This window comes from Lepus europaeus, chromosome 11 (assembly GCF_033115175.1).
Source record: "Lepus europaeus isolate LE1 chromosome 11, mLepTim1.pri, whole genome shotgun sequence".
In the NCBI taxonomy this organism is placed as follows: Eukaryota; Metazoa; Chordata; class Mammalia; order Lagomorpha; family Leporidae; genus Lepus; species Lepus europaeus.
Window position 1 is genome coordinate 91150188 of NC_084837.1, and position 70413 is coordinate 91220600.

At 54.4% G+C, this 70413-nt stretch overlaps 1 long non-coding RNA gene across 1 annotated transcript; it reads left to right on the forward strand.

Annotated features, from left to right (window-relative positions):
- The first annotated feature begins 2336 nt into the window (after positions 1–2336).
- LOC133769614 (uncharacterized) lies at positions 2337–31848 on the forward strand. The gene is made up of 3 exons (XR_009867217.1): positions 2337–2387; positions 29002–29186; positions 31489–31848. It is a non-coding gene; the product is annotated as an uncharacterized LOC133769614 (long non-coding RNA).
- Positions 31849–70413: the final 38565 nt, after the last annotated feature.

The following is a 70413-nucleotide window of genomic DNA, read 5'->3' on the forward strand; positions in this document are numbered from 1 at the left end:
GTGTGTGAGAGAGAGGAATAGCTACAAAGTGAACCAGCATAGATCATGAAGGAGTCTCAGAAACTGACTACCAGCTGTTGGATCCCCCAAACACACACATCCCTCACTGTCCTAACTGTTGGGTTAATCAACTCTTTACTTTTTTTAAAGATTTATTTATGTATTTGAAGGACGGAGTTACAGAGAGGTGGCGGGGCGGGGGTTGGTCTTCCATTTGTTGGTGAATCTGTCGCTCTTGTCCTCTGCAGTTGTGGGGCTCATGGATAGCAGCCTGGGGAAGTGAACGCACCACCATGGGAAGCCACTTCCAAGATGCTATTTGCTGAGACCTCATCTCTCCACTCCCAGAGAAATGGTGCCAGCACAGATGACAAAGCAGGCAGAACAAAAGAGGGCTGACAGGCAGAACTAGGGCAGTGGGTTTGGGCAGTGACAGCCCCCAGCTCAGCATGCCAGATGCAAGCGGTCCTCCTCGGCGTGTGTGACTGGGCCCTAAAAATAGCCCATTGTGCTCCAGTGAGCTCAGCCAGGCACTGGGTCCTCCCCCTGGATGGGGCTTCGAGGGGGCTCCAAGGCAAGCCCTGAGATCAGGCTGCTCCCCATGGCAACCGGGGCGGCCTTTGTCCTGGGAGGCCAAGTCCTCTAGCGATGCTGGTGCAGTGACCGGGCACCTGGAGCCCAGGTAGAACTCCACGCCCCAGCTCACTCAGAGCCCAGGACCCCTCAGATGAAGCGGCAGGGCCACGGAGTCTGCACTTGATGGAGGCACCACGTGGCTGACCTTTCTGCTCCTGGCTGTCCCGGCTGGCAGGGACAGCGTGACTGAGGCCTGAGAACAAAGGAAGAGGCCGGCTACATGACCAGGAGAGACTTCTGCAAGTGACACCCAGAGTCCTGGGCAGGGGAGGCATTCTCACCCCTGGCCAGTGGGGCTGGCCCTCAGCCCAGTCATCCTCGTGATGAAAATGAAAGCAAGCGACTCAATTACCTCCTCCAAGGCCTTTTGTGCCTCTATTTTTGGGCACTCCAGGAACCCCACATCCTGCTGGGGGCCTGCACTCTGCTTCCGGGCCCTCCATCCATGCACCCCAGACCCATCGTGAACGCTTCCAGTGCCCCTGCCGCATTCCAGGGTCCACTTTGTTGAGCAACAGCTGGCAGCCAGGCAAGCCCACCAGGTGCTGGAAGGGGGTCCAGGGCGCCCACTCTGTACCATTCTGCATTTAAGGATGCTCAGAGGGTCAGCACTGTGGCACAGCCGGTGAAGCTGCTGCCTGCGAGGCTGGCATCCCTAATGGGTGCTGGTTCAAATCCTGGCTGCTCCACTTGCAATCCAGCTTCCTACTAACATCCTGGGAAAAGCAGTAGAAGATGGCCCAAGTGCTTGGGTCCCTGCACCCATGTGGGAGACCTGAAAGAAGCTCCTGGCTCCTGGCTTGGGCCTGGCCCAGCCCTGGCAGTTGTGACCATTTGGGGAGTGAACCAATGGATGGAAAATCTCTTTCTCTCTTGCTCTAATTCTTTCAACTCTCATATATATATATATATATATATATATATATACACACACACACGCATATATATACATATATACATATACATATATATATATATATTTAAAGAGGGCTGCTCAAGAACAGGTGTCCTGCTTTGCTTCACCATTGAAACCCCGGCTCCAGCCACAGACCCGACCCATATGTGTTGAATGAATGAATGAGTGAATGAATGAATGGCTGTATCAGTCGCTGCACCTGAGAGTGCGGGGCGGGGTTGTGAGGAGCAGGACTTCTGAGAGCGCTTTGATGCGAACTGTTGAGCACAAGATCCGGCCTGTCCCCAAGCCGTGGTGAGAGTATGCAGCCTGTTCACTCCCTCTCCCCCGAGAGGAGAAAGACCTGACCCGGCGCCCGAAACCAGCCCACAACAAGCGGGGAGACTTGCACGGTCGCACGCACTGCATATTTTCTCAACCGTCTGGGGCTAAATATAAAACAGCCAAACCGGGAGGGGGTGGGAAAGGGCAGGGAGGCCAGAGACGGAGAGCGGCTGCGAGGGGGAATCAAAGGGGAGCCGGCCGCCAGCCTCGGCTCCGCAGCGAGCAGGACGATCGCAGAGGAAATTAAAAGTGAGTTTCCTTGAAGGAGGAGAAGGTAATTGGTTCCCTCTGCTCTGGTGTCCCAGCACCTGCCCTCCATCTGCACCCGGAGGAGGAGTCATCGGAGGCCGCGGCACCGGGCTGTCAAAGCTCTTCCAGGCCGTCCAAACTGCGCGCACATGCACATGCGCAAACACCACATCCACACGCGCATGCGCGGGCACGCACATGCGCATTCCATCTGCCCCGTCTTCCCGCCCTCCAGCCGCGTCAAACCCTGTCAGAAGAGCAGGTAGGCGACCCCGAGGCTGGTGGCTAAGTGGCATGAAGGGCTCGGCTGTGAAGTTTGGGTTAGTGACAGTAAGATGTCAAAGTGTGTGGACGGCTTCCGGCTTCCGTCACTGTGTAGGCCAGAGGGAGTCCGAGTGACCCCTGTGGTGATGTCACGAGGGGTTGTGGTGGAGAAGTGTCCATCGCCTCTGCTCAGGAGTGTGGACCCCAGCAGGCAGGCGGAGCCGGGAGACAGCATCTCCACTCCGGGATCTGGGCCCTCCGCCACTGGTCGCATTAGTTGGGTCTACACTGGGGCCGCCTGCGGAATCAGACGATCTGAGTGTGAGAGAGAAGAAGTCAGCATTAGAGGGGGACACACACACACACACACACACAGAGGAAAGAGAGAGAGGGGCTGGCTGGGCGCTCCAGGCCTTTGTGAAGCCTTCCTGCCCCCGTGTTCTGTACCCCGCCCCTCTGGTCTGAAACCCTCACCGTTTGCTTAAGCCAGTTTGCACGGGGTCCTACTACCTGGAGGCTAAAGCCTTGGCCAGGGCCCGGCCCTCCCGGCCCTCAGGTGACCAGGTGCAAGGGGCGAGGACGGAGGGCTTAGGGGAACGCACAGGGGCAGCAGGGCTGCCACGGCCGCTTTCCTGCTGGCTGCTTGGGCTGCACAGCCTCTGGAGAAGACCCCGGGGCCCGGCCACCCTCTGGCCCAGCTGGAGTTTGGTTGGGATGAAGGTCCTCTCTGCCTTACTTCCTTGGGAACCCACCAGGCTGTAGCGCAAGGCACTGGCAGGAAGTAGAGATGGGACAGTTCCTAACTATGCACTCTCTCACTCTGCTCCCAGAACCAGGCATGTTCTGAAGGTGGATGATTTGAAACTGAACAAGGAGGCAGGGGTGGGGGCCGGGGTGGGGGTGGGAAGCCAAGCCAAAGGCCAATAGGAGGGCTGCTGGCTTGCCCAACTCTGCGGGTGCCATGGTCTCTGGAAGGCACCCCTGTGTGGGTGGCTGGCTCTTTGTCTCTTCACCAGCACACTTGCTGGGGACCCTCACCCCAGGGAGACTGGGGATTGGGGCTGGGGAGAACCAGATGCTGACACAGGAAGGCTCCACGGGAGGGAATCTGCTATGCTAGGCCCTTGCCTATGGGGAAGGGGAAGACATTAGGAGACTTTGCCGGTGGGAGCCCCGTGACAGTGTCATCACCTTGGAACCAGGGTGATCGCAAGGAAAAGCAAGAAGAAATCGTATTTCCCAAATGACATCTGAAATGTTACTAATGTGGTATTCCTCTGCCTCCCAACTGTGGTGCACCCCTTATTTGAGAGTGTGTAAAATCTTTATCTATTCATTTCTTTTCATTTTTTATATGAAAAGCAGAGAGAAAAAGATGTTGATTTTTCATCCACTAGTTCATCCCTCAGATGCCTGCAGCAACCAGGGCCTGGCCAGGCTGGAACTCAATCCAGACCTCCCATGCGGATGGCAGGGCCCAAGCACTTAGCTGTCACCCCTGCCTCCCGTGCTGGGCAGTAGCAGGAAGTTGGAATTGGAAGTGGAGTCAGGACTGTCTGTCACCCAGGGCCTCAGTTGTGAATTGAGGAGGACTTGTCTCCCAACAACTTGTGCAGTTGTGTGAACACTGATGTCTCAGTGTTCATGGTTGAAGGGTTAAGGGTGAGGACTTGATCTAATGATGCCATCTGGGAGGTGGGTCTGGTGGGAGGTCTTTGGGGGCGCAATGGCCAGAGCTCGGCTAATCTGAAGCCAGGATCCAGGAGCCCAAACACTTGGGCCATCTGCTGCTTTCCCAGGCCATAGCAGAGAGTTGGACTGGAAGAGGAGCATCTGGGACTCGAACTCGCACCCATATGGGATGCCAGCTTCACAGGCAGAGGCTTAACCCCCTACGCCACAGTACTGGCCCCAGAATTTCTAGCTTTTAAAAATATCAACATGCTCAAACACTCCAAAGTTAATTATGGGGCTGCTGATGATAGCGGTGCTCACTGAGAATGTTCTAGAAGTCAGGCACATCCTCTCACTTTATCTGGGTCTCCCATGTGGGTGGTAGGGGTCCAGATACTTAGGCCATCCTCTGTTGCTTTTTCAGGAGCATTAGCAAGGAAGTGGATTGGAAGCAGAGCAGCTGTCCCTTGAACTGGCACTCTGATATGGGATGCCGGCAGCACAAGCTGTGGTATAAGCCATTGCACCGCAACACCAGCCCCCTCCAAGGCATCTTGTGTGATGTTGTTGCTTAGCTGGGGATATTGCCGTCTTTAGATCTGAGACTGAAATGGCATTTGGATTCTCTGTTCATTTATGCTGACTGATAAAAGGCCAACATACATTGTGTGCTTCTAAATAGATACTAAAAAGAGAGAGTGCAAAGGCTGGTGAGGTGAGAGCATTGTGAGGGTGCCCAGGGAGTTATGCTCTAGGCCAGCCCCCAGCCCTCTTCTCGTCCTTACCTCCTTCAGCACAGGTTGTCAAGTTCACCAATCATTTGGCGAGTCCTTATGCAGTGTCTACAACCAGGGAAACAAAATCTCCCAGGGCAGGTCCTGGCTTCACAGAGCTGAGCTGTAGGGTCCGTGAGGAAACGGAACAGAGCAACTGACTGCGAGGTGGGATGGGGCTGTGGGCGGGAAGAGAGCAGCCTGGCTGGTGCAGGTGGAAACAGACCCAGCCCGGGGTCTTGAGTTCACAAGAGGAGCGCTCACACAATGAGTTTACATTTGAATCCACTAGCTCCAACTTTGAATAATAATAGAGAGAGAGGGAGGGAGAGAGAGAGAGAGAGAGAGACAGAGAGAGAGAGAGAGAGAGAGAGAGACTCTTCCATCTGCTGGTTTGCTCCCCGAATGCCCACAACAGCCAGGGCTAGGCCACGATGAACCAGGAGCCAGGGTCAGGATCTCCATCCAGGTCTCCCATGTGGGTGGCAGGATCCCCAGTGTTTGGCCCGTCACCTGCTGCCTCCCAGGGTGCATAGTAGCAGGGAGTTAGAATTGGAAGCAGAGACAGGACTTGAGCCCAGGCACTCTGACGTGGGACGCAGGCATCCCCAGGGTGGCTTACCAGTGCGTCACAATGCCCACTTGCAGATGGTATTCTTATAGCTGTGTGACTATGAGTAAGTCTTTAAGCCTCTCCGAATCTTCGCTGTTTATTTCTGTCTTACCTGCTGTCCTGCCTGCCTCGTGGGGTTGTGATATGGATTTAAATGAATTCATGAGTGTGACACAGTGTGACATATACATTTGTAATCAACATTCGTTTCCATTTCAGTTATGAGCAAGCTCTGCTGTAACAAAACCCAAATAGCCGAGCTCTACTTCTCACCCATATGGAAGGTGGGCCACGCCTGGCCACGGCTGGGGCTCCTGGGTGGCGTGTCAGGGACTCAAGTGCCCTCTGTCTTTTGGTTCTGTGTTCATGGCCTCCGTTCCCAAGGTCACTTTATAATCCCAGGTGACAACTCCAATTCCAGTCGGTAGAAAGGAGAAACTTACACTCTCTTGATAAGGACACACCCTGGACGTTGCACCACCTACTTTTAATTTTTTAATTAATTAATTGATTTAAAAGGCAGAGTTACACAGAGAGAGAGGCAGAGAGAGAAAAGAAAGAGAGAGATCTTCCATTTGTTGGTTCACCCCCCAGATGGGCGCAATAGCCAGGTAGAAGCCAGGAGCCTGGAGCTCCTTCAGGGTCTCCCATGTGGAGACCGAACGCTTGTGCTTTCTCAGGCACATTAGCAGGGAGCTGGATTGGAAGTGGAGCAGCTGGGACTTGAACCAGTGCCCATATGGGATGCTAGCACTGCAGACGGCTGCCTTACCTACTGTACCAGACTGCTGGCTCCAATTTACTGGATTAAAGCATCGGTGAGCATGCACGTTAGCTGGTTTCCGTGGCTCAGAATCGTTAGCCTGCTCAGCGAGGACTGGGGGCATCCGCTTCCAAGGTGGATCCTTCACGCAGCTGGCAAATCAGCATCAGTTTTTTTTTTTTTTGAAAGTCAGAGTTACACAGAGAGGAGAGGCAGATAGAGAGAGGTTTTCCATCGCTGGTTCACTCCCTAGTTGGCTGCAATAGCTGGAGCTGCCGCCAATCTGAAGCCAGGAGCCAGGAGCTTCCTCTGGGTCTCCCACATGGGTGCAGGGGCTCAAGGACTTGGGCCATCTTCTGTTGCTTTCCCAGGCCATGGCAGAGAGCTGGGTCGGAAGTGGAGCAGCCATCTCTCAAAGGGGTGCCTATATGGGATGGCACTGCAGGTGGTGGCTTTATCTGCTACGCCACTGCACCGGCCCCAAGGCACCAGTTATTGGCAGGAGGCCTCAGCCCTTCTCACATGGGTCTCTCCACAGCCCCTGGGCATCCTCGTGCTGGGTGGTCAGCTTCCCCCAGAGCCACTGATCCAGGACAGAAACAAGCAGAAGTGGTGAGGTCTTGGCAGACCTGGCAGTGGGCCACACCATCGCTTCCTCCCCATTCTGCACATCAGAAGCGAGTCTCTAGGACTGGCCCACACTGGAGGGGAGAGGAATTAGGGTCTGCTCTAGAAGGGAGGGGCATCAAAAACCTGCTGTGCAACCAGCCTTTTCTGAGCCCTGGCGGTGTGCCTGGCGTGGTGTGGAAGGTCTACACTCATGATCGCAATCACTTCTCACGGCAGCCACCCGGGGGTCTCCTCTTACGTCTTTGTGCCGCCTGAGCCTACTTATTTGTCAGCAATGGAACTGAGGTCTGAGCACATGGGAGCATCACTGCTACACCTGCGCCAAGCGAGGGTGATGTAGGGGAGAGGCCGCACTGGTAAAGAACGCTGGGGCAGGCGCAGAGAGAGAGAGAGAGAGAGAGAGGGCTGGCCCGTTCTGTCTCCCAGGGGCCGTGTCCCAAGAGCTGGACTTACATGAAGCATTTTTTTTTCCCCCAAAACTGAGCATGAGAAGGAATAAGCCAGAAAGGAAAAAAAGGTGATTTTCCTAGGTCGTTCCAAAGCTAAGGTCATTGTCTGTTGTTGGTAACCAAGAACCCTGATGGGGAGCATTCAGCCGGGCTCAGAGGAGAGCAGTGGGGAGCCCCAGCAGGTGGGTGAGTGAAGGAGAGCCTGGTCCACAGACGCACTGCCATCAGTCTGGAATGGGGAAGCCCACGACCACCGGGGCCGTGGGCAAGTCCCAGTGACAAGGGAGGGAGTGGCACTTTGGGAAGGCATAGGAGTCGAGTGACAAGCTCATGCAGCTGCCTGGCTGTGGCAGGAGGCTGGGGAGAGCTTTCCACAAACAACACACATCCCTGTGTCTTCTAAACGATCATCTCTGTCCCCGTTTGTGGATCTAAGGGGCAGGCTGTGGATCGAGGGGGTGTGGGCCTGGACCCCCGCTTCCTCTTGGAGCCGTGCTCTGTGTGTGGGCCCATGGGAAGGCTGAGGAGCGATTAGCTTCCAAGAGGAGGAGAAGAAAGTGGCCCTTAATTCTGCTTTAATAACATATGTCAAGGGGTGACGTTTTCAATGTGTCGCCGTGTCTGCCACCCTGGTCAGCGGGTCGCTATCATTTTTGAGCAATAAACAAAAGACTGCTTTTAATTACTTCTGTGAAATTGCCCGGCCGTGCATGATTAAATATTCATTATGTAGGACGAGCCATTTTCTTTGTATATAGATCCATGTTAAATGTAGCTGGCAACCTGCTGACCAAACAGCACTAATAAATTTCTTACAATGGGCCACAGATTTTCCCGACAGCTCCATTTCTTCTCTTTCCGTCCCTCCAGGTCCCTGTCACTGTTCAGGTCTCACTGTCTACGCTGCTTTTTTCTTTTCTTTTCTTTTGTAAGTTGAATTCTGTCAGTTTTATAAATTGAGGGAAACTCACAATACAATTAGTCATTCAAAATGTATTTATTTGTTTTCATTTATTTGAAAGTCAGAGACAGAGAGAGAGAGAGAGAGAGAGAGAGAGGAAGGTAGGGAGGGAGACTGGGAGACTGGAAGGGAGACTGGGAGATAGACAGGGATCTTCCATTCGCTGGTTTACTCTCTATATGGCCGCAACAGCCAGGTCTGGGCCAGGCCAAAGCCTAGAACATGGGTCTCCCATGTGCGTGGCAAGGACTCAAGCACTTGCTGCTGGAGTACTTGGACCATCACCTACTGCCTCCTGGAGTACATTTGTACATATTAGCAGGGGACTGATACTGGGGCAGGACTGCGGCCTGAAGCCAGGCACTCCAATCTCGGACGCAAGTGTCCCCAGTGACATCCTAACAACTGCATCAAAAGCTGTCCCTGGCCGGCACCGTGGCTCAACAGGCTAATCCTCCACCTTGCAGTGCCGGCACACCGGGTTCTAGTCCCGGTTGGGGCGCCGGATTCTATCCCAGTTGCCCCTCTTCCAGGCCAGCTCTCTGCTATGGCCCAGGAAGGCAGTGGAGGATGGCCCAAGTCCTTGGGCCCTGCACCCGCATGGGAGACCAGGAGAAGCACCTGGCTCCTGGCTTCGGATCAGCGAGATGCACTGGCCGCAGCGGCCATTGGAGGGTGAACTAACGGCAAAAAGGAAGACCTTTCTCTCTGTCTCTCTCTCTCTCTCTCTCACTATCCACTCTGCCTGTCAAAAAATAAATAAAAAGGAGAAGAAAAAAAAAAGCTGTCCCTATAATTAGCCACTCCATTGGGTACAGTTCAGTGGCACTCAGTGCCCCCGCCATGTGGTGCCACCACCACATCTCTACTCTCAAACTTTTTCATCACTCCGCAGGACAGTCAATATGCACTACGTCGTCACTCCCATCTCTCCTCTTCCCATGCCCTAGCAGCCACTAACCCATGCTCTGTCTGTTCGGATCTGCCTATTCTAGATATTTCATATGGAAGAAACCATATAACATGTGGCCTGAGCATCCTGTATTTGAGATTCATCCACGCTGCACCATGCATCCACTTGTCACTCCTTTCCAGAGCTGACGGATACTTTAGTGCTTGCACATGGTGCAATCTGCTTAGCCATCTATCTTCCAATGGACATTGGAGTTGCTGCCACCAGATGGGTTTCCTCTTCAGATCTCCTTAAAACTTGCTTCCCTGTGTAACAGTGTTGAGAGTGGATGATGATGGTGACCTCACCACCTGTTGAAGGAGGGGACTGAGAAGGACTGATGCCTGTCTTGTGGTGTAGGTTTGTGTGGGAGCGAGTTCTTTTTTTAAGATTTATTTATTTATTTGAGAGGTAGAGTTACAGACAGTGAGAGAGAGAGACAGAGAGACAGAGAGAAAGGTCTTCCTTCCGTTGGGTCACTCCCCATATGGCTGCAACCACTGGAGCTGCACCGATCCGAAGCCAGGAGCCAGGAGCTTCTTTCTGGGCTCCCACATGGGTGCAGGGGCCCAAGGACTTGGGCCATCTTCTGCTGCTTTCCTACGCCATAGCAGAGAGCTGGATTGGAAGAGGGGCAGCCAGGACTAAAACTGGTGCCCATTTGGGATGCTGGTGCCGTGGGCCGAAGATTAACCTACTGTGCCACGGCGCTGGCCCTGAGAATGAGAAAGCCTCTCATGCTTGTCTCTCTTGCACTTGTTCTTCTGCTTTCCCACTGTGTGATGATGCCATAGGGAAGCCCTCCCCAGAAGCTGCAGCTATGCCCTTGAACTTCCCAGCCTCTAGAATTGTGAGCCCCAGGAAACTTTGCTCTTTCTACATCACTCACTCATAGATATTCTGTTCCAGCCACAGAAAATGAACCAAGAGACCCCTTCTCCTTATCACAGCCAATGCTGACATGAACGCTTGTGTACCAATGACTGTGTGGACATACGTTTTCGTTTCTCCTGAGTATGGTCTGTACTAGTCAGCTCTTTGTCACTATAACAAATAACTTGAGACAAATATTCAGAAAAGAAGGCTTATCTTGGCTCACCGTTTTGGAGGTTCATAGTCCAAAATGGGACAGCACTATTTTTCTGGTTACTGATAAGGTTAGTGGATTCTAGAACAAGTACAGAGTATACAGGGTGACACCCAGGGAGCAGAGAGAGAGATGGAAGCAGGCTCCTTCTCCACATCTGTGTGTCTTTCTTTTTCACAGCCACCATATTTGATTATGGGGGTCTACTTCAGCAATGTAATCCAATCTCACCACTTCCCAAAGGCCCTAGCTTGAACACTGTAATTGGATTAAGTCCCTACCCATTGACCATTAACATTGACCCATTAACCATTCACATAAGACATTTGGGAGTGAGCCCCTAACACATAGGCCTTTGTGGGACCCCCCCACCCCCGCAAGCTAACATTCAAACCATAGCACCATAATTCCTCCATGGGGCATTGGTTCCAGGATCAGATAACCAAAATATGCAGCTGCTCAGGTTCCTTATATAAAATGGTCTGGCATTTGCATATGACCAACACATATCTTCCTGTATACTGTATTTGTAACATTTAAAAAAAGAAAAAATATTTATTTATTTGAAAGAGAGAAAGAGATACCGCTTTCATCTGCTGACTTACTCCCCAAATGGATGCAGTGTCTAGAGGTGGGCTAGTCTGAAGCCAGAAGCCAGAAACTTCTTCTGGGTCTTCCACGTGGGTGGTAGGGGTCCAAGCACTTGATCCATCTTCTGCTGCTTTACCAAACACATTAGCAGGGAGCTGGATTGGAAGTGGAGCAGCTGGGAGTCAAACCCGCACTTTACCCTGTGGCTTTACCCTCTACACCACAGTGCCAGCCCCTGTAACATTTTAAATTTATTTTCATTTTATGTGAAAGGTGGAAGGGGTGGAGAAAGAGAGAGAGAGGGGATATCTTCCATCTGTTACTTCACCTTTCAGATGTCTGCAATAGAGCTGGAGCAGGCTAAAGCCAGGAGCTTGGAACTCAAGCTGCATCTCCCACATGTGTGGGAGCCATCATCTGCTGCCTCCCAATGTGTGCATTAGTAGGCAGCTGGATGAGAAGCCAAAGAATCTGGACTCTGATGTGAGGTGTGGCTGTCTTGAGCAGTGACGTAATCATTGTGCCAGATACACCCCACCCACACTGCATACTTTCAATCATCTCTAGATTACTTATAATGCCTAAATCAAGGTCAATGCTGTGTATGTAGTTGTTGCGCTGTATTGATTAGGGAATAATGACCAAAAAACAAAAAAATAGGTGTACATGTTTAGTACAGGCACAAGTCTTTTCCTCAAATATCATGAATCCGTGCTTGGTTGGATCCACCGATGCAGAAGTTGTAGACACAGAGCTTTGTAGCCCTGGGTACCCCTGGGAGAATTACTGCTCACATGGAAATTCTCGGTGTAACCTTTTGAGGACCCACTAAGTTCTTTTCCACGGGGGCTACACCATTTCACATCCCCCCCCCCCCATTAGTATTATGAGAGCTCCTGTTTCTCCATACCCTCACCAACACTGGTTACTTCCCTTTGTAAGTTACAGCCATTCTAGTGCATGTGCATTTCATCATGGTTTAGATTTGCATTTCCTTAATGACTATTGAGTGTGAACATCTTTTTCACGTGCTTGTTAGACATTTGTAAATCTTTGGGGAGATATCTATTCAAATTCTTTGCCCTTTTAAAAATTTGGTTGCTTATCTTCTTGTTGTGGTTTTTACATTGTAAGAATTCTTTATATACTTTGGATACTAGAACCTTATCAGAAGTACAATTTGCAAAATTTTTCTTCTATTTTGTAGATTGCCTTTTCATTTTTTAAAAAAGATTTATCTATTTATTTGAAAGGCAGAGTTACAGAGAGAGAGGGAGAGGGGAGAGGAGAGGAGAGGAGAGGAGAGAGAGGTGCCTTCCATCAGCTGGCTCACTGCCCAAATGGCTGGAATGGCCAAGGCTCAGCTAGGCTGAAACCAGGAGGCTAGAACTCCGTCTGGTCCCCCACATGGGTACAGGGGCCCAAATGCTTGGCCCATCATCTGCTGTCTTCCCAGGTGCATTAATAGGACGTTGGATCAGAAGCAGAGTGGCTGAAACTGGGGTTGGCACTCATGTAGGTACAGGCATTGCGGTTGATGGCTTAGTCCACTGCACCACAATGCCAGCCCCAACCTTTTCACATTCTTGACTCTGCCCTTTGATGCACAATTTTTTTTTTATTTATGAATCTCAATTTGTCAGTTTTTTTCTTTTGCTGCTTATGCTTTTGGTGTCAAATCTAAGGTTTTATTGTCAAATCCAAGGTCAAGAAGATTTATTTTATGTGTTCTTCTAATATTTTAATTAATTTTTTAAAGATTGCTTTATTTGAAAGTCGGAGTTACACAGAGAGAAGAAGAGGCAGAGAGAGAGAGAGAGAGAGAGAGAGAGAGAGAGAGAGAAAGGTAGGTCTTCCATCCGCTGGTTCACTCCCCAGTTGGCTGCAATGGCTGGAGCTGCACCAATCCAAAGCTAGGAGACAGGAGCTTCTTCCATGTCTACCATGCAGGTGCAGGGGCCCAAGGACTTGGGCCATCTTCTACTGCTTTCTCAGGCCATAGCAGAGAGCTAGATGGAATTGGAGCAGCTGAGACTTGAACCGGTGCTCATACGGGATGCTGACACTGCAGGTGGCAGCTTTACCCACTATGCCACAGCACTGGCCCTTAATTCATTTTTAATTGTTACAGTTGGGTCATTGATGCAATTGAGTTAAATTTTGAATATTGAGTGAGTTCGAGTCCAACTTCATTCTTTTGAATGTGGTTATCCAGTGGCCCTAGTGCCATGTGTTGAAGAGACCATTGAATGGTCTTGGCACCCATATTCTCTGTCAGTCTTCATCTCTTCCTATTTCCCCATCTCTCTGACTTTCCTCTCCCCCTGTCTCCACCTTTCTCACATTTGCAGGACCTGTGCTTACTGTTAACATTCTTGTTTTGTTGTCTTGATTGTAGCATCCCAATGGAAGAGAAATGATGGACTTTAGGGGTGCCCTGGGGAGAGTGCTCAGCCAATGGTGAGATGCTGGAAGAGTGTTACTCACCAGCTAAATGGTTTGGCACAGAGTGGCAGCAGTGGTTCAGGGCTGGAATAGGAGTGGAAGGCCAGATTGGTTTTTTTTGCTGTTAAAGCCAGACAAGCACTACTGTAAATATTTGAGCAATATTTTATTATACTCTGAGTCCACTTTTGATTTTCCATTTCCATTAGAGCTTGGGAAAATTAACTGTGTTAAACCAATATGTGATTCAAGTTTCCTGTGATTTTTCTTTCCCTCTCATTCCCTCCACTTCTCCTCCCCCCGTTATCGAGTGGTGTCCACACAATGAAGGGGGACTCTTTAATTCCGACCAGGTTACTGTTTAGAAGCTCAGGCCCAGGGCGGGACTTGGGCAGAGCCTCACAGCATCAGTGGTGGAGCCTGTTCTCACACTCAGAACTCTGACTGTTGGCCAAGGTCACCCTTCTGCATGTCCACAGGCTCTGTGGCTGCCTAGCTCATCCTTAGGAAGTGTCCCTGACTTTTTGGGAAGCTAGCATTTCTTGGGACGCAAGAGTGAAAGAGAGAGAGAGAGACAGACAGACTCTGGGGCCAAGGAGAACAAAGGCTACCCACTTCCTTCCAAGCTCCAACTGTAGCCAAAGAGGAGTTGTTTTAGTGGGAGCACATTTGGGACTTAAAGTTTCCGTTTTTAAAAATAATATATTCCAGACAGACAAACCCAACCTCCCAGCTTAAGAAACAAACAGGGAAAAATGGATGTGGCAAAGTTTCAAGACACAAAAGCAACATACAAAAATCAGTTGCATTTCTACACTGATAATGAACAATAGAAAAAGGGACTTAAGAAATCACAACAGCATAAAAGGAATTAAATACTTAGAAATAAACTTAAAGTGAAAAACTTGCATGCTGAAAACTATAGATTGGTGCTGAAAGAAATTAAAGAAGAGACAAACAAATGGAAAGACATCCTACGTTTACGGATTGGGACTTAATATTGGTACAATGTCAACACTATCCAAAGCAATCTAGATTCAGTGCAATCCCTATCAAAATTCCAATGGTGATTTTTACCAAAATTAAAAAAAAATCTATCCTGCAATTCACATGGGACCCCAAACAGCAGCCCCCCTCCTCCAAAGAAACCTTTAAAAAGAACAAGGTTGGAGGTCTCATACTTCTTGATTACAAACCTTACTATAAAACTGTAGTCATCTACTCAGTGTGGTGCCAGCATAAAGACAAATACAGACCAACGTGGCCTTGGAATAAAGCCTCATACATGGCTGAATGACTTTTTTAAAAAAAGATTTTTATTTATTGATTTGAAAGGCAGAGTTACAAAGAGGGAGAGAGAGAGAGAGAGAGAGAGAGAGAGATATCTTCCATTCACTGGTTCACTCCCCAAATGGCTGCAATGGCCAGAGCTGGGCTCATCCGAAGCCAGGAGCTTCTTCTGGGTCTCCCACATGGGTGCAGGGGCCCAAGGACCTGGACCATCCTCTACTGCTTTCCCAGGCCATAGCAGAGAGCTGGATCGGAAGTGGAGCAGCTAGGACTCGAACCAGCACCCATATGGGATGTGAGCACTGCAGGCAGCGGCTTTACAGGCTATGCTACAGTGCTGGCCCTGGCCAAATGATTTTAGGCAACAGAACTGAGACTATTCAATGTGGAGAGGGCAATTTTCTCAATTAAAGAATAAAGCTGGACCCTTACCTTATGTCATATGCAACAGTTAACTAAAATGGATCAAAAGCCTAAATGTAGAAGACAAAACTCTTAAAATAGAGCAGAGAAAAGCCTTAAGACACTGGATTTAGTAAAGGTTTCTTGGACATGACACTAGGCACAGGCAACAGAAGAAAAGGTAAATCACATGGACTTCATCAAAATTGAAATGCATGGGCATTAAAGGATACAATCAATACAGTGAAAAGGCAGCCCCTAGAACGGGAGAAGATATTTGTAAATCATGTATCTGATAAGGTATTGATATCCAAAATATGTAAAGAATGTCTACAACTCAACAACAACAAACCCAATCAAAAAATGGGCAGAGACGTGAATAGACACTTCTTTAAAGAAGGTATAGAAATGGCCAATAAACACGAGATGGAAAGATGCTCACAAATCCTGATGGAAATGCGAATCAAAGCAGGGAGATACCTTGTACATGCCACAGAATGACTGCCATCTAGAACCCTGCCCCCCATAACGAGTGTTGGTGAGACCATGGAGAAATTGGGATCCCTGTGCATGGCCAGTGGGAATGAAACACGGTGAAACAGCTGTGGAGAGCAAAGTGGTGGCTCCAGTACACACAACACAAAATGGTCGTGTGAATAAAAAGTTCTGCTCCCAGGATATACCCAAAAGGGTGAGAGCACGGGCTCCAACAGGTGTTTGTGTGTCTGTGTTCACAAAAGCACTGTTCTCAATACCAAAAGGCAGAAACAGCTCCCATGTCTGTTGATAGATGGGTGAACAAAACAGGACACACACACACACACACACGTGCACATGCACACGCACAGGAATACTACTCAGTCTTAAAAATCAGGCAATCCTGACACATGCTACCATGTGAGTAACGCTGGAGGACATTGTGCTATGTGAGTTAAGGCAGGCACAACAGACAAGCATGGTGGTAATTCCACCTTTATGATATACTTAGGATAGTCCTATTCATAGAAACAGAAAATAAAATGGTGCTTCCCAAGGGTTTGGGAGCAAGGAGAATGGGGAGTTATGATCTATTTGTTTATTATATTTTTAAAAGATTTATTTGAAAGGCACAGTTACAGCTGGTGGGGGGAGAGAAAGAGAGAGAGATCTTCCATTTGCTGGTCCATTCCCCAGATGGCTCCACTGGGATTATGGCTGGGCCAGGCAGAAGCCAGGAGCCTAGGACTCCATCCAGGTCTTCCATGTAGGTGGCAGGGGCCCAAGCACTTGGGCCATCTTTCACGGCTTTCCCAGGTGCATTAGCAGGGAGTTGGATCAGAAGTGAAGCAGCCGGCTCCCAAACCAGTGCCCATATGGGATGCTGACATTGCAGGTGGCAACTTAACCCACTGCACCACAACACTGGCCCTGGGAGTTATTTTTTTAATGGATACAGAATTTCTATTTTGCAAGATGAAAAGAACTCTGGAGATGGATGGTGACGATGGTTTGCACAGCAGTGTGAATGTATTTAATGCCCCAGAACTGTACACTTAAACATGGCCAGGTGGTAGTTTTATGTTAAGATATATTTTACTGAAAAAATGGAGAGGAAGAAGCAGGGGAGGAACTCAGCCTCCAAATGTGGAGACTTTTCTCCAGTGTTCTCCAGGTGGTTGTGGGCCCTGTGTGTGTGTGTGTCTGTGTGTGTGTAGTTGGGATGCATTGGAGCGCCTACTGAATAAGTGGTGATCTTTTCTCATTAGTAGTTTTTTGCTTGTATTTTCCTCGTTTCTGGGCTGGTTTGCTTTTCGTGGCAGTTCCTCGTCTGTAGACACTGAGGAACAAGGGAGAGGAAGGTACAGTGGGAGGGGAGGGAGCTTGGGATGCCTGCATCCACGTCAAGTATCTGGGTTTGAGTCATCGCTCTGATCTTTTTTTTTTTTTTTTTTTTTTTTTTGACAGGCAGAGTGGATAGTGAGAGAGAGAGAGACAGAGAGAAAGGTCTTCCTTTTTGCCGTTGGTTCACCCTCCAATGGCTGCTGCGGCCGGCGCATCACGCTGATCCGAAGCCAGGAGCCAGGTGCTTCTCCTGGTCTCCCACGGGGTGCAGGGCCCAAGGACTTGGGCCCTCCTCCACTGCCTTCCCGGGCCATAGCAGAGAGCTGGCCTGGAAGAGGGGCAACCGGGACAGAATCCGGCGCCCCGACCGGGACTAGAACCCCGTGTGCCGGCGCCGCAAGGCGGAGGATTAGCCTGTTAAGCCACTGCGCCGGCCTGCTCTGATTCTGACTCCAGCCTTCTGCTGATGGGAGATGGAGGCTTGAGTAATTGGGTCCCTGTCACCCATGTGGGAGACCAGGGTTAACAGGGGTTAAGTTCCAGGCTCCTGGCTTCAGGTTGGTCCAGTCCCGGCTGTTGTGGGCATTTTGGGAGTGAAACAGCAGATGAAAGATCTTGCTTTGTTTGCCTCTGTCCAGGTCTCTGTCACTCCACCTTTCAGATAAAATGAAAATAAATGAAGTTTTACAAAGATGCTGCCTCCTGCATGTCTAACTGTTCAGTTACCTGGGCCTTTTCTTTGCCTGCAGAGGGCAGCATGGGGCCAGGACTTTACCCACAAGGACCTGGCTCACCAGCTCTGGGCCTTCGCAAGAAATCAAAGCCTTCCTGGGCCCAGGGGAACATCAAAGATCTCTGGAAGACTCCTCAGCTCTGGTACTGAGACATTCACCATGCTCTGTAAGACAGGGATGTGTGGAAAACCGGCCTCTGTGGTCCAGCCAGCCTCCTCTCTTGCAAGCAGTAGAAGATGATGGGTTAGCTTAAGCGGAGGGGAGGAGCATCTCACCTGAGATGCACCCTGGGCATCTCAAAGGAGAGTGGACTAACCTGGCCCTGTAGGTGGAGCCTTGCCTGGACATCTCAAGACCGCAGCAGCAGTGGCCCTTTCTGCCTGGAAGTGCCCCAGCTCCATCCCGACCCTGGATCCTTCATGCCTACAATCTGGGTTTCCAGGACAGGGGTTCTGAATGGATCTGCAGGGATCACTGAGCAGTGGCCAGGGGCGGGGCCACCAGCTGAGGGGTGGAGGAGTTGTTTTGAGTCCTGTAACAAAGCGCAGTGACATAGAAGCAGGTGGTAACCCCTGGGCTGTGTCAGTCTCCTGAGGCTCATAGCAGGGCATTTGCTCCCCTGCTGGGGTGCTCCCAGGTGGCTGCAAGTTAATCCCAGCTATAAGGCTGGGTGCTGTTTGATTTAATAAGGAATTGAGAGTTCAGAGACCCCTGGGTCCTCATAGGTTGGTTTTCTCAGCAGTGGCAAGTCTGGGCGGCCACTGTAGGGGTACCAGGGATCAGGGCCCCTGCCTGGGACCTTGGGGGCATCACAGCGTACAAGCGTGCCTCTGACTTTCGGAGTTCACCTGTTTGTCTTGCTTCTTTCCCTGGTTCCCTCCACTCCTTTCCCTCGCCCTCTCCAAGGATTCAGTAATATGTTGTCTAGACACTACGCCGCTCTTTCTCCTCCATTAATCCATTTTAATTGGAAAGTTATCATAATGCAAACTCTCCTTGGTATTATTTGCAGCACTGCATTATTAGAACTTCACCAACTCGCTTTCCCAGCAAATTAAACTTGCTCCAGGAGCCATGAGCTCAGCCGCTCATATTAAATCAGCCTGGGCGTTGTTAAGCAGGCTTGGGAGTGGGGCTTCCTCAGCTGGGTGGCACCACTGTGTCTGTGCTGGGGACCTGACTTCTTTGCGGCACCCTGTGTTGGAGATTAGAGGTGGAAAGAAACAAGAGCACAGACAGTCCCGAGGGGCTCTTGCCCTCTAACTCGAAACCAGGACAACCGGCCGTGATCAGAATGCACACGGGCCTCACTTGTAGTGCTTGATGGATTTCCAAACATATTACACGAGTCCTGGGAACCCCGGGTAGCTGCTATCTGCATTCCCTTTAGATAGAGCTGAAAACACAGGCACACACAGGGTAACAGACTTGCCCCAGTTTGCAAGGCAACATGTGGTATTGCTGCCTGGGGGGTGAAGCTCCGCCCTCAGTGAGCAAACTCTTCTCTTGTCCATCATTTAGGGTTGACAGCATGGAAGGTGATTAACAAAGGGAGCAGGTTTCCTCTGCGTGGGTTATCACCACCCCGAGCCTAACGCTTACCACTGCCCAATCAGCAGAAGAACATGGCAGACACTCTGGCTGGCCAGCCCACTCAGTGCTCTCCCTACTTCCTTGTGACCAAGGGACTTGCTTTGGTTGAAACAAAAAAGTACCCATTTGTTGGCCGGCGCCGTGGCTCAACAGGCTAATCCTCCGCCTTGCGGCGCCGGCACACCGGGTTCTAGTCCCGGTCGGGGCACCGATCCTGTCCCGGTTGCCCCTCTTCCAGGCCAGCTCTCTGCTGTGGCCAGGGAGTGCAGTGGAGGATGGCCCAAGTGCTTGGGCCCTGCACCCCATGGGAGACCAGGAGAAGCACCTGGCTCCTGCCATCGGAACAGCGCGGTGCACCGGCCGCAGCGCGCCTACCGCGGCGGCCATTGGAGGGTGAACCAACGGCAAAAGGAAGACCTTTCTCTCTGTCTCTCTCTCACTGTCCACTCTGCCTGTCAAAAATAAAAAAAAAAAAAAAAAAAAAAAAGTACCCATTTGCCAGCGGAACATTCACGATTGGTCTAAGCGAGGCACAGGATTTTGTTTCCCTTCGTCAGGGATTGGTCTAGAGGCCGGCACGTGACCCATTTCTGGCCAATTACACATAAGGAAAGGGGCCTTCTGGGAAACACGTTCTCTGATGACAGAGAGGTGTGGGGAGGAAGTCTTTTGCTTCCTTTCCTCTCTTCCAGTGGGGACACCATGTGTGGTGTTTTAAAGACAAGTCCACTGATTATCTGAACGCCCTCCCTTCCAAAGGGGGAGCCTGTGCACCCCCTAGCCCCCTGACCTTGGCTGCGATTTAGTGACTTGATTCTTTTTCTTTTTTTTTTTTTGACAGGCGGAGTGGACAGTGAGAGAGAGAGAGAGACAGAGAGAAAGGTCTTCCTTTTGCCGTTGGTTCACCCTCCAATGGCTGCCGCGGCTGCCGCACCACGCTGATCTGAAACCAGGAGCCAGGTGCTTCTCCTGGTCTCCCATGGGGGTGCAGGGCCCAAGGACTTGGGCCATCCTCCACTGCCTTCCTGGGCCACAGCAGAGAGCTGGCCTGGAAGAGGGGCAACCGGGACAGAATCCGGCGCCCCGACCGGGACTAGAACCCGGTGTGCCAGTGCCGCAAGGCGGAGGATGAGCCTAGTGAGCCGCGATGCCAGCCAGTGACTTGATTCTAATGAAGGCATGTGACATTCCAGGTTTGCCCCAAAGGGCCACTGGTGCTTCAGCTGTGCTCTCCAGGATAGCTCACTCTGCAGGAGGCTGGCCACCACCACTGCCAGACAACACAGCTGAGGTCATGTGGTCTCTGCCCACCTAGAGAGGACGCCGGGAAATACACAAGGAGGGCTTCTGGGAGGAGGAGGTAGACACTGAGTTCAGCACAAAGGATGGGTTGAATTGCGATGCCAGGGTGGAGAGAGGAGGGAGGCTAGCCCTGCTGAGCAGCTAAATGCCGCGCGCACATCTGTGTTGAGACTTGAAGGAGGCCTTGTGGGCTACAGTCCCTGCTTCCAGGGTGGGCCAGAGTGCACAAAGCCACAGAGATGGGCCTGGGGCTCTTGTGACCCCGGGTGGGCCATTGTCTATGCGGCATGGATGGGATGTGAATGGCCACTTGCTGAAAAGCTGCCTCTCAGTGGCTCCTGTTTCTGAGCAGCCCAGAGAGCATTCTGCACAGCAGGAGCCTCCTGTCAGAGGGCCCAGGCTACCCGGAAGCTGCCCGGACCGTCCTGCCCCAGGCATGCTGGAGGGCAAGGACGCGGTGAGCTGGGGCCGGATATGACGGCTGACCCCACGAAACTGAGCAAACCAATCTTGTAGAAACTGCTCTTTCCCCCCTGCACCAAGAGTTGAGGGAAAGCGCAAAGCCAGGGTGGGGGGATGGAGTGCCTGCCGGGTTCTAGAGAGGGTGCCCCAGGGGCAGAAATCATGGTATTGGGTGCGCGAGCGGGGGCAGGGACACTTCCGGTGGGCTCTCTGGGTTGTCCTGACTCGCTGGTACATCTGAGTGCCTCCAGCTGATCCTGTCTGTTCCCTGGGACACCCGGTGAGGACGACCCACATGGCAGAGCACAGACCCCAGGTTCCTGGGGGGCAGGGTCAAGGCTGGGGTTTGGTTCCCCAGGTTCTCCTCATTGTCTGTAGGGCTGTCTCTCAGCCTCCTGCAAAGGGCGGGATGGGATGGACCCCAGGCAACCCAGAATCGGGATGGGAACGATAGTGGGAATTAGGAGCCCCACTTGTTTCATCCATGGCTGTAAGCTCCCTGCCATCCCCGGCCCTGGGATAAGAAGTGTTTATCTACATGCCCGAACACTGGTCTAGACGACTTACACTCATCTACTCAATCGTCTGAGAGACGCTGCTGTTACCCCACTCCACAGATGCGGAAGCTGAGGCCCCAGTTAGCCTTGAGAGTCCTTCCAGACTCCCAGACCCTAGAGGTGCCTAGAGAGCATCCCCCAGGACACACCAAGTTCCAGCCCTTCATTTCAGGAGAGGAGAGCCGTGCGCAGCCGCGAGCTGGAGCCAGGTCCTGGGCTCCGGCCTCGGGGCCGTGCTGCCTTCCCCAGAAGGGGGTGTTCCAGGCTGTGGTGGCCACAGGGCTCATTACCAATGCTGCAAATGGGCTGAAATAGCTGCTCTGTTACAAATTAATAACAGATCTGTTTGTCAGGAAGGCAGCGCTGTTTAATAAAATCAGTTCAGCTGAGTGTAATTACCTTCATATAAAATTCCCCGTTAAAAACGGCTTTGATAAATCTAAGCCAATTAGGCGGCTGTGAGGACTGGAGTGTGGGGCTTGGCTGGGCTCCTGCAGTGACACCCCAGGTCAGGAGATCAGTTCCCAAGCCGCTGGGGTCATTCTTCTGGTTCCCCGGGGGAGGCCCCGGGGAGCACACATGACCCAGCTTCTTTAAGGGAGCTTGCATTTGCCCTTCTGCTAATCTCAAAATCGTATTCCTTCCAAGCAGGCCCCGCCTTTCCCCTGTCACCCAGGGGTTTGCAAGCCATGCCCCTGCATGGCATGCTCCAGGCGCTTCCTGCTGCCCATAGCTGCAAAGCCTCCCCTTCCTACCTGTAATACAGCTGGGAGACACAGCAGGTGGTCATGAGGACTGTGGGTGGAGGTGGGGGTGGGGGTGGAAGTGGGATGGTGGGTAGACCTTCGCTGAGGCCTCATTTCCACTCCCCACCGCTCCCAGCTGCTGACCCCCTTTCCTGGCCTGGCTACCCTGCACTGGCGCCTTAGGAGGTCTGCCCGCTGCCAGGGCCACGCGGCCCTTTTAGGAATGCCCTCCCTGCTCCTCTGTGATTGGCCTGCTTGTGAGATTTCCTAACAATTAATTTGATTGGGGGGAGTGGGGGGAGAGAGAGAGAGAGATTGAGAGAAACCCCCTGGGCCAGACAGGGAGCCGGGAACTCAATCCAGGTTTCCAGCAATGGGCGGGGGAGACTCAACCCCTGGAGCCATGGTCTGCAGTAGCAGGAGGGTGGAAGTGGAGGGGTGCAGACGGCGTAACTGCTAGGCCCAATACCTGCCCCGGCTGGTTGGCTTTTTTAGGGTCTAGTCACTCCCTTCCTTCCCCGTCGGCTTCCCTCCACTGCTCTGCTGGCGCCCTGAGCTTCCGTGAGGCATCCGGTCCGCAGCCAGCAGGCAAGAGGGGTGTGGGAGCCCACCCTACACAGTCAGTCTGCTTCACAGCTGCGTTTCAGTTACTTCGCTGCTTCTCAGCGAATCTCTGCCCACTGCTGCTCTACTGTCAGTCAGATGGCGCCTGTGCGGGGCAGAACCTTGGTGCTTCCGCCCTAACCTCCTCCTGGGTGGCCTGGGCCGTGGGGAGAGGGCTCTAGGCCAGGGCTGCCCGCCTCCTCGCTTGTGGCTGGGTTTACCCCCTGGTTTCTGCTTTGCCCACACCCCTCTTGGGTCTGCGCAGAGACTGCTGGTCTAGCAGGTGCCTGGATTTCAGTCCTGAGTCCTGAGGTTGCGGGGAGTTTCCCAGCAGAAGCGTTCAGGGTGGACCCCATACATCATTCCCGTGTAAAGGGTAGCCCGAGACCCCCAATGGCTCTGCAGAAAGCCAGCAGAAGGGCGTCGTGCTGCAGAAGTCCAGGGGGTGCCATTCTTAGGCTTTTATCCCCGAGCATTGCACAGTGCACAGCCTGCAGACCTGTACAAGGAGGCCCTTGGCAGGCATGAGTGAGAAGGACTCAGCTTAAACTGTGGGGAGGTGGCTGAGACAGAAGCAAGCAGAGGGGACCCCGAGGCAGCAAAGGTGCAGCCCCTGCTCCTTGAAAGCCCCACATCCGTGGACTTGTCCTGGAGAACATCTCAGACCTGCAGCGCAGTGCGAAATCGCTCCGCAGCTTTGGGCCTCGGTTTTCTCATCTGTAAAATGGAGACAGCGACCTGTGTGTGACAAGGGAGTGTGCTTCCAAAGTAGAAAGAACAGACGCCAGAGCGCAGGGGTCTGGGGAGCAGCAGCTCTCCCCGGCCCCAGCCCAAAGCCCAGGCTGCTGTCCTGGTTGGTGCATATCCACCAGGCAGCCAGGAGCTTGGTGACAGTGTCATGTGGCTGGCGGGGTGGCGGGAACACTGGCCTTGCCCCCTCTGCAGAGATGGGGAGACATTCCCCTTGGTTCCCAGCTTCCCCTGGTGCCCTCTGTTCCCAGGGTCCCGACCAGCAGGGTGGGTGGCCCTCCAGAAAGGCCTCTGGTCACCCAGGTCACCCAGCAGGGGAGGGCATGGGGGCGGGGGTGGGGACAGGCAGGCACACAGCCTGCTTCCCCTCCTGGTCCCCCAGCTCCCTCTAAAGCCCCTTTTGAAGGGGACCTCAGAGCTTTAATGAGTTGAGAGCTTTTATGGGAGCCCAGGCAAACCAATTAGGTTTGCTTAAAAATATTGTATTCATTAGCATGAAAATAAAGCTGAACTTTTGAGAGATAATTGCATCTTTTAAAATGTGGTAGTCTCTGTCTGGGCTCCTCTCATAAATATGCATGCTGCATAATCCTTTTGGAACTGTGGTCGCAATCATGAGTGACGCACAAAATGCAGGCAGGGTGTTAATATTCTGACAAGAGCAGAGCCGCTTGGGCCGGCGGTGCCACCGGCCGCCTCTGATTCCAGCTGCAGGCTGCGCCGTTCGCGGGAACGCAGCCCAGTTCCCGGCCCCCGGGTACCCGCCAGCTCTCTGGGCTCCAGTTCCGAGCCACTCTCTTTTGTCCTGCTGCTTCCAAGGAGGTGGGGCTACAGGAGTCCGGGGCTTCACTGGAGACGCAGGGAAAAGTGGCCTAGAGGCTGGGCTCAGTTTAGGGCAGGGGAACTGTGAGCCCTGGGGGTCCAGTGGGTGGCCAAGGTCACTGTGCCAGGATGGGAGCAAGACCAAGTCCTGTCTGCTGTTGCGGACAGAAACTCCGATGCTTGCTGTTGGGACTCAAGCCGAGGTCCCTGCCAGGGAACTGCTGTGTACTCCAGGCTGACCAGCTCTGGGGGAGGGGTGCGCAGCAGGGAGTGGAGGGGCTGGCTTCTTTCAGCTGCCCTCCAAGCCACCCCAAAAATGAGGGGGTCTCCAAAAAGTTCCCAGAAAGTGCATATTCTGAAATAAAGTTAGGTATGGATTTCAAACTTTTTTGTTTTGTTTTTGCACCAAAATAAATGTACTATTGAATTCCGTTTTCAACACGGGTCTTGAAGGCCCCTTGCAAACATCGTTCAAGGCGTGTCCCCAGCTTCCTTGCCAACCCATTGCTCCTCGGCGCTTCTCCCAGCGATTCAGCCACCACCTGTCCCTGTCCCTGTCCTACTGGCCACCTTCTGCACTTCCTCCCGAGTGCAACTGCTTTGTAAGATGACTTCCCCACTTCTTGGTGGCCCAGGGAAAGCCATGAGTGACAGGTCCTCCCTCCCCCCTCCCTCCTTCCCTCTCTTCCTTTTTCCCCCTTCTTCTCTACTCCTTCCTTCCTCCCCTTCCCCCGACTCTTTTTGAACATTTTATTTATTGAGAGGCAGAGAGACAGAGTTCCCGTGTGATGGTTCACTCCCTAAATGCGAAGCCAGGAGCTGAGAACTCGATCCCGGTCAATCCAGGTCCCCCACGTGGATGGTCAGAGCCCAGTCACTTGAGCCATCACTGCTACCTCCAGGGTCCCCGTGGGCAGGAAGCTGATTCAGGATTTGAACCCAGGCTCTGATCCGTACATGGGTGTTTGAACCACTAGACTAAGTATGTGCTTGTCCAGGCTCTGAGCTCGGCTGTTTGGGACTGCAGGAGAGTATAAGACGAGGCAGGTGCATTTGTCACTACGGCGGATAGACGTCTGGCTGGTTGGGCCTGAGCCCTGGGCTCCTCCTGAAGACTTGCTGGGGCACCGTGGGCAGGAGGCCCCCGTCAGAGGGGGCCATGGCTGGCTGCCATTTGAAGAATGGCTGGGATCCGGGAACAGCTTGAGCAGAGGGAAGCCAAGGATTTGGAGTGTGTTTGGGCAATATTCAAGCCCAGAAAGTTCTTTGCCACCATCCCGTCTCTCTCCTTAGGCCCCTCTCTCCTGGCCCTGGGTCCTCAGCTGCCCTGACTGCCTCTCCCCTGAGCCCACTGGGCCATTGACCTGCCGTGCTCGAGTTACTTCTACCAAATGGGAAACTGCCCAAGTGTCCCGTGATGTCTGATGGGTTGAGAAAAAGCATCATATTATCTATTTATTTATTTATTTTTAATCTTTATTCATTTATTTATTTAAGAGTTACACAGAGGAGAGGCAGAGAGAGAGAGAAAGAGAGGGAGAGAGAAAGGTCTTCCATCCAACTGGTTCACTCCCCATTGACCACAATGGCCAGAGTTGCGCCGATCTGAAGCCAGGAGCCAGGAGCTTCCTCTGGGTCTTCCCATGCAGTTTCAGGGGCCCAAGGACTTGAGCCATCTTCCACTGCTTTCCCAAGCCATAGCAGAGAGCTGGACTGGGGCTCAAACCGGTGCCCATATGGGATGCTGGCACTGCAGGCTGTGGCTTTACCTGCTATGCCACAGCGGCGACCCCACGTCATATTACTTGTAATACCTCTTCTTTTTTGTTAAAAAGCCTATTGGGTTGAACCCCATGGAACTGCCAGTATTCAACCATTCTGAAAGAAAACAATGACTTTTTTTTAAATACCATTTTATTTTATTTTATTTTTTTATTTTTGACAGGCAGAGTAGACAGTGAGAGAGAGAGAGAGAGAAAGGTCTTCCTTTTGCGGTTGGTTCACCCTCCAATGGCCGCCGCGGTAGTGCGCTGCGGCCGGCACACCGCGCTGATCCGATGGCAGGAGCCAGGTGCTTCTCCTGGTCTCCCATGGGGTGCAGGGCCCAAGCACTTGGGCCATCCTCCACTGCACTCCTTGGCTACAGCAGAGAGCTGGCCTGGAAGAGGGGCAACCGGGACAGGATCGGTGCCCCGACCGGGACTAGAACCCGGTGTGCCGGGGACTAGAACCCGGTGTGCCGGCACCGCAAGGCGGAGGATTAGCCTATTGAGCCGCGGCGCCGGCCGAAAACAGTGACTTTTTAACTTCTCTGGGGTGCTTGCTGTGACAGGCATACTACATGCACGATCTCAGTTAACCACGGCGAGATCCCTTGACTACCTCTCCCGTTGTGCAGACAGGGAGACTGAGGCCAAAGCCCCCCTCACTCTGCCAGGTCTCATGGCGTGGGCTCCCAGCCTAGGTCGCCTGTGCATAGAGAAGCACACTGAAAGATGGAAGTGTAGTGAGGTCGTTGAAATACAAAACTGCTTTCTGTAACTCTGACCGAGACTAATCACGGACGCCGAAGGCAAAATACGGTGCTGAGTTTCCTAACGGAAGAGGCGAGCGGCGGGGAGTGGGGCGTAGAGCAGGAGGGCTGGTGTATTCTCACTGACTATGGGCGAGGCCCTGCCACGTGGCACGGTGGCTCCAAGGAGAGCCTGAGCGCTCCTGGCTTCAGCTTTTATCTTACTAATCGAGTTGCGCGTGCTCACAGGGTGCTAATGTGCTCACCCAGTACATGTACCCAGGGGCTTTGGCTTTTACGGGAAGAGAAGTGGTTGTGTTGGTGAGGCCAAACCATCACATTCAGCCAGAGACTGAAAACACAGCTCTATTCGGAGGATGGACCCTGAAGCTCTGATCCCAGGGATGCAATTTCATGCCGACCTGGCTGCCGTAGCTGGAGGGTGAGGGTCCCCTAAAGGCCCATGGGTCGAAGGCTTGGTCCTCAGTGCTGCTGCAGTTAGGTGCTGGGTCCTTTAGGGGATTGGCCTTGTGGGAGGGGCTTGGGTCATTGGGGGCGTGCCCTTGGAAGGTGGTTGCCTCGCAAGTGTTGTTATAAAAGCCTGAGTTTGGGCTGTCATGGCTCGCCCTGTGATCCCCCCTTTACACAAGCTCCTCCATCCACTCTATGCACACAGGTTCTTCCCAGAGCCACGCCTCCACCCTGCTGTTTGCACTTGGAAACCCCTGAAATGAGAGCTGTTGAACCTTTTAAGTTTTAAAACTTATTTATTTATTTATCTAAAGGATTTCGGGAGAGAGAGAGAGAGAGAGAGATCTCCCCCATCCACTGGCTCACCCCCCAAATCCCTGAGGCTGGGTCAGGCTGGAGCCAGGAGCTGGGAGTTCAGTCCAGTTCCCCTGCGTGGGCAGGAGGGACTCAATTGCTTGTTGCTCCACCTGCTGCCTCCCAGGGTGTGCATGAGCAGGAAGCCAGAATGAGGAACAGAACTGACTCAAACTCAGGCACTGAGTGGCATCTTAACCTCCATGTCAAATGCCCACTCCCATATAGACCTTTCTGTGTGTTAGCAGACCCAGATATTTTGTTACAGTGTTGAGAAAGCTGATTTCCCAGGGAGGATGTTGTGATGTAGCCAGAAAAGCTGCCTCCTGCCATGGATGCCGGTTGGTGTCCCGGCTGCTCCACTTCCCATCCAGCGCCCTGCTGATGTGCCTGGGAAAAGCAGCAGAAGACGGCTCTGTTGTTTGAGCTCCTGCCACCACTTGGCAGACCTGGAGGAAGCTCCTGGCTGCCACCTGGCCCAGCCCCCGCTGTCGCAGCCATCTGGGGAGCAAATCAGTGGATGGAAGATCTTTCTCTCTCTAACTCTTTCAAATATATAAATAAGTCTTTAAAAAAAGAAAAAGCTGATTTCTCATAGGAATACAGCCAGGAGAACCAAGGCAAGGTTTGAGATGGAAAAGTGCTGGTCCTGTTGTCAGAGATGACTTTGAATCCCTGCTCTGCAGGCGGCTGGGCGAGGGTCCGGAGCCACTTAGCCAAGCACATGGTTTCCCGTCACCTCGAATTGACCTCTGGAGACTCTGCCTTCCCATGCTTAAATATTCCAGAAGAATTAGTATTGCATTGGTATGGACTTCTGTTAAGAACTGAAATTGATTTCTGATTTGTGAAAACTAGGTCATAAAATGAACATGGACTCCACGGAGTCCTATCTGACTTCATCATCAGTGACCCTGATGGACCTTGATCTTGCTTGGTTCTTAGGACTCCTAACTCTGCTAGACCTCAGAGTGGGGAGTGGCCAATGAGTACTACAGACCTCCGCCACAGGTGGCTCCTGGAGTCTTTCCTTGTTTGTATTCACCGCATTGTGTCACATTGGTGTCCACCTGTGTTTGAAAGGCAGAGAAACCAAGAAAGATTCCTCCCCAAATGCCTGCATTAGCGGGGCATGGGCTAGGCTGAAGCCAGGAGTTGGCTCGATCTGGCTCTCCCACATAGATGGCAGGGACCTGAGGAGGCCAAGGCAACTTTGGGTGTCTGACAAGGTCACAGCAGGAGTCTGTCTCCGCAGGGCGTGAGAACCACAAGCTATGGTCGGTCCTCCTGGTGGTTTTAGATTTATTGACACAAGAAAGCCAGAGTTTCCTGATGATCTTGCTGATGATCGCTATATTCCTGGAAATCTCTGAGAAACGGCCTGTGCTCAAAATGACCTCACGGACGGCTGAGCTGCTGGATGGACTGGATCCTCCTAGAGTAAGTCAGCCCCTTCTGATGCTTCAGTTGTCTGCAACAAAAGCCTAGTGGGAACTCCAGACTGCAGGGTATGTGGCATGCAGTTAGCCCTGATTTCGGGATGAGAGGGTGCTTGGGAAAGGTCTCCAGTCTCTGCTGTAATCCACTTGAGAGTCCGTCTTTTTTTTTTTTTTTTTTTTTTTTGGTTAAAGATTTTTATTTTATTTTTATTTGACAGAGTTACAGACAGTGAGAGAGAGAGACAGAGAGAAAGGTCTTCTTTCCGTTGGTTCACCCCCCAAATGGTTGCTACGGCCGGCACTGCGCTGATCCGAAGCCAGGAGCCAGGTTCTTCCTCCCAGTCTCCCATGTGGGTGCAGGGCCCAAGCACTTGGGCCATCCTCCACTGCCTTCCTGGGCCACAGCAGAGAGCTGGCCTGGAAGAGGAGCAACCGGGACAGAATCCAGCACCCATATGGGATGCTGGTGCCTCAGGTGGAGGATTAACCTACTGTGCCATGGCGTTGGCCCTGACAGTATGTCTTATTATAGACTAATGACTTGTAAATACCTTAGTTTGTGTGGCCTAGTGGGAAGAACATAAAGTAATTACCAAAATCAGGGAGTGAGTCTTAAATGAGCTACTAGAACTAAATAGTAGTGAAGGGTTATGGAGAGGACATGTGTAATGAATGGGTTTTTAAAGCAGGGTGTTAATGGTTACTAGTAGAGTTAAACCAAAAGGTAAATGTTCCAGTCTTCATAATCAGTTGTTATAGGGAGATGTTCTGATTCTTTGCAAAATAACCACTATGTTTTTTTGCAATCGATTATTGTATAATTTAGAATAAGTTTGAATCTCTGTTCTATTGTATCTCAAATATCAAGTAAATCTTTAAAATCAAAGAAATTGTTACATGGCTATGGAGATCGGGGTTAGGGAGGAGTTACACGTAATAGGAGATCAATGGATTAAAATAGATGAGAAACAGACTTTGTTATTGTAAGGAAGAATCATTAACTCTGTAAGGATCACTAATGAGTGGACATTTGCAGAATTTATGAGAACAGTAGAGAATGTATAAAATGAACAGCGGATGTAACTTAGGGTATAAAAGTAAAGTCTGGTGCTCTCTCATCGGAGCCATGCCATCAGCCTTGCTGTGAGCATGTCTCTCATTCCTCTCTACGCTGATGCCTCCCACACCTTGGGGAACCCCTGGACCTGCTGGAGCTGGACTCCGGCAGGGACCCACACTCTTGAGCAACCATCTGTTGTCTCCCAGGTGCACATTAGCAGGAAGCTGGAGTTGGAAGCCGAGCTGGGACTTGAAGCTAGGCTCTCAATAGGGGATGCAGGCAACCCAAGTGGTGTCTTAGCTGCTGTGCCAAACGCCCGCCCCCGCCTCACAGTTTTTAAATGGTAGCATTGTGTTCCATGGTTTGGCTGTACCATACTTGTTTAAGAGCACTATATTAATATTTTTCCACTTAAAACAGTATTTTTTGCCATCATCAGAAATTCTGAAATAACCCATATGGTCATTAATTATACCATATAACCATATGGTCAATAATTATATTATTTTTTGTAATATTTTATATAACAACAATGAATATATATACCTTTATACCCAGTATTTTATAGAACGAGTTAGAAGAATTGTTGCATTAAATTTACATGTGTTAACTTGCTAATAGGTATTTCAAAATCCCCCCTACCAGCATCAGGTCACACCTGTAGCAGCAGTAAATGAAAATATTTGTTTCCCTAAATCCTCTGCCCAAGACTACCTACTGTGTGCCCACTACTCTCTATAATTTTTTTCTTTTTCATTCTATTTTTAAGAAATATTTGTTTATTCACATATTTGAAAGGCAGAGGAATAGAGAGGCAGGGAGAGACAAAGAGAGAGATCTTCCCTCTGCTGGTTCACTTCCCAGATGGCCCCAACAGCCAGATCTGGGCCAGGGTGAAGCCAGGAGCCAGGAACTCCATGCTGGTGTCCCATGTGGGTGGCAGGGGCTGAAGCACTTGGGCCATGTCCTGCTTGCTTCCCAGGCACATCAACAGGAAGTCGGGTCAGAAGTAGAGCAGACAGTACTTGAACTCCACTGTGCCACAACATCAGCTCCTACTCTCCATACTGATTCTTCTTATTAGTTTTCATGAACTCTCTCTCTCTCTTTTTAAAGACTTATTTATTTATTTGAAAGTCAGAGTTACATACAAATACACACACACACACACACACACAGAGAGAGAGAGAGAGAGAGAGAGAGAGAGAGAGAGGTATCTTCCATCCACTGGTTTATTCCCCAGATGGCTGAATGACCGGAGCTGTGCCAATCTGGAGCCAGAAGCCAGGAGCCTCTTTCGGGTCTCCCACACGGGTGCAGGGGCCCAAGGACTTGGGTCATCTTCTACATCTTCTACTGCTTTCCCAGGCCTCAGCAGAGAGTTGGATTGGAAGTGGAGCAGCCAAGACTCGAACCGGTGCTCATATGGGATGGCAGCACTGCAGGCGGAAGCTTTACCTGCTACGCCACACACTGGCCCCCAGGAACTCTTTGTATATTATGGAATTCACCCTTTGTCAGTATGTATTATGCTACAATGATTTTCTCTGGTTTGTTACTTTATTTTCATTTATAGATCATTTTGACATGCAGAATTTTTATATCTTTATGCAATTAAACCTATAATTATTTTATGACTTATGGGTCTAATGATTTGTGTTTAAAAAGTTTTTTTTTTTCTGGCCGGCGCCGTGGCTTAACAGGCTAATCCTCCGCCTTGCGGCGCTGGCACACCGGGTTCTAGTCCCGGTCGGGGCGCCGGATTCTGTCCCGGTTGCCCCTCTTCCAGGCCAGCTCTCTGCTATGGCCCGGGAGTGCAGTGGAGGATGGCCCAGGCGCTTGGGCCCTGCACCCGCATGGGAGACCAGGGGAGGCACCTGGCTCCTGGCTTCGGATCAGCGAGATGCACCGGCCGCAGCGGCCATTGGAGGGTGAACCAACGGCAAAAAGGAAGACCTTTCTCTCTCTCTCTCTCTCTCTCTCTCCCTATCCACTCTGCCCGTCAAAAAAAAAAAAAAAAAAAAAAAAGTTGTTTTTTTTTTTTAATTTGACAGATAGATGGTGAGAAAGAGAGAGACAGAGAGAAAGGTCTTCCTTCTATTGGTTCACCCCCCAAATGGCCACTACGGCCGGAGTTACGCTGATCTGAAGCCAGGAGCCAGATGCTTATCCTGGTCCTCCCTGTGGTGCAAGGGCCCAAGCACTTGGGCCATCCTCCACTGCCTTCCTGGGCCACAGCAGAGAGCTGGACTGGAAGAGGAGCAACCGGGACTAGAACCCGGCGCCCATATGAGATGCTGGCACCACAGGTGGAGGATTAACCAAGTGAGCCATGGCGCCGGCCCCTTAAAAAAGGATTTGTTTATATATTTTAATGACAGAGTTACAGAGAGAGGGGGGACGGGGAGACACACACACACATACACACACACACAGAATCTCCCTCTGCTTGTTCACTCCTAAAATGCTTTATAAAATTACTAAAAATAAGTCCTCTTATCCTCTTACTTAAAAAATATAGAGCTCCGGTTGTGGGAGGAGAGGGGGTGAAAGGTGAGTGTCGTGTTCTTCCCCTGATTGCTCCGGTTCTCGTCACCTCAGAGCACGTGGTTGGATTTCCCTTCCTGTGCGCCCGGGCCCGGTAGCTTGTTGTCCTGGCCAGAGTTGTGCGCGGCAGTGATGGGATACTTTAGGACCAAGCACTTAACGACCAGTGACCTTCCCGTGTGTGTCCTGAGCTTTGTGGGGAGTTAGCGGGGCGGGGGCCCTATCAGCCTGGTTAGAGGCTGTGTGATTCCGCTGAACAGAGAGCCGCCCCACAACCATCAGGTCCTGAGCCAGAGGCCAGCTTCTGGTAGCCCAGCGAGATTGAGGGGCGGTCCCTTAGCACAGGACAGCGAGGCAGAAGGAAGCTCAGCTTCGCCTTTTCCCACTCCAGAGCCGGCTGTTGATGTAACATGGGGGGCTGAAGAGGCCCATCTCCCCATCCTGATCCGGAGTGGCCATGTGGTGCAGTGGCTAAGTTGCTGCTTGGGATGCCTGTGTCCCATACGGTGGGTTCTTTAACCCACCAGTTCATTTGCGTGTTTTTCTACCAAATCCACTACACCTGTTCCTCGACTTATGCTGGAACCCAGCATCTGTTGAAAGCATCCTAAGTCAAACATGCATGTCATACAGTGAGTATGCAGCTCCATGGCTTGGGATCACCGGGAGTGTTTGTTGCCTCGTGATCACAGGGCTGCCTGGGGGCTATGGTCACTGCCCCTGCCCATATCACGAGAGTAGGGATCAATGTACAACATTCAGAGCACTGCTTCACCTCTGGAAACAAACAAAAACCTGTCAGTCAAATCGTGGTAAGCTGCTGCCTGTATCTTAACTGATAAAGCATTATCATATTCTGATATTTAGTACAGCAGGTTTTCAAGCTTATCTTGCTTATTCTTATGGATTTAGTCTTTAGGTACACTTTAGAATTGGTTTTTCAGTTTCATAAAAACCCCGTTAGAATATGGATTGCAATTTCATTGACAATATATGCATTGAAGGAAATTTTCTATTGTTACGTATTGGCTCCTCTTAATTTTCATATGTTGACGAATTCTCTTGTGCTTGGAAGAATTACTGCATGAGCTCCCACAGTACATCAGCATTTGGCTGGCACCAAGGATAAGGAGGGTGAAGAAGGCCCGGTCCTTGCCAGGAGCTCGCTCTCCAGAGGGGGCTGGGTGGGGTTGCTGACGGTGGTCCAGGCAGAAAGCCCGAGACCGAGAACCCGAAGGCAGGATGTGATGAAACTCGCGTGGCTGAGAGAGGAGTAGCCACGTCGTCAGGCAGGGGAAGGGCGTGTTGAGCAGTCAGAAATTCAAGGCCAGGGCTTCTAGGTATGGACGTGGCAGGAGAGGGGTGGGAGAGGAAGAGGGAGGTGGGAGCTGGTTCATGCTGCAGGTGGTGCCATGGGGTGTGGGTATGACCCCGAATAGGACACTGCAGAAGACTGACCCCAAGGCCTTTGTGGAGCCAAACTTGGGGACATGTTCTGCTGACTGGCCCGAGAAGGAGCAGAACGCCATAATTCTCATATTTGGTCACTTACTTACCCGGTGTGCAGCATAAACTAATCCACAGGCTATCAAATCAGGTGGCTAGGAATACAAGGCATAATAAGCCTAGGACACAGGTAGCATTCACTGAGCACCTACTGTGTGCTGAAAATTTTCATCATAATAGTCTTCACGTTGTCGGTGTACTGTCGGATGTTTTGACAGGAACCTCTCAGGAACCCCATTTCACAGAGGAGAGAAAGGAGGCTCAGAGGATTTAGGTGACACACCCCCAGGCCCGAGGGCTCCCTAGTGGCAGAGCTGGAACTGTGCTGCAGCCCCTGCGTCTTTCTTCCTCCGCAGCTGTGTCTCCTTCATAAAAGGGCGCTGGCCCTCCAGCGGGGAGGAGAGGGGAGGCTTGTTCTTGGCCAAGTTTCATTTAATTTTCCGTCAGTAGGTGTCAACTGTGAACCAGTCAGAAATGCTAAAATAACAGCTTAAAAACATAGGCGCAGAAATGGCAATGTAATTTTAGCACGCCTCGGCAGCCCGTCCCGCGGGAGTCTCTGTTACAGAGAGGCAGCACTGGAGGGCTGTGCTCACAGGGGCTCTGGCCACGTGCAGTGGAACAACTCGGGCTGCTACAGAAGAAGGGAGGGGGAGAGAATTCGGCAGGCAGAGCAGGGAAAGCAAAAGGAGATGGGGAGAAAAGCAGCACAGCGCCCTGCCTCTGGCCTGTGGGCTCTTCCTGACCGCCTGGCAAACAGCTTCTTGGCCCAGCAGCCTTGATGAGGACACGAGGCAGGGTGTCAGGTGGAAAAGGAGGCAGGCAGGATCCAGCCTGTTGGGTCTCGGGGTCTTTGACCAGTAAATTGGCCAGTCCTGCTGCAGACCTACTATGTGCCAGGTGTGGGGCTAGGCTCAGTGGGGGATGAAGAGATGGGCTCCTTGATCTGGGATGTGGCAGCCACTGGAGCAGTGAATGGATAATGCAAATCCGGGACAAGGGACAGGGATGCCTGGAGCCAGGGGACTCACACCGCTGCCTGGGGAGGGAGGGGTGCAGCTCTGGTCTGGCAGGGCCGAGGGAGGGAGGTGACACAGAGAGGAGCCGTGGGCCATGGTTCAGGTGCAGGAAGGTGGGCTTTCCAGTCTCAGCTCTGGTCTGATTTGACTGTGATTTGGGACAAACTGGTTCCCCTTTCTGTGTCTCAGGTTCCTCACACATCAACTAGAAGTTTCATTGGAAATTCCCAAGGCCCCTTCAGGCTCTGGCAGCTCCAGTGTTTATGACTTAGGGTTAGTATTGAGGCTGTTTTAGTTACTAGTGACTGCACTCCAGTTCCAACCAGCTTAATCCAAAAAGGGAGCTGGGTTCAGGGGTGGCTGGATCCTGGGGCTCACACCAGATTCCCAGGGCTTGCTCTTCTTTGCACACCACCTCAGGTTCCCTTTCTTCTCCCTGTGCTGGACTGGACTCTCTTTTCATCATATAGGGCCTTCTTGGCAGTTCTAACAGATGAACCTCCAGGAGCTCAACCCCACTCAAACCACAGGGAATGGATTTTTCCAGAACAGAAAACTTCAGCTACCAGCTGAGAGGGGATAGGACTGATGATGGCAAAAGTGACAGATGATCCCCACATGGGCCTGGAGCTGTGTTTCAGGTCAGATGGATCAGGTGGAGGAGGCAAGGAGCGGGCCCGGGAGACCTGTGCTGCCGAGTGTGCCGCAGGCCTAGCCAGGACATACATCTTCTGGGTGGTGGGGCCTGATTTGGAATGTTCAGAATCCTTGCAATTTTGCACTGGAATGGGATGAAGCAGGAGTGCCTGTAACCCATCCCTTCCCTTCCCACCTCAGCCCACACATCAGCGCTGTGCACGTCACCCCTGGACACTGCTGGCTTGGGAGTGCACAGCACCTTCAGCAGGGCCGGCCTGGGCAAGACGTGGAAAGGGGCTGTGTGCCGATGAGCTGAATTCCTGGACTCCAGATGTGGAACTGTGCTCTGGAGCAGGGTATGTGGCTCCCCTCGAGCCTGCTGACCGTTTGCTTCAAGGAGAAGGGTGTGGCCAGAGGCTGGGCCGGATTGGGGCAGTAGGGACTGATTCAGAGCTTGGTTCTTAGGCTGTGGGGTGATGGCTGCAGCTACCCCAGGCGGGGTCACGGAAGAGAGGTCAACTTGGAGGGTGGAGATGGGGGAAATGTTGGACATTGGCAAATGTATTTTGGTGTGGATGCGGAAGGTGCTGGACTTGAGGCTCCAAGCCTACACTTACTCCCGTGGGCAGAGGGGAGCCTTGGTGGCCTGAGTGGGGAACTAGCAGGACCATGCCCGGTCCTGGGTGACCGTGACAGCCTCCCCCGCTGTCTGGCACTCTCAGGAGTGCTTCCTGGGCTTCAGTGTCTCTCCCTGTGGGCTCATTGGGATATAGCTCGCATGTGAGGACAGGCCTTTCCCAGAGAAAGGTCCTGTGATGACTGCCTCCACCCTGCTTCCTGTGGGCCCAGGAGCTTGCTCAACCAGTGCCTCCCTGTGGTGCCGGCAGCAAGGGGCCCAGCCCAAGTGATTCGTGCAAGGAAAGCGAGGCTGGGGGAAAGCATGTTATAGAAAGCATTGCACTGGGGCCGGTGCTGTGGTGTAGCTGGTAAAGCTGCTGCCTGCAATGCTGCCATCCCGTAAGGTCGCCGGTTTGAGTCCCGGCTGCTCCATTTCTGATCTGGCTCTCTGCTATGGCCTGGAAAAGCTGTGGAAGATGGCCCAAGTGTTGGGGCCCCTGCACCTACGTGGGAGACCCGGAGGAAGCTCTTGGCTCCTGGCTTCATATAGGTGTAGCTCCAACCATTGTGGCCAGTTGGGGAGTGAACCAGTGGATGGAAGACCTCTCTCTCTCTCTGCCTCTCCTTCTCTGTCTGTGTAACTCTGACTTTCAAGTAAATAAATAAATCTTAAAAAAAAAAAAAAAAGAAAAAAAAAAAGAAAAAAAAAAAAAAGAAGAAGAAAGCACTGCATCTACTTCTCTCCTGGGAGATCAGCCCTTCCAGGAAAATCTAGAACTCCCTTCACCACCGCTGTGCAACCAGCCTGGGGCTTGCCTGGCCCTTTGCTGGCCTCTCCTCACGGGTCCCCTGGTCACCTCCAGTGTGTCCCCAGCCCGGCAGCCTGTTCATGTTCTCACATGTCATCGGAGGTACGCCCATCTCGGAGTCAAAGCCAAGGCCATCACCCAGCACGACAAAGAGCTAAAAGCACCGGCTGCCCTGAGCCCTTGTGCAGATGCAGTTTCTGACTCAGCGCTGCCGGGCTTGCCCTGTGAGTGGCCAGGCTCTGCAGGAAGCTGCCCCTTCTGAGCTCATCCTCTGCCCTTGCCCTCCCTCTGGGGGACCAGCTGTCCCTGCTGGCCTGTGACCATCTTGGTTTCAAACTGGGAGTTCCACTTCCCGGGAGGCCCCGTAGTCCTGGCCAGACCAGGGCTGTTGGCCACCCACCAGCCTCCCTGCATCCTCCCCAGGCCCTTCCGTGTGCAACTGCCCTTCTCTTCCCCACTTACCTTTCCTCCCTAGTGGTCATCCCAGCATCCTATTTGTGCCTTCATCTTAGTCATTGTCTTTTTCTGTCCTCTAGAAAGTAAGTTTGGGGCCGGCCCGGTGGCGCGGTGCATCAAGCCTCCACCTGCGACAGCAGCAGCCCATATGAGCACTGGTTTGAGTCCTGGCTGCTCCACTTCTGGCCCCTGCTCATGCACCTGGGAGGGCAACGTATGATGGATCAAGTGCTTGGACCCCTGCCACCCATGGGAGACCCAGATGGAGTTCCAGGCTCCTGGCTTTTCGGCCTGAGCTGGCCCTGGCCATTGCAGCCATCTGAGAGGGTGAACCAACAGATGGAGGATCTCTCTCTGTCCCTCTGCCTTTCAAATAAATCTTAAAAAGAAAGAAAAAAAGCTCCATGGGAACCAGGGTATTTTCCTTTAGGTCACTCTTGCAGCCCAGTGCTCGCAGCAGTGGCAGGCACAGAGGGGAAGCTGGGAGAAGGTGCGGTGATTGACTGAATGCTTGACCTCCGCCCCAGTGTGTCTCAGACTGCCGTGTGCACCTGGGGAAACGGAGGCAGCAGATCCTGGCCCAGGTGGTCTGTGGTGGGACCTCAGAGTCTGCGTTTCTTCAGGCTCCAGGCGTGTGTGTATGTGTGTGTGTGTGGTGGGGGTGGCTTTTGCCAGTGCGTAGTTGGGATTTCTAAGTGGTGGTCCCGTTTCTCACATTTGGCCCCTGCCCTCCCTGGGCTTGGAGAGGGGCAGAGGCTCTTTGGAAGTGTGAGGAGCAGGTGGGACCATCCCGGCGCCTGCAAAAGGCATGGGGGAGGGCAGGGGGTGGGCGTTTGGCTGTGGTGTCATTGGGTGGGCAACCAGCTGGCCCCGCACACTGACCGACTCAAAGAACGGCCGGGCCCGACTTCCCCTGCTCTGTGCTGGCTTTCAGAACGAGCTGCCCCCGCCACTCCTCTTCCCTGTCACCGTCTCTACAGCTGGCTCGAACAAGCAAAAGAGTTCTCTCCAGAGCCGGGCTCGCTTTGGCTTTGCACCTGCTGCCGGCAGCTGTTGCTGAACTCCTGCTAACGGCACAAATGGGGCCTCTAATGGACGGGGCGTAAGCCCTGGCTGGCAGCGGGGCCGGGGGCGGGGGCCGACGTGGGCTATGCAGACAGATGGGAATCCTGCCAACAGCCAGGATCCAGGCTGCTCTGTCAGTGAGCCGGCCAGCCGGCCAGCGTGGTGGCTTCACCCTCGCACACTGCTTCGGGGGACTAGGGGACGTGTGGGCAGCTCTGGGCCCTCTCTGGTTGAGCTGGGAAGACCTTGACACAGAAAAGCCTGGAAGAACGCGACAAAATCATGGGTAAAAACCCTCACATGGGTTGTGGGTGTAGAACCAAGCAGAAGAAATTCTGGGGGCATTTTGCCGGGAGATAAACTGGAATGTGCCGTTTCCTCCTAAAGATTGTGATTAACTTTAATGGAGCGTTTTAAATTTTAAACCGAGGTGCTGTCACCAAGTGTATGTGTTCATTCAGAAAGCTGTGACATGTAAAAGCTCGTTCAAGTACAGAGCAGAATAGAACCATGGGTGCTACTGACTGGTCATTACCTACAATTATGCGGCATTCTTAAGGGCAACAAGGTCTACATTTACTTGTGCTGCTAAGTTTTGGAACTTCCTTTTTTTTTTTTTTTTTTTAAAGAGATTTATTTATTTATTTGAGAGGCAGAGAGAGAGAGAGAAGTCTTCCGTCTGCTGGTTCACTCCCCAAATGGCTGCAACAGGCAGAGCTGGGCAGATCCGAAGCCAGGAGCCAGGAGCTTCTTCTGGGTCTCCCACATGGGTGCAGGGGCCCAAGGACCTGGGCCATCTTCTGCTGCCTTTCCGGGCCATAGCAGAGAGCTGGATCGGAAGAGGAGCATCTGGGACTTGAACCCACACCCATATGGGATGCTGGTGTCACAGGTGGAGGTTTAACCTTCTACGCCACAGCGCCGACCCCAGAATTTCTAGCTTTTAAAAATATCAACATGCTCAAACACCCCAAAGTTAATTATGGGGCTGCTGATGGTAGCCAGGCCCACTGAGAATGTTCCAGAAGCCAGGCACATCCTCTCGCGGCCTTGCATGAGGCAATGGTTGACGAGGGAGCCGCCTAGGGTCCATGTGCCCCTCACTGGGTCACTGTGATTTCCCCCTAGGGAGGGAGCATGTCAAGTCCCAGTTTTATTCCTGTACACCTGCCAGGTGCGCCTACTCCGCTTGCAGGGTGTGATGTAGGACTCACGCCTGACCACACAGGTGCAGGGGCCCAAGGACCTGGGCCATCTTCTACTGCTTTCCCAGGCCATAGCAGAGAGCTGGAGTGGAAGTGGAGCAGCTGGGACCCGAACCAGCGCCCACATGGGGTGCTGGCACTGCAGGTGGAGGCAGACCCCCGAGGATGCACTTCTGATTGGATGGCTGAGTGATGGGGTTGGGGGTGGGGCTTCCCTGAGACAGAGCCTGTGAAGGAGAGCTGCTTCAGAGGAAAGGGAATGAGCTCAATTTACACAAGACGCAGGCGGCCACGGCATCTGGAGTGTTAGGAAGGAAGCGGGTAGATGCAGGGGTTTGGAACAAAACAAACCCGAGGGACCCATCGAGCCAGAACATTAGCAGTAGTAACAGCAAGTCAGGGGCCTGCTGGGAGCTGGGAGCTGGGAGCTGGTGGCCCGGGCGTGGGGGACGCCGTCTGCTTCCTGGGCGGGGATCCTTTGTCCTGGAGTGCATCCGGCTGCGCTCATTTCTCTCTCAGGTCATGACACTTGTGGAATAACCACAGGGCCCTGCTGGCTTGTTCATGTGCTCCCTTTAGCCCCCACCTCCCCGGCAGCCGCTCTCACAGGTGTAACCGGCATCTTGTTTGCACGTGCTCTTGCAATATGTGTTTTGTTGTTTTGTCTGCTTGTGTCTTTACTAACTTATTTTAAAAGAGCTACTTATTTATGTGAAAGGCAGAGTTAGGGGGAAAGAAAGTGAGAGAGAGCGAGAGCGAGAGCGAGAGCGAGCTTCCATCCTCTGGTTTACTCCCCAAATGGCCTGGTCATAGGCCAAAGCCAGGAGCCAGGAACTTCATCTGGGTCTCCCATGTGGGTGGCAGGGGCCCAAGCACTAGGGCCATCTTCTGCTGCCTTCCCAGGCGCATTAGCAGGGAGCTGGATGGGAAGTGGAGCCACTGGGACACAGACCCGTGCTTGTATGGGATACTGGTGTCGGGCCGTGCCACAGCGCCAGCCCCCGGTATGTGTCCTTAAGTGAAATCAGTGAGGTGGCACGTCAGAATTCATTCTGTGTTTTACCTTTTGCCCGTGGCTTCATGCTTTTGAGGTTCACGCAGGTCGCCGCATGTGCACGGGATCCCCGCGCAGCTCTCCATCCACGTCGCACAGCCTCCAGAGAGCTTACTCTGCAATGCTACAGCGAACACGCTTGCCAGCCTCAACTCAGGAGCCAGCCGAGAGCCCCAAGAGTCACCGGGTGCTGCCAGCCAGCGTGGCACCGGCCTCTGGGCCAGCCTCCTGGATTCGTGTTCTCATACCCTCACTAGGGCCGGCCCGGGTGAGCAGCAGGCTATGTGCTGTGGCTCCCAAGGCTAGGTTGTCAATGAGCTGTGGCCTTGCTGGTTCCTGTGTCACGTTCTCTGGGGGACGGTGGCTGCCTTGTTGTATGGACACTCAAGCAGCCCTCTGGAGAGGTCTGTGTGGTGAGATTCGGGTCGCCTGTCACCTGGCGGGACCAGCCACTCCCTGTCCCGGGGGTGGGGTTAGCCATCCTGCAGGTGATTTTCCCAGCCTCTGTCCTACCCACTGACTGGCCGACTGTGAGCTCCTAAGAGCCAGCAGCATCCAAGCAAACGACTTCCAAATCCCTGACCATGGATGCTGCCATTACCGATACTGTCGCTCTCTTAAGGTATTTGATTTTGGGACCATTTGTTAAGCAGCCATGGATAGCGAGCTAGACACAGGAGGGGAATTGTTGGGTCACAGGTTGTATCTGTAGAGGCGTGGGTCATGCATATGATTTGTGGCATCGGCATGATGCTACATCTGTGACGGAGCTGGTTGGTTGTGGGAGGGAGGCGATGGACTTGCCTGTGCGTATGGCCCTAGAATGCAGTCAAACTCTGTGGAACGCCACTGGGAAGAGACGGTCTGGGCCAGTGGCCGCATTTCCAGAGGATTGTCCCAGCTCCCTGAATCCCAGAGGGCCGTCTGGGGTAAGATGAGGCAGCCTGGCCTTGCCTGGGACCGCCAAGAGCCTGAGAACCCCCAGCGTGAGCGCCGCTGCCCTGCCCCGCCCTGCTGGCGTGATGCGCTGATGTGAGTGCAGTGGCGTCTGGCTTAAACTTCCGTTTGCAGATTGCTGGGCAGAAACTCCTTCTCTCCGATTTTCCCAGTCTGCCTGTAGAACAGCTTCCTGGGGTGTCCCTTCCCAGCTCTTCTCATCCAAGCTAAGGAGATGCAGGCTTTCATCTCCAGGCTCTGCGGCCGCTTTGATGTCCTAGGCTGCTGGAAATGGAACTGCTCTGGCTAGGGGCGCTTTCCATTTCCAGTTGTGCTCCATGTTACAGGTTTTATTCACCAGGCCCAACAGAACTCCCACTGCAGGCAGAAGAGACAGGAACGGCTAGCCCCTGGCCGGCGGCAATAATGTACCCCCATGGCATTCGTTCCCCAGGGGTCCTGGGACCGTAGCACACCTCGTGAGGACACGGCTGAGATGCTTAGGGAAGTGAGTCATCGAAGGTCATCTGGCTGACCCGGGACGCTCTCTGCCTGCTGACACCTGCACACGTGGGCAGCTACAAGAGTGTGGATTTGGATTCGAACCTGGCTGGGTGGCCTTAGACAAGGCATCGGTCATGATGGAGGCTTGCTTTTCCCCTCTGAAGAGTGAGGGATACAGAGAATCTTCCATGGAAACAAGAAGAGATTCCAAGGACGTCTCCTCCCCTTTGGTGCTTGTTGTGGACGCCGGTTCCGTTTTTGGGCGCTCTGCACCTGTCTCTCACCCCCTCTGATTCTCCTTCAACAAGTTGCTCCCCCACCCCTGGTGGAGGGGGGTCCTGCACAACCTGTCAGTCATGCAGAGCTAGGCCCACCCACTCAGAAAACCTCCCTGAAGGGGCCTGCAGAGCTTAATTTAGAGAGGCACCGAAGAGCCTGGTGTGGCCAATTAGAGGACACCCTTGGATTTTTTCCACTGAAGCCATTGGAGAAGATGAGCTGTCTCAACTGCTATTGCTAAATTGAGAGAATACAAATCCAAACATGCCCATCATGTCTTTCTGTACTGTGGGAAGGAAGGAAGGAAGGAAGGAAGGGAGGGAGGGAAGGAGGGAGGGAGGGAGGGAGGGACCTACATGAAGACAAAAGACAACCGGCGCCCCCAGAAGCCAAGGAGAGGAGACAGAGAGTGAGGGTTTCACCGACCCCAGATGGCACAGCCAGGAAGCAGCCTCCGTACTGGCAACAGTTTCTTTCTCTTTTCACTCAAGCTAGTTTGGCTTGAACTTGCAAGCACCAGTTTTCGTGCTAACCGGCACAAAGCATTCAAGCGTGGGGTCCTGGCGTTGCTCCCCTGAGCTGGAATGCGTGTGGCCAGCAGCAGCCCCGGGGTCTCTGCACTGGTGCGGGGTGGCCCATTTTGGGCCTGATCGGGGCGCCACACCCTGCAGCCGGCAGCTGTGGCCCGTGGAGCGGCTTTCTGAGCTCCTTGCCCCAGCGGCTTCACCAGTCGCTGACCCAGGCTCCCAGTGGTGCTGCAGTTCCAGCATCTTCCAGGCCTCAGGTGACTGCCATGTCGCTACAGCTCTGGCATGGACCCAGGGCTCCTTTCCCAAGAATGTGGGTCTGGGGTCCATGGCTGTGCTGAGCCAGAGTCCCGGTTTCCCTTGCGGCCAGCCCACGAGAAGTCCTTCCACAAGTGCAGGCTCAGGCCCTGTGGCCCAGAGGGATCCTGGCTTCAGGGAGGACTCTGGGGGTGGGGCTTGGCCTCTAGGGAGGGGTGGTGGAAGGACACATGGCCTGGAGTGAGTGAGTGAGTGAAGGCAGGGCTGGGGTGGACGATCCACCCGCCTGCAGCTTCCGACGGTGAGCAACCCTCAGTGACTGGGGAAAAGGAATCTCTGGCCATCACGCATCTGCGAGCTATCATCTCCCAAGTCCATTTTCAGGCTCAGAACCAAAATGCATATCTACCCCCCCACCCCCCGCTGCCCGCTCTGCCTCCCCTCCCGGAAGGATGCGTCTGTGGGCACAGATGGCCCCGTGTCAGCGTCCCCGTGTGACGGCGATGTGAACAGGGAGGGAAGGCGACGTGTCTCGTGGCTGTAAAAATAGACATGCACGAGGAATGCATGAAGTGGGGCTCCTCCTCCGGCCACGCCAGGCGCTGTTCTAAACCCGGCACGCACGGCTTTGGTATCCAGCCACCGGCATGGCAGAGCAGTGGTCTGTAACTTGACATTTAAAGACTTTGAAAGAAATAGAAAGAGGCACGGGGATTTCTTTTCTTAAGCCAGTCTGGCTATTTCTGAATGGGATAAAAACCGATGCTTATGGGGATCAAATTCCCAGCATTTTTGAGCCCCAGCATCTGAGAGAAGATGGGGCGGTAGCAGCTACTCTGTGCACAGGGCCCCCTTCCACAAAGCCTCTGACGGTCACAGTCTGGCTTCTGCTTGCATACCACGAGTGACGGGGTGCTCTCTCCCTCCAACAGAGGCCTTTCACTGTTGGATGCCACTGGCTACTACTGCAAAGTGCTCTTGGGAAAAACACCAGTGATTCTCTCTCTGAATCACTCCTGCTTGCTGGCCTCCGCCCCAGCTCATGGAACCCTGGGCGTGGGCACCTGCAGGTGTCTCCCAGCACCTGCTCTCTGCTCCCATGGCTGGCGGTCGTGGCCTGGGGGTCAAGGCCGCCTTGCCATCTGGCGCCACGTCTCTCCCGATCCTTCCCCCTGGCTCCCGGCTTTCGCCCCACGGTGGGAGCCACAGATGCCCGCTGCTTGCTCCCCATGGTGCTTCCCCCTTCTAGCCACCTGCCCACGCCCCTACGCTTCTTGGAGGCCCAGCAGAAGCTGCTTTTTCTGTGGTCCATGAACCTGGAGAGCAACAGGGTGCACATTTCCTGACGGTTGTGTCGTTTTCTCTACAGTAAAACCCCGGCCACCCCTTGACCCCTGTCTTGGCTTTTGATGCCTTACGGCCCCAGGGATGGGAAGGATAATGGATTCAATGTCACCAGCCTCAAGTTCGAATCGTGACCTTGTCCCTGGCTTGCAGCTCCCTCACTCTACAGGGCTACAGCTTCCACATCTGCATTGTGGGAGGGGTTGCTGATTGATTGACACAATGAATGTAGCAAGTGTTAGATGGATATAGGATGCTTCCCAGGTACTGGCTGTGCTTGAGCTCATGGCTTTTTTTTTTTTTTTTTAAGAGGAGGAAGTTGGGCTCAGATCCTTTTTATAACCTTGGACTGTGTATCAACAAATGTTTCTGGGGCACCTGCTGTTTGTCTAGGCCTGCGCAATGCACCTTGGAGGGTTAAATGCAAAGGAATGGCTTCCAGCTAGCAGGTGCCCACCCTGGGGAGGTGATGAGCCTGGGGACTGGGTAGGATATTATTCAACTTGATGTTGTCTGAGCCTGCCTGAAAGCAGGGTCGGAGTTCTGAGAGGAGACCAGGAGAGCAGATCCCAGGGTCAGCTGTAGGCAAGATCAGTTGATCCAGGAGAGCCAGGGTGACCAGGGGAGGCTTCCTGGAGGAGGCATCCTGGAGCCAGAGCTTGAAGGGCAGGTAACTTCCAGGGCTGCATGAGAGAGGGCCACCACATGGTCATGTGCCGCGCTGGGTGCTCGCTTGCATCTCATCTGGGGTTGCAGCTGGAGGGCAGCTCAGAGCTGGGCGGCTCAGTGCCCAGGTGCTGATGGGAGAACCAAAGCTCCCACGGCCTGGCAGGGGCAGAGCTGGGGTTTCCTACCAGGTGCATGGAGCCTCAGCAAGCTGATCAGGCCGTTCCGAGGGAAGATGTCCCCTCAGCCCTGCCCTCAGCCTGCCCTGTGACCAAGTCCACCTGGGCCCCACTGGCCTGACCCCCGGGTGCAATCCACGGAGGAGCCAGGGAGTTAGGATGTGGCTTGGCATGGAAAGCTGGGCCATCTCTTGGGAACTGGAACTAAGGAACTCAGGAGGGGACTCTGGCATCCATGGGTGGAGGTGGGGCTGGGCGTGGCCTGTGACAGGAGGCAGGAGGGTCCGGGAACCGCCAAGAAGCTGAATGTGGCTCTCAGGCCCAGAGAGCTTGAGAAGGACGTGTTGGCGGGGATAGCGCAGAGACCACTGGCTCAGAGGCCACGGAGGACGATGGCCACACCGCCAGGCAGGCAGGCAGAGGGGCCGGGGTGGGGGTCTCTCCAGCCAGGCCCAGGTATGCCCGCCACCCACACCTGAGCTCTTAGCACTTGGCCATCTTTCCCAGGCGAGTGTGTTCCTGGGGCCTCTGAGAGCCTCATCGGTGACCCCTCTGTGTTCCGCTACAGCAGTGGGGCTGGAGGCTCCCCCACTGTCGTGTGGGGAGGACAGGCTTGGGGACAGAGGATGGAGGATCACTGCACACGGGGACGCATCACCCCCTGCCCCATTGAGGCCTGGCTCTCAGCCTTGTGCACCTGTCGGCAGCTCTCAGATGGCTGGCGAGGCCACCAGGTCCATGGACAGAGTTGGTCAGGGATGACACTGGCAGTGGACTTCACCCAAGAAGGTGCCTGTGAAGAGTGGGGCGATGGGTGAGCCAAGGTGGTACCCAGCATCCCTATTTGCCCAGGTTTGGGTTTGGCCTCTCAGGAAGTGGGAGAGGGTCCCAGGGTCTGAGGCCGGTGTCCTGCAGCCTGACCAGTGGGGTGAGTGGGATGTGGGGGCCAGAAGGGGGGGCCCTCCCTGGCACGGGTCAGCCGTCATTGCCACTACCCCAAGCACACTATTGCGGTCCCACCAGCTCTCCATTCAAGACACAAACTAAATACATCTCCAATTTCCCAAGGCAGCGCTGGCGAGGCAGGGACACAGGGGTTTCAGCCAGTGCATGGGCACGGCACACAGCAGGTGCTCAGCCAGTGCAGGCTCTTCCCAACCCACGGCCGGCTCCACCAGCTGAGCCAGGAGCAAAATCTCCCATCTTCCTTCCTTCTCTCCCTTCTCAGAAGGACCTGTCTGAGGAAGGTGAGTGGGGGCCACCCCCTTGGGTCCTACTCCTTCCGTGAAGAGAATCAGTGCTGAGGAGCCCGCTGAGCCCGGGCGAGCCCCAGGCAGGAGCCCTCGGTGCTCCTCCGTGTTCAAGGTTTTCTCACTGCTGGTGCGCCCCAGCAGGCTCACCACGATGGGTTTCACTCTCAGCACCTTTGGAGAGCCCCCCTCTGCTTCTCCCCTCCCTCCCCTCCTCTCTCTGAATATTCCCTAAGTTCTGGAGCTATTGACTTAAAAGGTCCCTTAGAGCTGGGAATGAGGAAAATGAAGTTAAAAGGCAGGTTTGGGGGCTGATGTAGCACAGCAGGTAAAGCCGCGCCTGTGACGCCGGCATCCCATATGGGCACCGGTTCTGGTCCCGGCTGCTCCGCTCCCAATCCAGCTCCCTGCTAATGTGCCTGAGAAAGCAGTGGAGGATGGGCCAAGTGCTGGGCTACCTGACACTCATATGGGAGGCCCAGATGGACTCTGGCTCCTGGCTTCAGCCTGGCCCAGGCCTGGCCATTGCAGCCATTTGGGGAGTAAACAAGCAGATAGAAGACCTCTCTTTTCTCCCTCTGTAACCTGCCTTTCAAACAAAATTAACATAAATCTTAAAAAAGAAACGTTTGCCTTGTTGCAAAATGTTTTTGAAACCCAGCATAGCTTTTTCAGCATAGACATTTTCCATGAACTTTTTGAAAACTCTTTGTGTTACTGAATCTGCACTGTGTCAGTCCCTCCTCCTGTTCTCCTCGTGTTCGTTCTGAGAGAAAGGCCCTTGGTTGGTGGTCATTCGTGTGGGTCAGTTTTTTTTTTTTTTTAAAGATTTATTTATTTACTTGAGAGGCAGAGTTACAGTGAGAGAGAGAGAGAGAGACAGAGACAGAGAGGTCTTCCATCTGCTAGTTCACTCCCCAAATGGCTGCAATGGCTGGAGCTGGGCCATCCGAAGCCAGGAGCCAGGAGCTTCCTCAGGGTCTCCCACACAGGTGAAAGGGCCCAAGAACTTGGGCCATCTTCTGCTGCTTTCCCAGGAGCATTAGCAGGGAGCTAGATTGGATGTGGAGCAGCTAGGACTCAAACCGGCGCCCATAAGGGATGCTTTACCCACTATGCCCGGCGCCGACCCCTGTGGGTCAGTTTTGACCCAGGTCTCCGGGCTCCTGGTGCAGAGGACTGCTCCTCCAGCACGGGGGGCTGAGCACTTTGACACCGGAAGCTGTGGGCAGAGGGCTGGCTGCCAGCTGTCCCGGGCCAGGGAGCTGCGGGCGGCGGAGTGGCTATGCTCCAGCCCAGGGGTCTGAAAGCAGCTTGAGAGGGCGCGTAGGAGGAAGCAGCGTGCTTGCAGGTGCTAACCATGTTTCATCATTCATTAGAGAGGTAAAGAGAGAGCAGAGAGACAAAAGTCAGAGACAGAGAGGGAGACACAGAGAGTTCGCTCTCATCTGCTAGTTCCCTCCCCAAGTGTCTGCCATGTCTGGGGCTGGGCTGGAGAGGAGCCAGGAACCGGAAACTCAGCCCAGGGCTCCCACATTGAATGGCAGGGGCTGAACCACCACTGCTTCCCAGGTCCTGCTTTGGCCCAAGAGCCGAGAATGGAACCCAGGTGTGCTGATGTGGGATGGAGGTATATTGGCTACCTAACTTCTGAGCCAGATACTCGCCCCACTGACCGTGTTTTTATAATACCAAGAAGACTCCAAGTTTGTGGCTTTATAAAAGATTTTACTTATTTTTATTTATTTGAAAGACTGGGGGGTGGGGAGAGAAAGAGAGAGAGAGAGAGAGAGAGAGAGAGAGAGAGAGAGAGAGAGAGAGAATTTTCTATCTGCTGGTTCATACCCCCAAATGCCTGTCCCAAAACAGGAGCCCAGAACCCAAGCTGGGTCTCCCACATGGGTGGCAGGGACCCAAGTACTGGACCCATTGCCTGCAGCTGCAGGGTGCACCCTGGCAAGAAGCTTGAATTGGGCGCTGGAGCCAGGAACTGAGCCAGGCACTCTGACGTGGGACACAGGTGCTGTTGGCGTCTCAACTGCTGAGCCAAATGCCCACCCCAGAGTTCTATTTTGGATCCAGCATTCTCTGATTGGTCCTCCCCTGACTTCCCCGGGAGACACGCACATGTTGGGGGGATCTGTGAGGGTTTAACCCAGGAGTAAACAGGCAGTGGGGGCTGTAGACTGTTCTAGAAGGACTCAGGGTGGCACTTCTGTGGGGGACACAGCCAGCACAGCTCCCAGCTGGATTGGGTGTTCATTTGGGAAGGCCTTGGAGAGGGGCTGATGGAGATGACGGAGGGGCTCGGTCCCCCACGCCCACTCCCGGGGTGCCCTGTGTGCCAGCACTCCCTGGGGCTGGCTGTTATCTGCTCCCCTCATTTCGCCGGGCGAGTCGTTGATTGCCCTGTTGCTGTTGTCCCAAGTGTCCTAGCTCCTGGTGGGTGGAGGTGGAGATATTCTCAGACATGGTCTCTTGGCCAGCCTTTACAGGCCAGCGCCTCCCGAGCCTGGGCCGCAGCTGGTGAGCGGCCAGGGTGCTGGGAGCTGGGGAGAGCAAAGGCTCACGGCCTCCTTTGTTCTGTTTGCCCAGCCCGAGCAAACAAGCCACAATAAACTCAACGGCACTCAGAAATGGACAATGCAAAGAGAAGTATCCTATAGAACAATAAAGCGGTTGGAGCCATGGTTGCAGATCGCAGCTAATTCCCCTCAGAGGCACAGTGGCTTCCGCAGAATCCAGCACCCGGTGGGATATGACTCAGAGTCTGAGATTTCACAGGCAGGACGTGAGCACCCATTTTAGCCGGGGCACAAGTGTCAGGGGCACAAGGGAATCCCTTCCCAGGGGATGAAAAACATCAGTGAGAACAGAAGAAGAAATCAAGCCTGAATGAGAGGCAACGGCGCCCCAGGCTCAGACACCTCCTCCAGGAAGCCTCTGTCCTCCGGGAACCCAGCACTGCTCCCTCCCTTCTGCAGCCCCAGCACGTGGCTGGCAGAGTTAGGTTTAGAGCCAGCTTCTTTGTGTCTGTCTCTGCCATGGGCGCAACGTGCATGTTAATTTCCAGTCCAGGCTCTTACAGAGACAAAAATACTAAGTGGAGACTAGTGACGTGTGCAAATAGGAGCAGGGTTTCTAATTTAGCAGTGAGGGAATGGGCATCCATCCACACGGGAGTGTGGGCGGGCCCACACAGAGAAGTGTCCATCACGAGTGACCCAGAGGGTTGTCTGTGAAAGAGAGAGAAAAACAAACAAACAAACAAAAAAACAGGAGCCGCACCGCTGAGTGTGATCTGTGGTGAAAAGAGACCTCTGTCCCACGAACACCTCTTTTTATCAGGTAGGGGCGGCACCCCAATCGGATACACACCCGGGGTGGGGTCTTAGCAGATGCCCTGGTCCCAGATGAGACAGGTGCAGCCTGTAGAGGTGGGAGCATCAGGCTGACAGTTGAAGAGGCAAACATTACTTGGCAGGGGTACAAGAATCCTAGCTCCCTTGAACTTCAGCTGCCTGGTTACACCGCGTCAGTTAGACCAGGGCTCGGCAAAGGACGGCCCGTGTGGTTTTTGCGAATAAAGTTTTATTGGAACACGCCACTCTCATTGATGCATGTCTGTGGTTGCTTTTGTGCTAGACGGGCAGTGGTGGGTTGCTGCAAAGCTGGAAGTATCCACTATCTGGCCCCTATCAGGCCAAGGGCTGGCGGAGGGCAGGGGCTGGGTCCTACTCCTGTTGCAACCTCCTTGGGCTTCACAGGAGGTGGACTCCATAAATGCTTAATTAAGGGAGAAGTGTCCAGCCTGGAGAAAATAAAGAGCGTCAGGGGAAACAGTTCAATTACTTAAGAGCAGGAGCCGATGTCAAGGACTTTAAAAGCCTTCATTTACATACCAGGAGTTGATAAACTAATTGCACAGCAATCTTGCCCTACCCAGCACAGCAGCCCCCTAAGGTCCTGTTAGATAACACCTTGTTAACCAAGTTCAAGGAAGTGTGCCGCTCCCTGCAACTCAGGCGCCTTCACTTTCTGTTGTCCACGCCTGACTCTCCCCACCACGCCAATCTCTAGTCTGAAGTAGACACGAGATTGACATTTCTGCTCAATTGGTAATGGCTGTGAAAATGATCACTGCTCGCTTTAAGGATAGCATTTCTCAGACCAGGTCAAGGGCAACTCTGCTCTCTCCATCATGCACAGGAGACTTGGAACCGGGAACTTTCCAGGGTCTAAGGAAAAAATTGCAACTTGGACGGTTAGGTTAACAAATGTTGCCTTCCGTGGCTCGTTATGGTGGTGCACTGGTTAAGCTGCTGCTTACGACACTGGCATCCCATATCAGAGGGGTGGTTCAAGTCTCAGCTGCTCAGCTTCCAACCCAGCGTTTCTGTTAATGTGCCTAGGAAGGTAGAAGATGATGGTCCAAGTGCTTGAGCCCCTGCCACCACGTGTGAGGCCACTGCGGAGTTCCAGGCTCCTAGCTTCAGCCTGGCCCAGCTCTGAACATCATGGCTATTTGGGGAGTGAACCAGTGGGTAGAAGATTTCTCCCCCCCCCCCCCATCATGCTGCCTTTCAAATAAATAAAATAAATCTTTAAAAAAATGAATTGCCTCTGAAATGAACATTCTTTGCAACTCAACAAAACCAGTATAAAAGAAAGTCTTATTGAAAATCTACTTAGGCCAACTCTGAAGCAACTTCTTGAGTTATTTATGAATCTAGCAAGCAAGGAAGCAGGTGCATTTTAAGACATTTAGTGCGATGCAGAGGTGGGGCCTCAAGATGTGGGCACGGGAGGAAATGCACTTTTCACGGGATCCACAGCCACGCCACGTGGAGAACAGGAGGCAATGGTGTGCACCTGCACCTGTAAGTTTTGCACAAGTACGTGCTCTGCTGGGGTCTCTGGTAGGGCACTCCCAGAACTTCACAGTGCCCAGTGCAGGTGGGAGACTGCTTCATCAGCCGGAGGGTGAATGCTGCCCGGAGTGGGTGGGCGGTTAGACCACCTGCAGTACAACAAGCCAAGATTCCTGTGAACCCTATAAAGTTCTGATTCTGTGAACCCTGTAAAGGTTCTGAGAATTCCTGCAGCTCAGAAAGTTAACTTTATTCAGAGTTTTCAAAACTTTGCCATAGAGCCCTGCTGTGGTTTGAGTATGGCCTCTGAAATCATGTTTTAGAAATAGCCTCCAAGTTCATGTGCAATGATATTGGGGGCGGGGCCTTTGCGAGGCAGTGAGGTTTGGATGAGGTCGTGAGGGTGGGAGCTTTAAAAGAAGGAGCAGGGAACTGGATTGGAAGTGGAGCAGCCGGGACTCGAACCAGCGCCCATACGGGATGCTGGCATCGCAGGCAGATGCTTAACCTACTACACCACAATGCCAGCCCCTGGGGGGAATATTTCTAAACACCTGAGAAACAGGCTGGGAGAGACGGCCTTTGACCCTCCCGCCTGCCTGTGCCCGCTCCCGCAGCCTGCTTCATTTCATAAAAGAGGGACTGGAGCCCAGGAGCCAGGCCCCCTGCTGTCCCGGGAAGAGCTGGGCTTCTCCCTTGACCCTGACCTCAGCTTACAGAGGCAGCCAGCCTGGAAGGGGTTTGTCTGCAGGCTCAGATCTCCCTAGGAGGGATTTCAAGGGTAGTAACCCCCCCCCCCAATAAATATGTAAATAACAATAAAATCTGTGACCCAGACTTTGGTTGGAATTTTCAAAGCATGGGCTGTGCTGGCTCAAGACGATGGCAAGCGGAGCTGGAAGTATCTGTCTTGTGGTGGCATCGTCTAGATGTCTCTGGGAGTCTGGTCTGAGACTGGCTGTGACATGAAGATGCGGGGCCTGCTGTTCCAACACTGGGCAGAGTTTTGGGAGAGTGACAGCCGAGCCTCAAGCCAAGCGAGAGCCCTTCTGAGCATGGTCCCCATACAACCGGCTGTGCAGATCATTGTCCCAGGAGCCGACCCTGGTTTGGTGCCCATACGTGTTTCTTTCTTTGCAAGTTCAAAGTCTGCGTGGCCAGTCCAGGGGTTTGGGAGGGAGGACTGGGCCCCAGGGCACAGAGATCGGCAGTCTCCAGTCTTTCCCATAGTCCCTGCAGGAGGACGCCATCGTGCCCATTGCATAGGAAGCTCCGAGATGTTGGGTAACTCACCCGAGGTCACACAGCTGGGATTCTGCCCCCAGGCACTGGACGCTGAAGCTGCCAATCATTTCTTCTTCCCTCTGAGAAGCCTCTGCTTAAAGATCCTTCTCTTCGCCACAGCCTTCTTCGGTTCTTCTTGTCTCCATGAAGCCGGGTGCCAAAGGAGAAATGGCCAACAGGGTTTGCAGGTCCCCCTTTTTCCATTATAAAATGCAGTACTGAGGAGTGTCCTGAGGGTGGCACTGCTCTGGGCTCCCATGGAATACAGGTAGGGGTTGGTTTCTGAATGGGCTGGGACCCAGAGTGGGCAGATGGCTGAGGTCCCTGCTGCCTATGCCCAGCCTCTGCCCGCATAGCCGGGACACCTGTCCTGGGCTAAGGACGGGGTGTGAGGGCGAGGGCGGGGACTGCACGGTTTCTGCGGCTTTCCTCGTGGTGGCCTCCGCTACAGTCCCCCACACCTGGCCTGGCACGCTGAGGCCTGAACAGCCAGCTGCCTTGAGAGCCCGGTTTCTCTGGGATTCTTTGCCCCCGACCAGCTCTGGTTCGTGCACAGCTCCGGGGGCAGAGAAAACACCAAGAGTTCCAGGTCTCCTCCCTGCTCTGCCCTCGCCTTCGCCCTGATGTTGCGCTTCGTGTCTTCCAAGCTCCAGGCTGGCACCTAGCAAGTTTGCGCGCGAGGCAGCTGCCTCCCAGAAGAGGAGCACGTCCCCGCTGGACTTAGGCGGAGAACAGAATCAGTCCCCAGCCGCGATCTCTCTGCAAAGTTGTTATTAGATTCTGTGCCTGGCCCTGACCTGGATTTAAAGATTTGCAAGAAGACAAATTCCAAACAGATGCCCATTAGGGCCCTGACAGCGGCAGCTTAAAGATAACATTTACATTCAGCCTGGGGTTGTAGCTCTCTGCTCCCCGCTCGGCCCGGCGGCTGCCTCCGGCGGGATCAATACCTCAGCCGAGGTTACACGGAGGTGGCCACGTTCTCCTAAGCTGTTTGCACAGCGCGCGGTTTGCTCTGCTAACACGCCAGGCACTTCTTCCAACCGGCCTGTTTGTCCAGTATTAGAACTGTTTGCCGAAACACCTAGCCCAATCCGAAGGGGCTCAGCTTTCTAAACAGTTGGTCCCCGAATCTGTCAATCAATAACACCAATTGGGTTCCTGATGCGAGCGGGGCCAAGTCCAATATTTGCCCACACAGCACCCCCGCCCCTTGCACCTGGCTGTCCCTCAGCCTGACAAGGAGGCCGTTTGCCGAAGCGCAGGCTGCCGGGAAGGCGGGACGCTGGGTTCGGAGACCGACTCCAAGAAAGCAGGGCACACGCGTGAACTCGATGGCGCCTTTATGGGAGGTAATTTAATGAGATGCGCAGCAGTTACCGGCTCAGCCAGTGCTGGTGGGAAGCAAAGCGGCAGGTTTGGGGCTCTGGGGTCCCCAGCGCTGGCAGAGAAAGCTGGGTTGGATCCAGGGGTTGGCCTGAGGCCCGGGCCATCAGAGGGGCGCTTGGAAGCTCTCAGGCCTGCGAGACGTCAACTCCCAAAAAGGACCAAGAGGGGAAGAGAAACGGGGTTTTAAAAAGTGTTCCATGGGCCTTTTGGAAGGCAGCTATGCTCACCACCATACCACCAATGCCTCCTTCCATGGGCCTTTTGGAGAGAGGGAAAATCACCGGGAACTCGACAGAGGAGTTTGAAGTATTCTGCCTTGTGAGTGCACAAAAATGTGCCTGAATGGTTCCCCTTAATACGGTTGGGTTGGTTTTATGACTGTGGATTTTACCTAAAAAAAAAAAAAAAAAAAAAAAGAAAGAAAGAAAGAAGGGGTGACTCCCAGTGAACCGTGTTCGTTTGCATTTGAAGGGACTGTAATGCCTAACTCAGGGCTTAATAAATGTATATTGAAAGAACAACCTAACATTTGCACAGTCAACAAAGCTCTTTGTTATACATGAGCTCATTTCACCCTGCGAGAACCCACTGAGGAGGAGGCAGACGGGTGAGGGGTGAGTGTGAGCGTTCTCACCCACTCAAGGGACAGCGGCTTCCCCGGGTGTGGCCCAGGGAGCCGTGGGGGTGCCGGCCCTCCGGCCCCCAGGCTCCGGCTCTGAAGTCCGCACCGCGTGTCTGCCGCATGGTCCCAGGCAGAGGAAGAAGTAGGGATTTGGAAACATTCCTTGCCTTCTTCCTCTGCTTTTAGGAAGCATCTTGATCAAAAAGAAACTGGACGATCAGGTGCCCCCAACCCCCAGCCTCCCCGCGGCTCCCAGCCCAGGGCTTGATAAATATTCGCTGACTCAGCCAGCGGCAGCTGCAGGGCCCCGTCCCCCAGCAGTGGTGTCCCCAGCAAAACTCAAGTGCAGCCACAAGACTGGCCGAGCCGTGTCTGGAAGCAGGGGTGGGGTGGGGGCCTAGGGGTGACTCCCAGAGGCCTTTGATGGAGGCCGGTATCCTCAGGGGAGCCTGGTGGTGGGCTGGGCCACGTCCCCACTGACCCCTGTTGGTCCAGGAGTGCCAGTGGCAGCTGAGGGGCCGCAGTGGGCCGGAGGAGGCATGGGTGTCACCGTGCATCTATTCCCACCCCTGCTCCTCTTGCCGGGGGACCCTGGGATGCAGCTTCAGCATCTGAGCACGGCTTGAGGGGACCTGAAGGGTTGGGGGCGCCCAGCACAGTGCTCTGTCCAAGACAGAGACGCGGGAAGTACTGCTTTCCCTGGGGCCACCTTGGAGAGGCTCAGAAGGGCACAGAGTAGGCACGGGGCAAAAGGGCCACCCCTCAACTGACCTGGAGCCAGGGCTGTGAGGGGGCTCAGTCAGATCTCTGCCTGGGATGTGTGCAGGGCTGGGAGTGGGGTGGCAGTGTAGGAAGAGTGGTGTTGCTGGCTCAGGACAGCTGCTGGCTGGGTTTGGGGTAAGGAGAGAGGAGAGGACCTGCAGGGAAGTCCCCGAAGACCTCTGCCCCGTGGCGCCCGGCGGCAGTGGGACAGGGCAACCCTGGTCCAGTGCACAGGCTGCTTTCCAGCTCTGATGCCCCTCCTGCCCCTCCAGGAGCCCCACCGGCCCCGGGCTTGGAGCAGAACTCCAGGACCTAGGGCCCCACGGTGAACGTGAAAAGCTGCGGCCGCTTGTTCGAAAGCTGAGAGTGTCCATGATGGGGAGCAACGGAGCACAAACCAAGCACCTGTCCCTCTGGGGACACGGCCTGCATGGCCGCACAGGGCCCGGCCTCCCATGGCTATCGTAGTGGGTGCGGTGTGTGGAGAAGGAGCAGGCAGGGGTCGCTGTTGCGGCTCCGTGGGTTCAGCCAGTGCCCGCGACACCGGCGTCCCATATTGGAGCACAGATTCGAGTCCTGGCTGCTCCCTTAACGTCCAGCCAGCACCTGGGAAGGCAGGGGAAGATGGCTCAAGTACTTGGGCCCCTGCCACCCACATGTGAGATCCGGGGGAAGTTCCTGGCTCCTGGCTTCAGCTTGGCCCAGATCTGGCTGTTGTGCCATTTGGGGAGTGAACCAGCAGATGGAAGATTCTCTCTCTCTCTGTAACTCTGCCGTTCAAATAAGTAAAATAAATCTAAAAAAAAGAAAGAAAGAAAGAAAGAAAGGAAGGAAGGAAGGAAGGAAGAAAGGAAAGAAAGAAAGAAAGAAAGAAAGAAAGAAAGAAAGAAAGAAAGAAAAGAGAGACCACGTACGAGTTGTAGGGTGCCGCCTAGCCCCTCTCGGGCTCTGTGTGAGTGATACTGTGGCAGCCTAAGTCATAATAACAATACAAATATAAAGCAAGAGGGGGAGCAGGGGTTCCTTCCTTCTCAGGGCCGGTCCCTCCCTCTCCCCATGGCCCCACCTTACACTCCCAGGAGAATCTCCGACCAGGAAAAGCCATCCATGGATGGGAAACGGAAAGTTGGCAGACTGCAAGAGAGGAGACAGGACAGACACAGTGCCCCGGGCAGTGCTTAGGGAATGGTGGGGACTTCGGTAGAGTGGAAGCTTTGAGCCACACTTAAGGCCACTGAAATTCAAAAGAAAACAAATTTAAACGGAGGCTTCTGCAAGCTCACTTGGTAGTGACAGTCATTTTCCTTGGAAACATGCAGCTGAAGGTGTGCGTCAGGCTGACGCCATGGGGGAGTTAGAAGGCCTTGAGCTCCAGCCAGCTGAGCTATGAACTTGGCTTTGAGCTCCTCGGTGCTGAAGGCATCAGGGCAGCGCGGCCTGTCACCTGCTCCTCACTGTCAGTGAGGAAGAAGCACTTGGTCTCAGGGACACCGGGCTTCCTCCGGCACCGCAGTGATCCTGTCCCTGGGGGAAGGCAGCAAGCAGGTGCAAGTGTTTTAAAACAGACCCATCGGCCCCGTGAGCTTCTCTGAATTTGCCCGCTGTCATGGCACGCGTGAGCAGTATCGGTGATGAGAGTCTCCTCTCCGGAAAAAGCTTCCCTTGGCCTGACGTGTGAGCAGTGGGTGCTTGATTGAGGGGTTTGAAGATGTGCTAATGATGATGATTATATATGCTGAGATGGTGGCTTTTCCCGCCATGCCACAGCGCCGGCCCCCAAAATGTAGGTCTTGATCTGACTCAGAGACACTGTCACACTCAGACACCGCCTGGTGGGAATCTGGACAAACGCGGACAGTCCTGGGCCACGGCTGCCTGGCCTTCTGCCCACGGCATGAAGCTGATGGACGGAGGAAAACGCGTGAAGATCTTGGCACTCAGTGGAAGCATTTCCAAGTGCTTTCTGAGACACCCTGTTCCGCACCAATAATTGATAGACTAACCTCAAATTGCTCTTATTTGTTCGTTAACGTGAGTCCCCCAAGGGCTCGCCACACAACACTATTAGCCTGCATTGAGTAATAGATTTGAAAGTAATAAAACGACATTATTTTTAAATTATTTTTTAATGTGGACTTTCCAGCCATTGACTGTCCTCTCTGATAGATCTGAATTAGTGAGCTTTAATTGTGTGTAAAAAAGCAATAAAATCATCATTACCAAAATGATGGGGCGCCTCGTTCGTGGGTGCGTCACGTGCTCCACTCCTCTTGAGTCTCACCAGATCTGAGCGTTTGCAGCACAGGCAGAGCTCAGAGCTCAGGATCTGAGGGATGGACGGAGCCAGGGCACGCCCTCGGCAACACCCACCGGGTGCAGCTGGGGTGCGACCCTAACAGGGCACTGAGAGCCTGAGCCCTGGGGCCTGGGGGGGCCCCTGAGTTAATAAAAATAGGAAGGTGAGAAACAAAAATGAAGAGAAAACTGGAGACATGGCATGGCACCCGAGGACTCGCCACCGCGTATTCTCTCAGGGTGGCCATCTCTGCGGGCCAGGCAGTTGTACCCTGAGCACCCGGGCAGGGGGGCACAGGAGACCACCGAGAATGGTGAGCTGCTTGGCTTTGCAGGTCGGCCTGCCTAGGCAGGTGGCAGGGCATTTGGTGAAACACCTGCCCAGATGTTGCAGTGAGGGTATTTTATTTTAAAGATTTGTTTTATTTATTTGAAAGCCAGTTACAGAGAGAAAGAGAGAGAGAGAGAGAGAGAGAGAGAGAGAGAGAGAGAGAGAGAGATTTTTCATCTACTGGATCACTCCCCAGATGGCTACAACTGGGGTTGGGCCAGGTCAAAGCCAGGAATTCCATCTGCATCTCCCATGTGGGTGCAGGAGCCCAAGCACTTGGGCCATCTTCTGCTGTTTCCCCAGGTGCATTAGCAGGGAGCTAGATTGGAAGTGGAGCAGCCGGGACTTGAACCAGCCCCCATATGGTATGCTGGCCTTGCAGCCTGTGGTTTAACCAGCTGTGCCACAGCACTGGCCCCTGAAAGTATTTTTTAAAAATGAGGTTAAGGCACCTGCACTATAGCCTAGCATGTTAAGCCACTGCTTGCAACCCCAATGTCCCATATGGTTCATGTCCTGGCTGCTCTACTTTTAATCCAGCTTCCTGCTAAGTGCCTGGGAAAACAGCAGAAGATGGCACTTGGCCCCGCACCCACTTGGGAGACTCGAAGGAAGCTCCTGACTCCTGGGGTTGGCCCGGCCAAGTCACAGGCATTGTAGCCATTTGGGAAGTGAACCAGCAGATGGAGGATTTCTCTCTCTCTCTCTCTCTCCCCCTTTAAGTCTGCCTTTCAATTAAATAAATAAATAAATCTTTGAAAGCACGTGTTCCCAGGATCTAATATTCTATTGTTTCAAGCAAACACTAGCTATAGAGGAGCCTTTTGAGGCATCGAAATACAGCTCTCTCATTCTGCACACGGGGAAATGGAGTCTCTGAGCATTTCCTTTTTTTTTTTTTAAGATGTATTTATTTGTTTGAAAGACAGAGTTACAAAGAGGGAGAGGCAGAGAGAGAGAGAGAGAGAGAGAGAGAGAAAGAAAGAGAAAGAGAGAGAGAGAGAGAGTCTTCCATCTGCTGGTTCACTCCCCGGGTGGTCTAGCTGCACCGATCTGAAGCCAGGAGCCAGGAGCTTCCTCCTGGTCTCCCATGTGGGTGCAGGGCTCCAAGCACTTGGGCCATCCTCCACTGGTCTCCCAGGCTACAGCAGAGAGCTGGATCAGAAGTGGAGCAGCTGGGACTTGAACTGGTGCCCATATGGGATGCCGGCACTGTAGGCAGCAGCTTTACCTGCTATGCCACCGCACATGGCGCCGGCCCCAAGCATTTGCTTTGTTAAAGCGACAAAGGTAGCAGGTCACAGTGATCCGGCCTCTTTCTCCACAGAGTTGCCAGCCGATGTCCATACACAGCTTGTCCTGGTGCACTGTTCCCGAGACTGTGGTAAAATACGGTGGGGGCGGAGGAGGTCCTCCTAGCAACCAGAGACTGGATGGTGAAGAGAGGCGCGGTGGGCTGAGGGGCGCTGCCGTCCCTCCGGGGAACGCGCAGCCCTGCTCATGCATTCTGGGGCTTCTGAGCACGGAGACCCGCCGATGGCGCGATGGCGTGGCTCCTTCCAGAGGTGGAATTCAGCCTCCAGACGGCCACAGACCAGCAGCTGAGAGGTGGCCGGGCTGAAGCAAACCCAGAGCTCTCCAAGGAAAGGCGAAAAACAGAAACATCAAAACAGCCGGTGCGCCCAGCGCGGCCAGCCCAGCACTTTCCTCCTGAGACTGGGAAGCGCAGCAGGACTGGGCCAGAGTCTTGGGGTAGGGAGGCAGGCACTGCACCCATGCACCCAGCAAGTGAGGTTCAAGACAGGCCGACTCACTTCCCCCAGGAGGAGGAAGCAGAGTGGGGCGGTAGATTCAGCCGCAGACGTAGGCAGATGGTGGGTGCCCCGTCTCTACCCTGCCAGCCTCTCTCACTGTCACGGGCTCACTCCCTCTCTTTTCCCGTCTCAGAGTTCTCTCTGTCAATGCAGAGGATCCCACGGGAGGCGGCAGGTGGGCTGGGCTGGGATCCTGATCAGGCAACCAGGATAGGGGCAGAGCCCGTCAGGGGCACACGGCGTGGTGGTGGTGGTGGTGGTGGTGGTGGTCATGGGGGGGGGGGGCAGGAGGAAACCTCAAAGCAGAAGGTTGGGAAGACAAAGGCTGTTGTGCTCCCTTGACAGAGGAAGAAACCGAGACGTGGAGAAGCAGAGAAAGCAACAAACAGCTGAGGTGGGAGAGGACCTGCCCTGGTTTGGACAAGAGCTCATGCGGATTGAAGCCACAAAGCCCTGGGTGAGTGGTGCTAACAGGGTGGACGCTTGATGCAGGTGCAGTGGGAGGGCCTGGGGTGGCTACGGCCATGACCTTGGGAGGCAGCCCTTGTGGGAGCATTGGTTATAGAAAAGCCGAGCTGGACCCCACCACCCCCTCGGCTGCACAAAAGTGCCCTCACCAGCACTTGGGGAACCAACCTTGGACCGAGACGCTCCACAGCTCCGAGCTGCGAGAAGCCGCCTCCCTTCCGAAGTCGCTCGTCTCCAGGGTTTTGCTGCAGCCGTGAGAAGCCAACTCTCACTGCCTCACCTCGCATCCTGTGTCTTCTCCAGAGCACCCTCCAAGACCACTCTAGGAAAATCCCGTTCCCTGCCTTCCCCTCCCCGCTCCCGGGCTGCGCAGGCGGCGTGCGGCTCCTCCCGCTCAGGAGAGCCCAGTAACCATGATTTGCGAGTCCCCATCCGGAGTCAGCAGCTGGGGCACTCCAATGACAGCCTGTGTGCACATGGCTGCCTCTCTCTGCTTCTGCTATTTGAGCAGAGGAGCCCCTGAGCTGGTGTCACCGCGAGGTCCAGTTGACTTGAGTGAAGTGGCCATTCATTACAGAGCTATGCAGATAGCAGAATGCAAGAGGAAATTCAGGGAGCCACAGAGGTGGCCACAGAGGGACCGGAGACAGGCAGACAGAACCAAAAGGAGCCAACTCAACAGGGGGCCCCCAGGGCTACCGGTCAGGCAGGATGGCTGGCTCCTGGGGCTGGGGGAGCTTGGAGTGGCTGCCCTGAGGGACCCCAGGGCTGCCACGGAGCGGTGACTGCTGGGATGCGGCCCCCATTTTCCTGCCATTGTGCCCTGGTCATCCTGCTGGATACTGAATTTCAGCAGGAAGCAGACAGCTGGCTTCCGGTGTGGGGTCTCCTGCTCTATGCGCCCCATCTGCATGTGAGGCTGGGGTTGGCACAGCTCACTGCTGACCTGAGACCCCGCCATCCCCCCCTCCGAGAGCTGGTGCCTGAGCGTGAGGCTGTGCTGGGAGCCACCTGGGGCTGCATTGGGGAGTGCCTGGAGACTCGGCGAACGACAGATTCAGAGCCCGTGACTGTGACGGCTGCTCCCCCAAGAGGGCTGGGCCCCTTGCGCTAGTGCTCCCCAGGGGTGACCATGGGACCAATCCTGGCCAGCGTCTCTGTGAGGCCCTTCAGTCCCTGCCACCGTGGCTGGCGACACGCAAGGTGGCGGTGGCTCTGTCCACCTGGGCTCTGGAGCGAAGATGCAGGGAGCAGCACCCCCAAGATGATCCTTAGTGGCCGTGAAGCTCGCCCTCCGGACTGAGCCGTGGCCGTTCTAAGCTGCTTTGCTTTGGGGACGGTTTGGGACTCTGACATCCCCTGGTGTATCCTGACCGATCCTCAGCGCTCACGTCTCGTGCCATCTCTGGATGCTTTTGGAAAGAACACAAAGGGGCTGCTGCAGGCTGGGGTGACCCCAGGCACTGGTGACAATCTCTGAGTCTCCCCTGCCAGCCTCGGCGCCATCCTCAGGCTTTGGAACCAGAGTGCCGAACAGCAGAGGGCACCAGACTCCTGTCTCTGGTTTTGCCATCGGCATGGCATGGTGTGGGCATGGGTGGGGCATGGTGATAGCGCTGTCGGGGAGGGCCCCAGGGCTAAGTGGGGAGGGAGCTCAGGGCCTGCTCCTCCCAGGTGCCACCGCCGCTGTGGGCAGGTGTCAGAGATGCCACCTCGCCCCCCAGTCGGCTTCAGAGAACACCTGAGCAGGGGCCACGAGGGCTCCACTGTGGCATCTACAGAGCCGGCCTGACAAGAGCGCATGTGCCGTCTGTCTCGTCTCGGCTCTGCTTGCAATGTCAGGTGTCAGACTTGGGTGAGGCTGAGATGGGTAGCAGGAAGCTGGACAGAGTGTAACAGGGCGCTGTGTGCAAAGAGCCAGCCAGACCTGGCCCCGGAGCAGTGGCGTTCAGGCTGGCCCCCAGGCTTCTTCTCCACGCATCACAGTCCATCCTAGCCTTCGCCCACTTTGCAACCTGCCTTCATCGCTTTCAAGTGCGGCCCAGGGGAAGAGGGGAAGTCGGACAGGGCAGGGCTCAGAGCAGCTGTTCTCATCCATTGGATCCGTAGTCAGGGAAGGCTTCCAGGGCTGACCTGCCAGGAGAGAAGGGTTCCAGGATAGACCCTGCAGGGGGAGGGAGGGTTCCAGGATAGACCCTGCCAGGAGAGAAGGGTTCCAGGATAGACCCTGCCAGGAGGGAAGGGTTCCAGGATAGACCCTGCAGGGGGAGGGAAGGGTTCCAGGATAGACCCTGCAGGAGGAGGGAAGGGTTCCAGGATAGACCCTGTAAGGAGAGAGAAGGGTTCCAGGATAGACCCTGCAGGGGGAGGAAGGGTTCCAGGATAGACCCTGCAGGGGGAGGGAAGGGTTCCAGGATAGACCCTGTAAGGAGAGAGAAGGGTTCCAGGATAGACCCTGCAGGGGGAGGAAGGGTTCCAGGATAGACCCTGCAGGGGGAGGAAGGGTTCCAGGATAGACCCTGCCAGGAGAGAAGGGTTCCAGGATAGACCCTGCAGGGGGAGGGAGGGTTCCAGGATAGACCCTGTGAGGAGAGAAGGGTCCCAGGATAGACCCTGCAGGGGGAGGAAGGGTCCCAGGATAGACCCTGCAGGGGGAGGAAGGGTTCCAGGATAGACCCTGTAAGGAGAGAGAAGGGTTCCAGGATAGACCCTGCAGGGGGAGGAAGGGTTCCAGGATAGACCCTGCAGGGGGAGGGAGGGTTCCAGGATAGACCCTGCCAGGAGAGAAGGGTTCCAGGATAGACCCTGCAGGGGGAGGAAGGGTTCCAGGATAGACCGTGTAGGAGGAGGGAGGGTTCCAGGATAGACCCTGCAGGGGGAGGGAGGGTTCCAGGATAGACCCTGCAGGGGGACGAAGGGTCCCAGGATAGACCCTGCAGGGGGAGGAAGGGTCCCAGGATAGACCCTGCAGGGGGAGGAAGGGTCCCAGGATAGACCCTGTAAGGAGAGAGAAGGGTTCCAGGATAGACCCTGCAGGGGGAGGAAGGGTTCCAGGATAGACCCTGCAGGGGGAGGGAGGGTTCCAGGATAGACCCTGTGAGGAGAGAAGGGTCCCAGGATAGACCCTGCAGGGGGAGGAAGGGTCCCAGGATAGACCCTGCAGGGGGAGGAAGGGTTCCAGGATAGACCCTGTAAGGAGAGAGAAGGGTTCCAGGATAGACCCTGCAGGGGGAGGAAGGGTTCCAGGATAGACCGTGTAGGAGGAGGGAGGGTTCCAGGATAGACCCTGCAGGGGGAGGGAGGGTTCCAGGATAGACCCTGCAGGGGGACGAAAGGTCCCAGGATAGACCCTGCAGGGGGAGGAAGGGTCCCAGGATAGACCCTGCAGGGGGAGGAAGGGTTCCAGGATAGACCGTGTAGGAGGAGGGAGGGTTCCAGGATAGACCCTGTGAGGAGAGAAGGGTCCCAGGATAGACCCTGCAGGGGGAAGAAGGGTCCCAGGATAGACCCTGCAGGGGGAGGAAGGGTTCCAGGATAGACCCTGCAGGGGGAGGAAGGGTCCCAGGATAGACCCTGCAGGGGGAGGGAAGGGTTCCAGGATAGACCCTGCCAGGAGAGAAGGGTTCCAGGATAGACCCTGCAGGGGAGGAAGGGTTCCAGGATAGACCCTGCCAGGAGAGAAGGGTTCCAGGATAGACCCTGTAAGGAGAGAGAAGGGTTCCAGGATAGACCCTGCCAGGAGAGAAGGGTTCCAGGATAGACCCTGCAGGGGGAGGGAGGGTTCCAGGTCTGACCCTGCAGGGGGAGGAAGGGTTCCAGGATAGACCCTGCAGGGGAGGAAGGGTTCCAGGATAGACCCTGTAGTGGGAGGAAGGGTTCCAGGATAGACCCTGTAGGGGGAGGAAGGGTTCCAGGATAGACCCTGTAGTGGGAGGAAGGGTTCCAGGATAGACCCTGCAGGGGGAGGAAGGGTTCCAGGATAGACCCTGCAGGGGAGGAAGGGTTCCAGGATAGACCCTGCAGGGGGAGGAAGGGTTCCAGGATAGACCCTGCAGGGGGAGGAAGGGTCCCAGGATAGACCCTGCAGGGGGAGGAAGGGTTCCAGGATAGACCGTGTAGGAGAGAGAAGGGTTCCAGGATAGACCCTGCAGGGGGAGGAAGGGTTCCAGGATAGACCCTGCAGGGGGAGGAAGGGTTCCAGGATAGACCCTGCAGGGGAGGAAGGGTTCCAGGATAGACCCTGCAGGGGGAGGAAGGGTTCCAGGATAGACCCTGCAGGGGGAGGAAGGGTTCCAGGATAGACCCTGCAGGGGGAGGAAGGGTTCCAGGATAGACCCTGCAGGGGGAGGAAGGGTTCCAGGATAGACCCTGCAGGGGGAGGAAGGGTTCCAGGATAGACCCTGTAAGGAGGGAAGGGTTCCAGGATAGACCCTGTGAGGAGAGAAGGGTTCCAGGATAGACCCTGCAGGGGAGGAAGGGTTCCAGGATAGACCCTGCAGGGGGAGGAAGGGTTCCAGGATAGACCCTGCAGGGGGAGGAAGGGTTCCAGGATAGACCCTGCAGGGGGAGGAAGGGTTCCAGGATAGACCCTGCAGGGGGAGGAAGGGTTCCAGGATAGACCCTGCAGGGGGAGGAAGGGTTCCAGGATAGACCCTGCAGGGGGAGGAAGGGTTCCAGGATAGACCCTGCAGGGGAGGAAGGGTTCCAGGATAGACCCTGTAGGGGGAGGAAGGGTTCCAGGATAGACCCTGCAGGGGAGGAAGGGTTCCAGGATAGACCCTGTAAGGAGGGAAGGGTTCCAGGATAGACCCTGCAGGGGGAGGGAGGGAGTTGAGAGCTGCTCTGGTACAAAGAGTGTCAGGAACGTGGAGGCCACGTGAGAGGCGCCAATCCCTCTCCGACCTTGGGCCTCCATTCCCTCCTCTCACAATGGGTTGTGAGCCAGACGAGATCTGAGCTCTTCCACTTTTGGTAACTGAAGACCCAGGTTTTGCTGGCCTGGCGCTAGGTCGCGGATGAGGAAGAGGAGGGTGGAGGCTAGCAGGAGGGAGGAGGGGCAGGGTAAGGGCGAGGTGGGGTCTGAATGGCCGGCTGGGTGGTGACATTTGCCGGGACAGGTTGCACTCACCTCTTTTCCCGAGCTGTGGCGTGGGTGTCAGTGTTTACCTTTCTCCAGAGCGGACAAAGACCAAGGTCAGGTTAAGTCCATTACCCTAACGCTAGCTGGCGCAAAGTCCAACAGAAGACACTGCTAATGGCGCCCCTGTCTCCTGCCCACTCTGCCTTCCCTGCGATTCATTCTGCGTGGGCAGGAGGTCTGCCTCCCAGATCCTGTGTGCTGGCAATGCCCTTGTCCCTTTCCCTCACAGCCACTCTGACAAAGCGCCACTCGCCCTTTGCCGGAAGACCCGGGCCGTCTGGGCGGGGCTTGGCTGGAGAAGCACAGGTCGCCTTCAGACCTCACTCTTTGATTGACTGCAGCCCGGGAGCTCTGGGGAAAGAGCTGCGGGAGGGGGTCTCCACGGCTCCCGCAGGTGCCTGCTCCTCTGAGCTCTGGACGGGCTTGGGGGCCCTGAGAGACTCGCTCTCCCCACGCGTCTGGGTTTTCCCGGCTGTTGTGCGTGGCCCCTGGTGGGGTTTCTTTCTCCCATTAGGTCCCCCAACCTGTCCTGTCCATCCATCCAGCTGCTCCTTGAGGCCCCCGGGGGTTTAAGTTGGCCAGAGACAGGACACAGCGAGACCGTGGTGCAGGCTCCTGTCTTCGCAGGACTTGGATCTTGGTGGGGTATGAGATTTGTGAACAAGGACATCCAATTCGGGATGGGGAGTGCTGTGACCCTCGCCTGCACTTGTGCTCCTGGGAGAGACCTGCAGCGGAGGTGGGGTGGGGACTGGCCATGCCTGTGGTGGGAGGGCCGGGAGAGATGGGGGCGGAAGGGGTGGAAGGGTAGGAGAGAACTTTCTGGGCAAGGCTCTGTCAGTCTCAGGGGACTCGGCTGGAGTGGGCGGGGCAGAGAACAGGTCCCTTCCGGGACTGCAAATGTGTGGAGCAGCTGGAGCAAGTTCTTCTCTTAAGATTTATTTATTTTATTTGAAAGAGTGACAGAGGAGAGACAGAGAAAGAGGAGAGAGAGAGAGAGAGAGAGAGAGAGAGAGAGAGAGAGAGAGAGAGAGGTTTTCCATTTGTTGGTTCACTTCCCAAATGGGCACAACAGCCAGGACTGGGCCAAGCTGATGCCAGAAGCCAGGATTCCATCTGGGTCTCCCAGGTGGGTACAGGAGCCCAAGTCCTTGGGCCACCATATGCTGCCTTCCGAGCCACATTAGCAGGGAGCTGGATTGGAAGAGGAGCCACTGGGACTTGAATCAGTGCCCGTATGAGACGCAGGCATCGCAAGGGGTAGCTTACCTCACTGTGTCACAACGCCAGCTCCTGGAGCAAATTCTAGTGAGCGGAGACGAGGCTGAGTGGAAGGTGGGACCTCAGTCAGGGAGGCCTTGGGCTCCAGGCACCCTTGAACCTGCAGGTGACATGGAGCCTGGTGAAGAGGTTATTGCACTGGTCCAGCAAAGGGTGATCAGTGAAGACAGGCCATGGGGAAGAAGTGGAGGAGTGGCTCTGAGAGACCCTGGTGACGTGGGCACAACCAGATCACCAGTTACCCATGCTGAGGAGGAGGAGGGGGCTGGGGAAGCCAACTGCCAGGCTCCTGGCTCATCAGAATTGGGGGGAGGAGGGTGGAGAGCACAGCTTGGGTGCGGGGTGCAAGGGCGAATTCAGCTGCGGATAGCCTGTGTCTTGGGTGCCCTGAATGGCCAACACGTAATTGATGTGTAGACTTTTGCAAGACACCTGTCCAGCAGAATGTACTCGGACGTCATCAGCATTGAGATGCTGCCCCCTTGAGCCCCTCTGGTGCAGCTAGAGGGCAGGGGGAGAGGGTGAAACAAGGAGGAGGCCTGTGGGCGGACTCTGGGGAGTCCCCGCCTCTATGGAGTAGGCAGGGAGGGCAGGGGAAGGGCAGGAGCCATGGCGTGGATGAGCCCAGGGAGACAGATTGGGGCTGTGGAGGACGAGGACGGAGCAGCTGACATTGCAAGGGCTGCCCAGAGTGCAGTCCGACCAGACATGGTGCTTGGGGCTCAAGGGGGGTGGGGGATGAGGCTTGGCTGGGGAAGGATCCTGGAGGCGGCCCAGCATATCTCTGTGGGGCCGGGCCCCAAATGCCCAGAAAGCCAGCTGCAGGGCTGCAGGTGGCAGTGAGGAGGGGGAGTCACAGGGCATAAGAAAGGGAAGCTTTGAAAAGCCAGTAGAGAGAACCTGCAGGTGACTTAAAGCTTCCAGCTACATATATTTTTTTAAAGATTTATTTATTTATTTGAAAGTCAGAGTTACATACAGAGAGAAGGAGAGGCAGAGGGAGAGAGAGAGAGAGAGAGAGAGAGAGAGAGAGAGAGAGAGAGAGAGATCTTCCATCTGCTGGTTCACTCCCCAGTTGGCCGCAATGGCTGGAGCTGCGCCAATCTGAAGCCAGGAACTGGGAGCTTCTGGGTCTCCCACGTAGGTGCAGGGGCCCAAGGCCTTGGGCCATCTTATACTGCTTTCCCAGGCCACAGCAGAGAGCTGGATTGGAAGTGGACTCGAACAGGCACTGCAGGTGGCGGTTTTACCCGCTACGCCACCGCGCCGGCCCCTCCAGCTACATTTTGTTTTATCACAGGGGAGGAGCTGTGTGCTGTACCAGCGTCAGTGAGTTTAGGGTTCAGGGTCCTCGGGACACGCTCTTTGAAAATGCCATAGGGAGCCGAATGCAGTACAGAAAGCAACGCCCTTCGGTAGGAGCGGCTATGGGAGGGGGCTGCAAGAGGTTGTGGACAATGGGGGACCTGTCTCCCCTAGTTCTGCATGCTGACTTCATTACTGGATTCCTGCTTCCGCGGGTGGTGGGGAAGTCTATTGGGCAGAAATACACCGAGTGGTGCTTTCTTAAGAAAACCCCCAATTTGCTCTGCCGCTGGATGAGGGACCTACTGAGTGTTTCCCAGCGCCTTGGGCACGCCTGTCCTTGCCTGCTGGTGCCCCGTGAGCCCTGGCTGTGTCTGCAGCCCATCAGGGGCCGTGGACGGGGCAGCCCCTGCAAGGAGGACCTGGCTGTGCCTTGGCCAGCAATGCAGAGCAGAGCTCAGCGGAGGTCCCTCACGCTGTAGCCGCCGGGATCCCCCGCCCTCCCTGTCCCCATCCTGCCCCTTTTCCCTGGAGCACAGCAATGTGGCAGCAAAGGTGTTAGGGACCCTCTGTCTCCTCCCTGTTCTACCTCGCCTTTCCCTTCTTTCTCTCCTCCCGACCCCCACACGGAGACACACGTGAGCTGGAGATGCAGTGGGAGCAGGGGTGCTGCCCCGGCCGGGCTGCTGTGGGCGGAAGTTGGACGCCATGGGGAAGGCACCTGCACAGGTCCACACCCGGTGACCTCATTTTACCGATGGGGATGCTGAGTCCCAAGGGAAGTTGGACCAATGTCCCAGTGTTGTGGCAGGCACACATGGGGGCTCTCACCAGCATGCTCCGGGCCAGGGTCTGCAAGGTAAACCAAACCTTTACCTCCCTGGGCCTCAGCTTCTCCATCTGTGAAATGGACCCAGCTACCCCCTAGTTGATGGGGCAGGAATGATGATGAAGGCAGATAAGAGACGCTAGTCTGGTGTGGATCTTGTGGTGCCGGGGGCTAAGCCGCTGCTGGAGATGTGGGTTCGAGTCCTGGCTCCTTTGCTCCTGATCCAGCTTCCTACAAATGCATCCTGGGAGGCAGCAGGTGATGGCTCAAGTCCTTGGGCCCCTGCCGTCCATGCGGGAGACCCTGATGGAGTCGCTGGCTCTTGGCTTTGGCCTGGTGTGGACCTGGCGGTTGTGGGCATTTGGGGAGTAAACCAATGGATGGGCAATCTCCCTCTCTCGCTCTCGCTCTCGCTCTATCAAGTAAACGAACACTAAAACGAGCAAGTAAAAAGCACCATAAAATGCACATCTCTGCAGTGCCCGACCTGCAGACCCTCCAGTCCTCCACCACCACCACCGCCCCCCGGCCCCAGCGTGGTGCCTCTGTCCGGGTGCAGAGAGGCCTGCTCGGCTGAGCAGCGGAGCACCGCGGGGCCGCTGGGAGGCTGAGCCCCAGGGGTGACCCTGCCCCTCCAGCAGCTCTGCGCCACAGCCAGTTCTCTCCTTACGGCTCCAGCTGGGGTGAGTGTCCTCTGCCCATCTGGCCCATCAGCACGAAGGGAACGGGGCTGTGGCGTGCGGTGCCGTTGCCCTCTGCTCGCCCAGCACAGCCCGGCAGGGGCCCTGGTAAATATTTCATAGGCTCCGAGGGCAGACAGCTCAGTTACGGCTGGATGGACTCCGTGGGGCGCACGAGGATCCTGCCGACGCCGGGCGGAGAGCCGGGTCTCCCCAGCCCGCTTCGGAGCTCCTCT